The sequence below is a fragment of the Rhinopithecus roxellana genome, chromosome 2 (genome assembly GCF_007565055.1).
Source record: "Rhinopithecus roxellana isolate Shanxi Qingling chromosome 2, ASM756505v1, whole genome shotgun sequence".
NCBI lineage: Eukaryota > Metazoa > Chordata > Mammalia > Primates > Cercopithecidae > Rhinopithecus > Rhinopithecus roxellana.
In genome coordinates this window covers 185,107,907-185,179,995 of record NC_044550.1, presented here as the reverse complement: position 1 = coordinate 185,179,995, position 72,089 = coordinate 185,107,907, and the positions used below count along the sequence as shown (strand labels likewise).

At 34.0% G+C, this 72,089-nt stretch overlaps 2 protein-coding genes and 1 long non-coding RNA gene across 3 annotated transcripts; all 3 read left to right on the top strand.

Annotated features, from left to right (window-relative positions):
• The first annotated feature begins 12,329 nt into the window (after nucleotides 1-12,329).
• LOC115892353 lies at nucleotides 12,330-17,703 on the top strand. The gene is made up of 5 exons (XR_004052245.1): nucleotides 12,330-12,356; nucleotides 14,050-14,112; nucleotides 15,675-15,701; nucleotides 16,857-16,883; nucleotides 17,692-17,703. It is a non-coding gene; the product is annotated as an uncharacterized LOC115892353 (long non-coding RNA).
• Nucleotides 17,704-21,306: 3,603 nt separating this feature from the next.
• On the top strand, nucleotides 21,307-29,779 carry LOC115892351 (alpha-S2-casein-like). Its single transcript, XM_030913521.1, has 7 exons — nucleotides 21,307-21,422; nucleotides 22,648-22,671; nucleotides 26,445-26,471; nucleotides 27,933-27,956; nucleotides 28,046-28,093; nucleotides 29,002-29,121; nucleotides 29,735-29,779. The coding sequence occupies exons 1-7, from the start codon at nucleotides 21,369-21,371 to the stop codon at nucleotides 29,744-29,746; spliced, it is 309 nt and encodes a 102-aa protein (XP_030769381.1). The 5' UTR covers nucleotides 21,307-21,368; the 3' UTR covers nucleotides 29,747-29,779.
• Nucleotides 29,780-43,213: 13,434 nt separating this feature from the next.
• PRR27 (proline rich 27) lies at nucleotides 43,214-54,213 on the top strand. Its single transcript, XM_010383829.2, has 6 exons — nucleotides 43,214-43,401; nucleotides 45,004-45,027; nucleotides 47,182-47,619; nucleotides 47,650-47,784; nucleotides 50,455-50,499; nucleotides 51,890-54,213. The coding sequence occupies exons 1-5, from the start codon at nucleotides 43,351-43,353 to the stop codon at nucleotides 50,464-50,466; spliced, it is 660 nt and encodes a 219-aa protein (XP_010382131.2). The 5' UTR covers nucleotides 43,214-43,350; the 3' UTR covers nucleotides 50,467-50,499; nucleotides 51,890-54,213.
• The last annotated feature ends 17,876 nt before the right edge of the window (nucleotides 54,214-72,089 follow it).

Sequence of the window (72,089 nt, the reverse complement as noted above, 5' to 3'; positions counted from 1 at the left end):
TTTAAAAAGATTAATTTGTTATTCTAAAAAGAAATTTTATAATATTCCCAGGTCTTCAATTTTCATGCTTTCATATAAGATCAAGAAGAGTTTTTAATCCTAGAATTAGAATGCATTAGGGAATTTAATAAAATATAGTTGCCAGAATCCCACCAATTGAATAAAAATCTCTGACAGAGCCAAGACATCAGCATTTTTCAATAGTTCCCCAAATGAGTGAAAGTTGCATTTACTTTGCATGACTTCCATGACAAGTGTTGCTGATTTTACTTGTTGCATGTTAGGGTACTTAGTAGATATTAAAAAGCCAAGAACGTGTACAAGATGGATTTGCGGCCGGGCGCGGTGGCTCAAGCCTGTAATCCCAGCACTTTGGGAGGCCGAGGCGGGTGGATCACGAGGTCAGGAGATCGAGACCATCCTGGTTAACACGGTGAAACCCCGTCTCTACTAAAAATACAAAAAACTAGCCGGGCGCGGTGGCGGGCGCCTGTAGTCCCAGCTACTCGGAGGCTGAGGCGGGAGAATGGCGGGAACCCGGGAGGCGGAGCTTGCAGTGAGCCGAGATCGCGCCACTGCACTCCAGCCTGGGCGACACAGCGAGACTCCGTCTCAAAAAAAAAAAAAAAAAAAAAAAAAAAAAAAAAAAAAAAAAAAAAAAAAAAAAAAAGATGGATTTGCAGATTGTAGCTTACTTATTGTATTATTAATTCCAATTATCTCTAATTGTTTAGTATTTATGCATACAACTAATTTTTTTTGTAAAGTCTATGTTGCCAGCAGTGCAACTGTATTACACCGTATTAGGTATCAAGAAGTACATAAAAGCATTTCTTTTCTGTACTTCTTAAAGTCTTTTTGATTGATTTTTTGTGATTTAAACAACATCCAAGTGAGAGTTTAGCATCAGAAAAGGTTAAATCATAATAATAACTAATACAGATAAGTGCTTTAGTATTCTCACTAAAGGCTTTAGGTATGGCCTTTAATATTCTCACCAAAGCCTTTAGGTAGTTAAGCATTATTGTACACTGTTTATATTACAACTATTATTGTACACTGTTCATATTACAACTTAAATATCTAACAGGCATCACAAAGTTAACTTTTTTTATATAACTAAGCTCCTAATGTTCTCCCCCAAACTAGCTCTTCTCTCCATCTTTGTCAACTCAGTAAGTAATAATTACATTATTCTAGGTAAGCAAGCCAAAAACCTGGGATAATTATTAACCACTTTTTTCTCTCACACTTCACTTCCAACCTATTAAGCTACATTTACCATAATTTTCAAAGTATGTCTAGAATGTGACAATTTCTCACTATCCCCACTGCTACCACACTAATATGTGTGAATTATTGAAATAGCCTCGAAATTTCTCATGTTTCTTCCTTTAGCTCCTTCAGTTTACTTTTAGCAGATACTCTAGAGTTCTCAACTTTACATCAATTTCCAATCGCATAAATGTTTTCTTGAAGTTTCCATAATACTCAAACGCCCTATATTATGGTCCCATTTGTCTCTCTGACCATTTTAACCACATTCACTATTATCCAACTACACTGGCTTATATGATATTTCTCAAAGTTGCCAGGAACGGTCATATATCAAGTTCTTTGCAAGTGATTTCCTCCTGGACTTTCTGCAAGGTTTTGTTTCTTATTTCCTTGAAGATTTTACTCTCCTGCTCAGGAAGGCATTTCCTGGCCATCCTATCTAACAGAGAACACCCCTTCCCCACCAATACTTTTTATCGTCTTTCTCCAACTCAGTTGTCTCCTTAGTATGATTCACTATCCAACCAATCATATCTTACTTTTAACGTGTTCATTTTTCTCAGCCAGTCAAAATATAAGCTCCTCAAAAAGCAGAGTTTCTTACTGTCCATTGGTGTTTGCGATTTTATTCCAGATGCTTAGAAAAATTCCTGGCACATACTAGATACTCAATAATTATTCACACAAAGTAAAGAATCTTAACTGTATTGTCAACTTCAGCATCTGTCAAAACATTTTCTCCATTGCATATGCAAAAATCTCAAGTGTACTCCAAAAAGAATTACTGTGTTTATCAAATATTTTAGAGATCATTTCACAGATGGATTCAAATTTTAACTGAATCTTCATCAACATATGAAAATTGGCATGAGAGAGAATATAGAAAATGTAAAGGAAGGGCATTTTCAGGTAGATGAAATATGGAGTGTTGCATGTACTCTGGAAAGACTGTAAATGGCACATGAGACATGTCAAAAAATGGAGTCAGAAATATCTTCTAGAATGATTTTGATTGATCGTGAATTCTATGTTAAATATCTTGAACATTACCTAGATTTTATAACAAGACCATAGAAATTTTTGATTCATTAAAAGTACCTGTTATATCTGGTTTAGAGAGAAAATGTTTGTGAAGATGCTCTTGAAAATGCATGTTACAAATAACAGATAAGATATAAGAAAGCCTGTTAGAAAGCTGAGTATGAGTATATAAGCAACATCAGATAAACTATGAAGAAGCAATAGATTGAAAAGATAAGGTGGAAGAAGTCGAAGTATAAATGTTTCCAAGAATTTTGTTGGCTAATGAAAGGGGAAACTGTGTGATTCAGTTAGTGGGCAGGACAGAATGATGAAATCTATAAAATGAAGGAGAATTAAGGATATTTTAGGCTAAGCAAATAAGCAGGTGCAAATGAAACAAGTAAAGTTGTACAAGGAAAAAGTAACAAATATATAAGTAAGATTGTAGAGAATGAGGAAAGAGCAGATAAGCCCATATCTCACAGAGAATTAACTCAGAACAATTAATGAAGAGTCACGAAAGTGAGCAAACATGGTTGTCTGATTTCCAAACTCAGAAATTAGCAAGGGCCAAAACAGTTGCTGCTAAAGACAAGTAATACTGATTGTTAAGGGAAATTAAAAAGTTTACTAAACATCAACAAGTGCTAGGCCAACGTGAGGGACAGAGAGGGAAATATGAAAAACCAGATTTCTTCTCTTCAGGAAGACAAAGTTATTCATATAGTTCCATGTCAAACAAGATAATCCCTAGGTAGCAATGAAGGTTACATAAAAATCAGAAACAATAAACTAATGGCAGTTCCATAAATCATAGTCCCATGAAAGAAAAAGATTTAAATCTATGAGTAGCTATAAATACTAAAGACAATAATCAGTCCTATGTAATATTAAAAATATATTCACATATGTGGTAAATTTGACAAATATTTCTCCGTAAAATTATTAGAAATTTTAACATTCTAGTGCTTAAATATCAATGTTTCAGATAATTAGGAGACTTCCTTATCCAAAACTCTCCATCTTCCAATGATTATAGACACCCAGAAATTAGCATTTTGGCACTTGGGCAAAATCCCACTGTCCTTGGGTTCTGTAGGCAGACACTTTTTTGTTTGTTTGCTTGTTTTTATGTAATGATTATTTTATTATTATATACAGGCTTTCTACAGTTCATCTATGTTTTACTGAAATTTTTTGTACAGTTTTTTGTTTTGCCTGAAATTAACACTTTTCTTGTCTTTGGGGGTTACTTAGTTTTGCATGTACATTTCATTAATTCTTCCCTAAACACTTTGGATAGCATCTTCTTATTGAATTTAGAATGCTTTCGATTGCAGGTAGCATAATGTCCAACCTAAACAAGGTTTTAAAGAAGATCTCCTCACTCATAAAGAAGTCCGTGGCTAGGGCTTTTTGTGGTTGGTTAAGTCAATGACATTTCAATGTCATTATGAACGCAGGTGCTTTTCACATTTCTGTTTTTCCAGCCACAGCATGTTGATTTTTTGTTTTCAGGCTTGACCTCTCATGATCATAAGGTGATTATTATAACTCCAAGTATCACTTCCATACACTAAAGGCAGGAAGAGGAACACTTCTTCATCCCTCTTCCTTTTCTCTCCTTTTATTTCTTTTTTCTTTCCTTTTTTTTTTATTTTTTATTTTTTTTTATTTTTATTTTTTTTTTTTGCTGTTTATAGCCCTCTGTTTTATTTTTTATTATACTTAAATTTCTAGGGTACATGTGCACAACATGCAGGTTTGTTACATATGTATACATGAGCCATGTCAGTGTGCTGCACCCATTAACTCGTCATTTACATTAGGTATATCTCCTAATGCTATCCCTCCCCACTCCCCCCACACCCCATGACAGGCCCCAGTGTGTGATGTTCCCTTCCCTGTGTCCAAGTGTTCTCATTGTTCAATTCCCACCTATGAGTGCTTGGTTTTCTGTCCTTGCGATAGTTTGTTAAGAATGATGGTTTCCATCTTCATCCATGTCCCTACAAAGGACATGAACTCATCCTTTTTTATGGCTGCATAGTATTCCACGATGTCTATGTGTCACATTTTCTTATTCCAGTCTATCATTGATGGACATTTAGGTTGGTTCCAAGTCTTTGCTATTGTGAATAGTGCCGCAATAAACATACGTGTGCATGTGTCTTTGTAGTAGAATAATTTATAATCACTTGGGTATATACCCAGTAGTGGGATGGCTGGGTCATATGGTACATCTAGTTCTAGATCCTTGAGGAATTGCCATACTGTTTTCCATAATGGTTGAACTAGTTTACAATCCCACCAACAGTGTAAAAGTGTTCCTATTTCTCCACAACCTCTTCAGCATCTGTTGTTTCCTGACTTTTTAATGATCACCATTCTAACTGGTGTGAGGTGGTATCTCATTGTGGTTTTGATTTGCATTTCTCTGATGGTCAGTGATGATGAGCATTTTTTCATGTGTCTGTTGGCTGCATAAATGTCTTCTTTTGAGAAGTGTCTGTTCATATTCTTTGCCCACTTTTTGATGGGGTTGTTTGATTTGTTTTTGAGAAAGGCTCTTTCTTTGTAGGTCAGGCTAGGGTGCAGTGGTGTAATCATGGCTCACTACAGCTTCCAACTCCTGGGCTCAAGCGATCCTCCCACCTTAGCCTCCCGAGTAGCTGGGACTACAGGCATGTGCCACCACTTCAGACTAATTTTTTTATTTATAGTAGAGACAAGGCCTCACTGTGTTGCCCAACCATTCTCAGTCTCGAACTTCAGTGGTCAAGCGATCCTCCTACCTTGGCCTTTCAACATTCTGGGATTACAGGCATGAGCCACCCTGTCCAGTCTTAGACACACTTATTTGTTGTTTTTTGAGACAGAGTCTCGCTCTGTCACCCAGGCTGGAGTGCAGTGGCACGATCTTGGCTCACTGCAACCTTCGCCTCCCAGGTTCAAGCGATTCTCCTGCCTCAGCCTCCAGAGTAGCTGGGACTATAGGTGCATGCCACCACATCTGGCTAATTTTTTGTATTTTTAGTAGAGAGAGGAAATATGGACCCATTTTAGGTTCAGATATGACCTACTTTAGGCAGGTCCAGGTTAAACTAAAATGATTTTAGTGTGAGCCAGGATGGTCTTGATCTCCTGACCTTGTAATCCACCCCCTTCAGACTCCCCAAGTGCTGGGATTACAGGCATGAGCCACTGCATCAGGCCAGACACAAAACTTTTCAACAGTTTTAAATTTGGATAATATGTAAAAATATTTTAAATAAATATTGAAAAATAGCAGCAGTGGCAACAATGACGCATATATTTTATATTTCGAGATTGACTGAAACTATTAACTTTTTCTGTTCAGATCAAGCTAGCACTTTTAGGAAGACCTCTGTTCCCATAATACCTTACTAATTTTAGTTTACCCATGTTTATCCATGGGTAATTTTACATTCCTCATGTTGCCTCTTTTCTTTTCTATTTTTTTTTTTTTTTTTTTTTTTTAAGACGGAGTCTGGCTCTGTCGCCCAGGCTGGAGGGCAGTGGATGGATCTCAGCTCACTGCAAGCTCCACCTCCTGGGTTTACGCCATTCTCCTGCCTCAGCCTCCCGAGTAGCTGGGACTGCAGGCGCCCGCCACCTCGCCTGGCTAGTTTTTTTTTTTTTTTTTTTTTTTTTTTTGTATTTTTTAGTAGAGATGGGGTTTCACGGTGTTAGCCAGGATGGTCTGGATCTCCTAACCTCGTAATCTGCCCGTCTCGGCCTCCCAAAGTGCTAGGATTACAGGCTTGAGCCACCGCGTCCGGCCGAATTGCCTCTTTTCTAACCCCAGGAAGCAGAGCAGAGATGTTTGATCTCCTTGATCACATTTTACCTTGTGACTTCTGAAAAAGTAGTCACCATGTAGATGCCAATTTACTTGATATAAATTATTGCTAGCCACTACAACTTTATATGTTAAATATTACTATTATTATTTTAATATGTAGAAATCTCTGAAAGAAATTAAGAAAACAAGCTTTTATGAATGTTACTGCTATTAAGTTAGAGAACTGAGTTTCCCATTATATCACATAAACATGTACATAGCTTATTTTTAGTGTTAACAAATTATAGGCAATGGATATGGTGAACACATTTTTTTTCACATGCTTACACAATTTGATGTATCAAAAATATAATTTGATATATTTATTTAGGATATTTTAGACTAGAGAACACATTGAAGTACCTCTAAGAAAAATCAGCATTTGGAGAGGGCAGAGAAATGTGTAGGACTCTCCAGCAATTGTCCCCTGACAGAAACATCAATTTCAACAACATCCATGCATAAAAAATACCTTCACAAGGACTCAGAAAGCTAGATCATAGTATCTAGTTGTAGCATAATAAGAAAAAGAGATACATTAAAGAGCATAGGAAGGATAATTTTACATTACTCATATCACTTCTTTTCCACCCCCAGGCAGCAGAGCATGGAGAGGTATCATACACTTGGGAAAGACAGACGGGAGTAAACATAGGATTTTTTTCTTCAACCCCAACACCATTCCTGCCATAGTAAAATCTAGTGCCAGGCAGACCTCTATAGTTCCTGACACCAAGCCAGTATCCAAGGACCGAGCCCCCAGACTTGCTCTGGCACCAGTCAAGAACCTGTAACTCCTACCACGTGGATCTGATCTGCAATCTATATAACTGCTAGCCAACTGCAGTGGACAAGGGCTCCGGACAAACTTTGCTAGGAAGCAGGCCTCAGTGTCTATGAGCTGTGAGTGTGCCCAAGCACTGAATTGGCATTAGTAACCAAAGAATTCCAGCCTGGCACTGTACCAGCCACTATGGCCCTGGGCTTAGGATGCCCTCTAGTGATGCAATGGCTGTAGCAGTCATGAAGTTAGGGACAATGCCAGACAGTTTTTCCAGAATCTCTGGACAGGTTTACTGTGAAGGAGCTTTCCCAGACAAAGCCAGGCTGTAAAGACCGGAATCAAGTACCTATTTCTGCAATGCATAGACATCAATGAACAACCACAAGAATTAAGAAAAAAAAAAAAAAAAAAAAAAAAAAAACATATCACCAAACAAACAAAATAAGGTGTCAATGACCAACCCTAAGCAAATGGAGATGTATGAATGATGTAACAAGAATTTAAAATAGCTGTTTTAAGAAAGCTCAACAAACTTCAAGAAATACAGAGAAAAAATTCAACAAATGAGGAAAACAATAAGTAGTCATATAAAAAATTAACATAGAGATTGAAATCATCAAAAAAAGTAGAAATGTTGTAGCTAAAAATTACAAAGAATTAAATGAAAAAATACAATAACAATAGAATTGATCAAGCCAAAGAAAAATATGTGTACCTGAAGGCAGGCTATTTTTAATTATATAGGCAGAAAAAAGAAAATAAAATAAATAAAGCTTATGGGATTTATGGAACAGCCAGAAAGGGCAAATTTTTAGTCATTGTTATTCAAGAGAGAGTGGAGAAAGATAAAGGGATTAAAAGAGCATTTTCTAAAATAATAGCAAAAAACTTTCCTGGTGAAAGATCTAAATATTCAGATACATGGAGGTCAAAAATCTCCAATCAAATTAAATCCATATAGGATAACCCAAGATATAATATTATTAAATGGTCAACAATCAAAGACAAACAGAGGATCCTGAAAGCAGCAAGGAAAAAGGGGCAAGAAGCATAAGAGAGCCATAGTATACCTAGAAGCAGACGTCTCAATAGAAATCTTACAGGACAGGAGAGAGAAATGATACATTCAATTTGCTGAAAGAAAAAAATCCGCCAACCAATAATATTGTACCAAGCAAAGGTATCCTTTAGAAACGAAGGAGAAATAAATATTTTCTCAGACAAACGAAAGCTGATCACCACCAGATCTGCTTAAAAAAATACTAAAGAAGTATTTAAACTGAAAGAGAAGGGTGCTAATGAGTAACATGAAAACATCTAAAAGTATAATTCTCTCAAAGTATAATTGCAGTCTGACTTTTTTTGGGAGTGCTCCTTAGCAGCAGTTCTCACTAGTGTAAAGTAAGTACACTACCAAATTTGGAATACTTTAATATTGTAATGATGGTGTGTAAATTACTTATATTAATATACCAAGGTGTCTTGCTTTTGTTTTTTGTTTTTGTTTTTGTTTTTGGAATCAAAGTTAGATTGTTATTGCTTAAAATAACCTATTATAAGAGGTTTTTGAAAACTTCATGATAGCCACAAAACCAAAACTGACAATAGGAACACAAAAAATAAGAAGTGAGAAATCAAAATGCACTAGCAGAGAAAAGTATTTAACCACAAAGGAAAACTCTATGAGAGGAAGAAAGAAACTACAAAATCACCAGAAATAACAAAGTGGCAGTAGTATTTACCCATTACTAATTACCTTGAATGTAAATGGATTAAATAATTCAATCAAAAGACAGGGGTGGTTGAATGAATAGAAACAAAACTCGGCTATACACTACCAAGAAGAGACTCCCTTCACCCATAAGGACACACATAGACTACAAATGAAGGAATGAAAAAATACTTCATGCAAACGGATAGAAAAAGAGAACACCAATAGTTACACTTATATCAGATAAAGTAGACTTTAAGTCAAAAACTATAAAAAGAGACAAAAAAGTTATTATGAAGTCATGTAGTGATGAGTTCAGCAAGAAAATGTAACAGCTGTAAATATATTTGCATCTAATATTAAAGTATCTAAATATATAACACAAATATGAATAAATCTGTAGGGAGAGATAAACTGCAATAAAATAATGTTTTAAATAATAATAATAAAGTAGAAGACTTTAATACCCCACATTCACCAATGGACAGATCATTTAGACAAAAAATGAAGAAGAAAACACTGGACTTAAGTACATTAGACCAAACGGACCATGCATCTAAAAACTGCAGGATATACATTCTTCTCAACTGCACATGGAACATTCTCCAGAAGAGATGATACAGTAGGCCACAAAAAAAGTGTTAACAACTTTAAGAATATTTAAATCACATTAAGTATGTTTTTTGATCATTATGATATAAACCTAGAAAAAATAACAGGGGGAACTTTGGATAATTCACAAATACATGAAAATTGAACCACATATGCCTGAACAGCCAATGGGTCAGTGAAGAAATTAGAAGAGAAATTTTAAAAATTCCTAATAAAAATGAAAATGGGAACACAGCATACAAAAACCTGTGGGATATAGCAAAAGCAGTTCTAAGATGAAGTTTTTGGAAATAAATGCCTACATCTAAAAAGAAGAAAGATATCAAATAAACAATGGCACATCACACCTCAAGGAACTCAAAAAAACAAGACAAAACTAAGCACCCCAAAGAAGAAGGAATATAATAAATATCAGAACAGATACAAATGGAATAGAGACTAGGAAAACAATTCAGAATCAACAAAATGATGACTTGTTTTTTATAGAAGATAAACAAATTTTAGCTAGATTACCTAAGAAAAACAGAAGGCTCAGATAAATAAAATCAGAGATGAAAAAGGACAGCTGATAATACAGAAATACAAAGGACCATAGGAGACTATTACGAGCAATTACACACCAACAAATTGGATAACATAGAAGAAATAGATAAATTATTGGGCACATACTATAAGAAATTATGAAGAAATAAAAAATCTGAACAGATCAATAATGAGTAAGGAAATTGAACAAGTAATATAAAGTCTTCCATCAAAGACAAGCCAAGGATCTGATGGCCTCACTGCTGAATTTTACCAAACATTTAATGAGAACTAATAACTAATTCTTCTCATAATGTTTCAGAAAATTGTAGAGGAGAAAATTCTTTCTAATTCATTCTATAAGGCCAGTATTTTCCTGACACCAAAATCAGACAAAGTAACAACAAAAATTAAACCTATAGGTTGATATCGCTAATGATCATAGATGCAAAAATCCTCAACAACATATTAGCAAACTAGAATTTTTATACGACCCAAAGCAATCTACAGATTCAATACAATCCCTAGCAAAATAACAATGACAGTCTTTACAAAAAAAATTCTTAATATTTTATTGGAATCACAAAAGATCCTGAGTAACCAAAGGATTCTTGAGGAAAAAAGAACAAAGCTGGAAGCATAGCACTACTTGACATTAATATATACTACAAAGCTATAGTAACCAGAGCAGCATGGTACTGGCTTCAAAACAGACATGTAGACCAAAGGAACAGAATAGAGAGCCCCCCTCCCCTCAAAAAAATCATGTATTTACAGCCAACTGATTCTTAACAAGGCATCAAGAAAATACAATGGGGAAAGAAGACTTTCTAATAAATGATGTTGGGGTATTCACATCCAGAAAAATAGAATTATACTCTTATCTCTCATCATATTCAATGATCACTCAAAGTGGATTAAAGACTTAAATGTAAGACTTGAAATCATGAAACTATTGGAAGAAAATATAGGGAAAATATTCATGACATTTTTATGCAATGATTTTTTTTGTATATGATCTCAAAAGCATAGGCAACAAAAGCAAAAACAGACACATTGGATCATATCAAACTAAAAAGCCCAATAGTAAAGATACAAATAACCTGATTAAAAATGGGCAAAAGACCAGAATAGATATTTCTAAAAAGAAGACTACAAAGGGCCAACAGATATATTTAAAAAGATCAAAATCACTAATTATAAGGCAAACGCAAATTGAAACCACAATGAGATATCATTCCACACCTGTCAGAATGACAATTATCCAAAAAATAAAAGATAAAGATATTGGCAAAGATGTGGGGAAAAAAAAAAAAAAAAAAAAAAAAAAAAAACGCTTGTACACTGTTAGTGGCAAGGTAAACTGGTACAGACATTATGAAACACAATATGGAGGTTCCTCAAAGAACTAAAAATAGAACAATCACATGATCCAACAATCCCACTACTGGATGCATAGCCCAAGGAAATTAAGAGCTTCATGCCCTACCTACTGAGTTAGCCCTTGGGCTTCTAGCCCAAGGAAATAAAATCAAGATGTTGAAGAGATATCTGCATTTCCATGTTTACCCCAGCAATATTCCCAGTGGCCAAGATATGAAATCAGCCTAAGTATTCATCAACAGATAAACAAAGAAAATGTAATATATACACTCATTGGAATACTATTTAGATATAAAAAGAAGAAAATTCTATAATTTGTGACAATATCAATGAACCTGGAGGACATTATGCTAAGTGAGGTAAGGTAGGCACTGAAAAATAAATACTTTATGATCTCATAATGGAATCTCAAAAAGGTGATCTCATAAAAGTAGAGAGTAGAATGGCGGTTGTCAGAGACTGATGTTAATCAAAGGATACATAATTAGACTTACGTAAAAGAAATAAGTTCAAGAGATCTGTTGTATAGTATGGTGACTACAGTTAATACATAATGCATTCTTGAGCGTAGACATTAAGTGATCTTATGACAAAAAATAACTATGTGAGGTAATGCATTTGTTAATTAGCAACATTTAACCATTCACTGTATATATACATATATATATACTTCCAAACATTAAGTTACACATGATAAATACATACAATTTTATTTGTCAATTTAAAACATAAATTTGAAAAAAAGATACTGCTGCTTTAGATATTTTAAAACAATTTTCCAGCAGAAAGTAGGCAGAAGTCTGTTAATAAAAAGATTATATTATTACAACAAAAAATAAAGAAAAATAAAAAAATTACCTTGAGCCACGCAGTTAATACCTGGTAGAGGTAAGATACATAAACTGGAATATAGATAATCATTGTACATAATAACACCCTCATTTCTGGCTATCATATCCTAGATCAACCTGAGTGAAAACACTTCTTGGAATACGTGTTACAAAAATAAATGGAAAAACAATTTCTAATCATTATGACTTCTTAGAATTCAAATACCTTGTAGATGTTTTAAACCGCTGAATGACCACGTCACACAAGAGTAGATTTAAATAGTGCTACGATAACCCGCCTAAAGTCTCCCTCTGCTTAGGCTTCTTATCTACCATTTAGGAAATAAGGTAATATTTTCATGTATCCCTTTGTTATTCTACATGCCTAATGATATTGTAAAACCTAATGATCTGCAAAATTTATTTAAAGAAATTTATGCCACTATACCTTAGGATTTTTTGAGAGGTTGTTTAATAATTAACATGAGCTACTGATTTATCTCCAGGATAGAATTAAGATTGAGAAATAGACACTGAAAATGGTTAATCATACTGTTCCATCTTATGATGTCAAAGCCTTATTTTAAGGGCAGGGTCAACATAATGAAATTTTTGGAAATCCAGGGCACTGTGTGTTTGATTCCTGACCTCCTGGATTACTTTTTGTCTGGTATCCACATAGCAAAACATTTATCTAACACAGTTGTTCTGAAGACTAGAGATAGTATTTAAAACATACGCAGCACAGTGTCTGGGATGGAGCAGATACTTAGTAACTGCACCTATTTCTAAATTTCTCAATTACCAAAAAGTTAAAGTATTTCTTTAACTCTCAAGTAACATCTGTCCATGTTCTAGTTTCCTTTCACATGAAAAATATAATGATGAAATTTATAAACTGCAATAAATGATAAATGTATTTCAAATATTAAGGGTCAATAATGTAATTATGAATTTATCATTTTAAAACATTTTTATAAAATGTTTCTAAAATTAATATTATATATGCATAAAGATAATTTTATCCTATAAAAGTAAACAAATATCAGGTATTTTATTAGAGTTATTTTAATAGAGTAAGAAATTAATAACAAGCAGATAATGCAAATATCTGTATATGACATAAAATAATACCTTTGAGTGCACATTCTTTAGATTTGCATATTTATGGCTCACTGGCATATTTAAAACTGTGTGAAAAAATTGTTCTTTAAAAATAATTAATTTAATATTTGTAAAATACAATGAGCAAGATACTGAGTAACGTAACTTTATTTTTCAGTTCTTTGTTTAATCACAGGAAAAGTTGAGTTGATATGTGATCAGAAAATCCATGGGTTTATATGTATCATACTATTAGAAATTGATTTATGTCAAAGCAATCATGTAAAGTCTTTCATTACTTAAGATGTAAAGGAGGGGCAGAGAGGTTCAGTGACTTGCTAAGCTTCAGTATCCAGTCCCAGGTCAAGCTAGGACTAACAGGAAGCCAAATGCACCCACACAGTATTATTTCCACCTGCTACTTCTTGCCATACTGCATTTTCGGCTCACCTGGAAACTAATCTGCAAATGAGTCTCTCTTCTATTTTGCATTTCTAGTGATTGTTCTCCACAAGGTTGAAGAATTGTAAATAATATGGCCTGGTAGATTACACCTGTTTTGTGTATCAATATATCTTCATGTCTAGAATAGTGCCTGGCATGTGGTAGCAATCATTTATTGAATGAGCAAATTAATAAATAAATTAACCAATTCTACATAGGACCAATATTCCTACTAATTTACTATTCCTGAAAATACCTTTTATATTTTAAAAACCAATATTTTATATTGTTATATTAATAAATTTTATCTTCAAAATGTATTAAAGTAAAAAACTTGTCATATTCATACCCATGTTTCTCAAATGAATCTGCTTTTATTGATCATTTCTATTTCCCAGTTATCTGTGATGATAAATTAAAACAGAGTTAATGAGGAAATGTTTGATTTTAGGGAGTTAAATTATTATTGATTTGCTACATACCTGTTTTATAGGACTCAGTAAACATGAAGTTCTTCATCTTTACTTGCCTTTTGGCCATTGCTCTTGCAAAGCATGTAAGTATAATGAAACATGTATAAGTATCTATTCTAATTTAAATATAAGGATAAATATTTTATGCAAATGAAGGCGGGGTGGGAGGCAAGGAAAAGAAATTAAGTGTGTGAACTTTTACACCTATAATCAAAGACAGCATTGGCCTTGCCTTACATAAGATATGAAAGTGGACACACTTTGTATGATGTATTCTTGTAGTTCTGTGGAGATTTTTTACTTACAGGTTAAACGGCCTATACTTCCATCTCCGTCTGTTTGCATTCACCAGGGAACTGTTTTCATTCCCGTGGCATATCTCTTTGAAAGCGCAGAAAAGCCACAGAAAAAATGTAGACTCCAAAACCATCTCTCAAATAAGTGATAGAGTTTCACCATTCTTGATTACATTAGTTCAGAATCTAGGAAGATTAGACAGGAAACAAGAGTGACTTTGTAAATTATTTGCAAAATAACCTAATGCAAAACAATTCCTCAACTTCTCAAAGCATTATATTTTTCTTGAGAGAATATAGTACTAATATTTATATCAAAAAAATGATTAGGATGGTAATATTACTTTGAGTGAAGTACTTTGAAAACACACACACACGCACGCACGCACGCACGCACGCACATATTTACTCTATTCACTTCCTGAGAAGTAATTCAGTTTTTTTTCCTTACCCTGCAGCCGGCACCATCCATACCTTTCCCATACCCAGTATCTTACTCCTCATAAGCACACCATTTATTTAGGGTGATCAGAGTTCTTTGCTTCATCTATGTCTTCATATCTCCCATATAAATCTTGACAAGTTTTTGTTATTTCTTAAATTTAGAGCCAATTCATGGGCAAAGCTAGATAAAAACTCTAGTTAGGTAAATAAAAAAATAATAGTAATACTTTGGCAATCTCACACCCACCAAGCTTGATTGTCCTTATAATCCACTCTGACTTTGTTCCTGTTCTCTCTAGTCAATAACTGCCTTCGATCTTCTATTTAAATAAAACAATTTTGTTCAACTAATATGGTGGCTTCACTAGCAAGTGACAGACCACAGATATTAAAAGCTAACTTTGTCACAATCTATTGAGAACATAAGTGCAAAATTGAGTTTGTATGACGGGCTTTCATATTTTAAAAATTAATCTTCAACTATTTATGCCACTTGATAGAAGCACTCGCCCAATATTTTTAATTCTAACAGTACAAGTGAAGTAAAATAAAATATTACACCAGAGTTTTAACACTTTAAGATTTGGTGGTACATTTATGAATATAATTATATTTTAAACTGTGTAACAGTTAATACTCAAAAACTAAGAACCTACCTACTTCCTAAAAGAAATATATTAAACCATGACAAGAATTCACTTGAGGTATACAATGATTTGTTCATTAACATTATAGGAAACCAAGAGAATTTTGCAAAGAAACTTTATGCAGCTAAAGGTTCCTACAATCAGATGACTAAAATTCCCTTGCCACCAAGAAACAAAAGAAACAAAATGGAAAGACAGATTTACATTTCAAATAAGTGATAACAGTGAAACTTGTATTACTTTTTGTTTTTTATATAGCATATGGATCATCACTCCTCCAGAGAGGTAAAACATTTTAATTCTTCCACTTAGTAAACACATGATATGCCCTAAACTAAGTCTTTATATGTGTTAAGACCAAAAATCTACACATTCAAATTATCCAGATTAAATTTGTGCATTTTTTCCTTTAAATAGTTCCCAATGATAAAGATATTAGCTCAGAAACTATGGTGAAAATTCCGCATCTTGGGAGAAGAGTGACAGGAAATCATTCTACATTTCTGAAATAAGGAATCATATTCATCTGGGTCCATATTAAATGTTAATTCTCAAATGATTTTTCTGGGCAGGGGTGCATAAGAGACATTTTTAGTGTTGCCTGAGGGTTTTCTTTCTTTTTCCTGCAATGTGCTTAACCCCTTTAAAAAACAGAAGAAAATTTAAAATTATGTAGAAGAAATATAAAAACTCCTTTTCTTTTCTGTGGTTCATATTTTGGAACATTTTGTTACGGTTATTAATAACCCAAAACACAATATCAAAATAAGTTAGTTATTTAAAATATGATAAATTAGTTATGTGGGGAGTAAAACTTTTGTCACCTTCATCCTATAGTTCAGAAAAATATAAATATGTTATTTACCACTGGATGTTGAGTGCAGATTGATACCTTATAGCTGGTACAAATATAATTTAGGTGAGTAATTATTGTTTCTTCCTTTTCTAAGTAATCTGTCATCATCTCCCAGGAAGTAAGTCCTAACTCCTTAAATTAAATATATTTTAACTTTTTTATTAGATGAAAGTTATAAAAGAAATTTATTTAGTTTGTAGAAATTTAAGCAGATCAAGAATATGGCCATTTTCCCCAATGAGGTAAAATGTAATTCTTTTAATGTATTAATCTTTGATAACATCTCTTTTTCCATCAAACACAGGTCATTTTCTCACCAAAAATGAGGTTTTTAGCTATGATTGTTAAAATGGTGATGTTTTCATTGATTTGCCAAAAGGCAGTGGAGCAATATGAAAAAGGTCTTAGTAAAAGATTTAGTAGTTATATTATTAAAACAGATATCTTTGAAATAATTTCTTCTTAATGTCTCTGCATTCTTTTGCTCACAATGTTGTGTTTCCTTTGCTATACATTTATGTGAAATTATGTTATACTCATTTCAGCGAATTACATATTCCCTCTTCGTTTTCTTTTCTTTTCAGGAGGACATTTGTTCTTCTTCCTGTAAGGTATGTATTGATAGCACATCTATAGCAAAATAGGAAAGAAAAGTATTGTGATACTTTAACACAAATTGAAATTAAACTGGATTTCCAAAGGAATCAAATTTGAAAACGAAAGCTATTTATAAAGAATGAGACCAAAGTTATCTTCTCTTTTTAAAATTCTGTGAATAATTCAGCTGAAAAAACATATTTTTTTGCATAAATCAACTAATATACTTAATTCTAAGATCTCATGAGGAGTGGAGAACTTGTCACTAGTGGTCTTCATTCCAAAAAATTCCTCAATTTTCATTATTGTTCTTAAAAAATTAATCTCCTATTTAGATTGATATGCAATTTTTTCTTAAAATTGACTCATTTAAATTTAAATCAATATTTTCATAATAGAAACATTATATATGCATTACCAAAAACACATTAGTTGGCCTGGAGATATATTTTTTCTGATAAATCATGATGAGTAAAATGAAGTTTATCAATGCAATGCCTAAATTATTATAATAGTGTGTTTATTCATTTATTAGACAAACATGTATTGGAGAAGACTATCTTAGACTCGAGGCATACTCTGAATACAGCAGGCAAAATCCTCATCTCATTGTTCTCACATTCCAGTTTACCACTGCTTGTATATTTATTACTAAACGGGAAATTCTAATACAATTTATACAAAACTTATATAATAAAAGTGACTCTATTGTTATGATTCTCCTTATGGGAAAGAAAATTTTCCCTTTCTGTTCTGGAGAAAATACTTTATAAACAAAACTGTGGAGAAAATAAGTCTAATTATTTTTCTTCTGTATTTAAGGAAACCACAAGAAACATGAATGAAATGGTGAGAAATGTTTATTTTCTTGAACAATTTTTGTTCACATTTTTAACACGTAATATACTATCAATGGCATGTGGAAATATCTGTAAATTTCCTCTCTCAGTAAACTAAAAAGAGATATATATGAATTTATTTAAAATAACAATTTCTCCCTTCCCACCTTAATAGTACTCACCTAAATTGCGCTATATTCTCTTGAGACATTTCCGTTCAATAATAAGATGATTTGTATCTCTTTTGTTTTCCAAAGATAATCAGTGATGAACAGTTGAGAAACCTAATGTGTTGTTTTTATTTCAATACTTTCAATCTACCATACTAATGATTATGTAGGTAATTTGAGGTCTATCTAAAACAACCGGTATAATTAAAGAAATAGTGCTGGAGATTTCTTCTGGTCACTAAACTTTGATTATTAATATTATTTCTCAAGTAACCTTCTAGCAGCTCTTCCAGTGAGGTAAGAGATATTTTCTTTTAACATCAAAAAGCAGGTTCACCAAGACGTGGCAGACTTTTAGCAATTAGATTGTTCATCAAATTGTAACCCAAACTCAATGGTATTTGAGGGAGATTGAAACTGATTATCTGAACATTGGTTTCCTGTTTTGTGCTCTTTGACAGTGTGTATCAGACATCTGATTTCAGAGGAAATTGAATTTTAAAGGAAGCCAGGGTTAAATCAAGAGGCTGCCATTTGCCTTCAACATAGTTTTATCCTGAAAAACCTCTCAATATCTCTTAGAGCAGAGGTTCTGAAAGTGTTGCCCCTCAGCTAGCAGCATCAACATTATATTCTGGTGCACTTTAAAATTTGAGATTCTTTTGTTTAAAAATAAGAGGCCGAATAAAGGATTAGATTAGAAGTTGTGTACATCAATGGTACAAGATACATCTGCCATGGTAGAAATACCCAAACAATAAACGTGATGGGAAAAAGTAACTGGGAAAGGAAGAAGCATGGTGGCACCACAAACCTTGTGGCCTTAGGTGCAGCCTGCACTCTTCCTAGTCAGGGACTAGGAAACATACTTTACTCTTCTTCCAAGCTATAAGTATCACTTTCAAATGGACAGTTGACAGTCACTTAAAGATAACATTTGTGTCCTCCAGAAAGGGTATATGAGACTTGGTTTGCCACAACCTCACCAGGCCTGTGTCATAATATTTTGTGTCCCTTGTCACCTTCTGTAGGCATTTGATATTGTATCAATAATAAAAAATTCATAAACATTTAAAATAAAACATTTTTATTCATGTGCTATTTTGATAGTGATGACTCTGATGATAAATGTTTTAATTTTTAATTAATGTATTAAATTCCTAATGACATAATTTTTAAGTAGTAGTGGCTTGGGCCCTGAGTATTTAATTAATTACCCCTAATATTCTAGCATGACTCCAAAGCTTAATCATGAAAGCAATGTTAATTCTTCTTTTCTTCCCCTAAAAGGAATCTGCAGAAGTTTTCACAGGGGTAATTTTCATTCAAATAAAATAAAATTAACACCATTTAGTAGGATTTTGTTTTTGTGTATTTTTAGAGATTTTTTTTTTTTTTTTCTTACCAGGAAATTAAGCGCACTGTGGACCAAAAGCACTATGTAAAACAACTGGTAAATTTCTCATATACATGATAATTTCAAGTAAAACATCTTATTTTGGCTGTTTCTTCTCTCAAATATTCACACAATTCATTCTATCCCATTAAGAAATGTATCGGCCGGCTCGGTGGCTCACGCCTGTAATCCCAGCACTTTGGGAGGCCGAGGCGGGCAGATCACGAGGTCAAGAGATTGAGACCATCCTGGTCAACATGGTGAAAAACCGTCTCTACTAAAAATACAAAAATTAGCTGGGCGTGGTGTGGGGGCACCTGTAATCCCAGCTATTCAGGGGGCTGAGGCAGGAGAATCGCTTGAACTCGGGCGGCGGAGTTTGCAGTGAGCCGAGATCACGCCACTGCACTCTATCCTTGTGAACGAGCGAGATTCCGTCGAGAGAGAGAGAGAGAAATTTATCCCCAATATCTGAAGTGTAAACATTCTCAAGCTACAGGAGGTCATATAATCAAGGAGTCCCCAAACCACAGCGGGTACTGGTACTGGTCCTTGGCCTGTTAGGAACCATCCGCAGCACAGCAGGAAGCGAGCTGCAGGCAAGCTAACATTAGCCTGTCAGATCAGCTCTGGCGTCAGATCAACCCTGGCATTAGATTCTCAGGAGAGTGAACCCTGTTGTGAACTGCGCATGCAAGGGATCTAGGTCGTGTGCTCTTTATGAGAAGCTTTCTAATGCCTGATGATCTGCGGTAGAAGAGTTTTATCCCCAAACCATACCACCGCCCCATCCGTGGAAAAAATTTTCTTCCACAAAACCGGTCCTTGATGTCAAAAAGCTTGGGGACTCCTGATGTATTCCATCCTCTGCGGACTAGAGAAGTTTGTTGCGTGTGTAGGGAATGCGCATAGATTTTGGTATCAGGCAACTTGAATTCCAATTCCAGCTCCACGAGTTTTTACTTAACCTCTCCAAGCTCCAGTTTCCTTAACTGAAAATACGGAGAACTGCATTAACCCCGCAAGATTGTATTAGATGACATATATTTAATTTATACAAAAATTGCTTGAAACACAGTAAATTCATCTAAAAAATTGACAATTATTATCCTATCTCAACACAGAACAGGCATGCTTTCTAAAACCTTTATAATAGAAACATCTGTTTTTGAACACTTAAAAATAGAATGCTCCAAATAAAACCTGTCTTTTTAGGAATTTAGATCGTTACTAACTTCTTTGTTGCTATAAGTATCTTTCCTACATTTTGTCAAAATACTTCCAGTAGCATTCTCATTTTGTACCTCTCTTAACATAACCATCCAACAATTCTAAAGACCCGTTGACTTTCTCCACACATTTAATCTTCACTCTCTATTAAAAGAAAATTCTCCTGAGGAAAAAATGCTATTGTGGTTTTATATTTAATTCCTAAAAACAATCTTTGTAAAGTCAGTTCAAAGGCTCTGGAACTTACTAGAATACTTAGTTACTAGGCAAACTTCTCGTTATATTTTAACAGATATAATCCTACATGGTAAGTAATGCTCAGACAGTTTAAGCAATTTGATCGGGGTCGTGGATTCCAGTGCCCTGGGTAAAGAAAATTAAAGTTCAGTTCTGACTCCAAAGACCAGACTAATTTCCAACGCACATGGAAAAGGAATAAGTTGAGACACACACCTTGTGATTGTGTGGGTTTTTCTGTTTTTTGTTTTCTTTTTTTTTTTTTTTTTTTCATTTCCTTTCTTAAACATACTTTTTTTTCCCTACATAGATAATTTTCTCCCGTGGTCTTACTTAATTTGATAATTTTTCAATTCTGCAATTTACTATAAATGTAGACACAGTTAAGGTAAATTTTATGTATCTAAACTATTACTTTTTCTAAGTAAATTTGCCACAACTTATAAATTTTCTAATTAAAATTCTAATTCATTCAGTTTTGCTAACATTTGCTTTGACTCATTGAGGATATAAAATAGTGGAATAAATATTCATAATTTCCTTTCTCTCTAGAACAAAATCAGCCCATTTTATCAGAAGTGGAACTTCCTCCCATTTCTTCAGGTTCCTTATCAACATCATACTGTTATGAGCCCAGGGGATCAGCGTAAGACAAGTGTCTATCCCTTTGTTCCCACTCTAGTAAGTTTTGCATTTTTAAGGGGGGAGGGGTACAGGATAAAAATATATATATCGTGGCCAGGTGCGGTGGCTCACGCCTGTAATCCTAACACTTTGGGAGGCTGAGGCAGGAGGATCACCTGAGGTCGGGAGTTCGAGATCATCTGGGCCAACGTGATGAAACCCTGTCTCTACTAAAACTATAAAGATTAACTGGAAGTGGTGGTGCGTGCCTGTAATCCCAGCTACTTGGAAGGCTAAGGCAGGAGAATCACCTGAACCAGGGAGTAGGAGGTTGCAGTGAGCCAAGATCCGCCACTGCACTCCAGCCTGGCAACAGAGCAAGACTCCTTCTCAAAAAAAAGTACAGTAACTAGAGGCAAAATGCACCCAAAAGTTCTAACTTTAAAAGTAGGACAGTCTTGGCTGGGTGCAGTGGCTCACGCCTGTAATTCCAGTACTTTTGGAGGCTGAGGCAGGCAAATCTCCTGAGGTCAGGAGTTCGAAATCAGCCTGGGCAATTTGGTGAAACCCCGTCTCTACTAAAAATACAAATTTAGCCTAGCGTGGTGACACATGCCTGTAATCCCAGCTACTTGGGAAGCTGAGGCAGGAGAATCGCTTGAACCTGGGAGGCGGAGGATGTGGTGAGCCAAGATCGAGCCCTTGCACTCCAGCCTGGGCAACAAGAGTAAATCTCCGTCTCACCAAAAAAAAAAAAAAAAAAAAAAAAAAAAAAAAAAAAGTAAGACAGTCCAAATATAATAACAAATAACAATAGTAGCAATAGTGACAAATAAGTACTAATTTAATTTAAATCTAACATATATGCCCTAAGTATTTGCCCATATATCATTTCACTTGGTCCTTCAAACAATTCTTTAATGTAGGGGGGAGGATAGAAACCAGTATCTTCATTTAACAAAGGAAATGTAATATGCGGAAATGTACGGAAGTACTTGCTCAAACTCTAAGTAACCATTTCCATTTTGTTTCATAAAGTGGATTTGTCTTAAGGAGCTTTTTCTAATATGAGCAATAAATAATCCAAGTTCTCCTCAGCCTTTTGATCAGACCATAAAATTAAAGCTTTTTTCTCTTGTTACAGGACCAATAAATATAGCCACCCAATAAAAAGCCTAGTTTGATTTCCCTTATTTCATCTCCAGGAATAATTAAAAGTCCAAAGAAAGGGAAAAATAACAATTTTATAAGTAATTAAACATACTATTTAATTTTTTTAAAGGAATCTCCCAGCATCTCTCAGAAAGTAAGTATAAACCGCTTATATTAAATATACTTAAAGAATTACTTTTTATTTATCTATTATGACTTGCTTTTTATTTATAACAATCTGTTATTTATTTTGTTGAAATATAAGGAGGAAAATGAAGTAGTTATACACACCAGTCAGGTAAAATGTGTTCATGTATTTACTGGTTCATCGATGAGATATATCTTAGATGCATGTACATTATGTTTTACCAATCTTATTCCTTATAAGTATCTTTTTAAATACCTAAGTATGAAAGAGGTAATGAATGGAAGTCAAGAGGGTCCCAAGAAAATATACTTGTGTGACATTCGTGAACCACATTGTCAAAGTTAGATATTCCTGAAAAGATTTCTTGTTAGTTTTCCATCACCAATTGGTTGCAAGTTTGTCATCAAATGCTAGACTGGCACTATATTCCTCTTGAATCAGTAGATACATTTTTTTTTTATTTCTTTCCAAGAATATAAAGCCCCTCATTCTAAAACCTAAAAGATGAAACAATTTAATGGCAGTGTATTTGAGAAAAACCAATAGTCAAGCATATTTGGAAACAGTATATAATATCAACTCATATAATAAATAACAAGATTTTCTGTATTCTTTAAATTTATTTACTATATTAACCTAAATTTGTCTTTGCTAATATAGATTATTATTTCACTGTTGGAATATAAATTAAAAATATTCTGTATATAAAAAACATGATAGTTTTAGTTTGGCATGAAGATTCTGCTATTTATATAGGGAAGCCCTGAAGAATTAATCGGTTAAAAGACCTGGGACAGTCTTCCCATACCAATGAACAGACACCAAACTTGCCATCATCTTGCTCTACCTCCCTTCCTTTTTACTCCATTGATATGGGAAAGCTAGTTTCCATTTTCATATTAGCCTGTAACTTCTAAGAGAAAGTAGTAGATCTTAATTTGAGACGGATGGAGAGTTTTATAAATAGGAAATAGGAAAATTTCACTGTTTTGAAAACATCTGCATTTTTCTTAAAGGAAGAATTATTGAATTTATCTAAGTTTTATAGGGATGTTTGAACACATAAAAATGTAAAAACACTTACTGAGACATATCCTCACTATCAGAATTAAGATATTTTACACTTTTGCCAGTAATATGGAGACATAGCAGATGATGTGTATGTGAGAGTATATGCATCTATATGCATAAGTTTATTTATATATCATTTTTCAAATACATATTTAAGCTGATTTTTCCCTTATGTTATAATATTGATGATCACCAAAAAACTGAAAACATAGGAAACCGGTGATAATGAAAACAAACAACTACTTTTGTCATAATTTTATGAATAATCAAGTAAAGGAGGTTTAAACTTGCATGAATCAACTAACCAAACTAAATTTGCCAGTTCCCACGAGAAATGAAAGCCTAATCAGTTAGTGGTTTTCATTCTTTCTTAAAATTTTTTCAGTTACTTCCACTGTGTACATCTTCATTGATACATCTTCATTAGTTTCCTAATGATAAATGTTGTTTCTATTTTTAATTGGAAAAATAACAATATTCTTATAATAATTTATTTTATACATATACAAATACATTAATACGATACAGTCCTAAAAGTGAAATTTTGGGGTTAGAGGATATGTACATGAAATCTGTATAATATTTTTGTCACAAACTTTAATACCACAAATTAATAAGTAACACATGTCACTATAAATTATGAGTATTATAATTAATACATATAGTTCTATATTTTATAAGTTTTATTTCATACATATATGATCCTAAACATGATTTTGTTTTGCTTGTGTTTATTTCTCTTTAGAACATTCATTTTAGACAATAACATTACTTTTAATAAAGTTAATATATTAAGTAATAAATTGCTTTTACCACACAGTAAGTTCTCATAGCTAATGTTAGACTCTGAATATGACAAGATGATATCAGAAAGATCCTAAGGGTCTTATTTCCTGTTGAAAATCTCCTTCAAGTAATTCATATTAGCGTTTAGATTGGGCTTCATTTCTTTTGAAAAGCATACATACCCTGAATTTCAAAGTAGTTTCTCTCTGTGTATAGTTTGGTTTGTTTGTGAGATTTACAAAGAATATCATACTTGATGTAGCCTCCTTGGTGTTGCATTTTCCCCTCAATAGATTTCTAGCACATTCATCCTTATTGTCACTTGCAGGTATAATCTACCTAGGTACACTGCTGATGATATTCCACAATTCAGTCCTCTAGTGCCCTGTAATTAGAAGGCATCTGAGTTGTTTAGGTTTAGTATATTTATTTTTAGTTTTGGTAGGTATTTTCAAACTATTTTTCTTTGAGGTGAACTAAAATTTTTTCCAGCCACTAATAAATAGGAATTTACAGTAGCTTTTTGACCGAGTGGTTGGCATTTCTAATACAACACTCTTCTAGATCTTGAAGCAGTTTTAGAAACTCATTCATGGGCATTATGCAAGAGAGACCAGAAAGAGACTTCTGCTCCAGGCAGGCCTCAATGGGAGCAGTGACAACCCAAGACCGCCCCATCAGACAATGCCAACCTGGGAGGTTTATAGATAGCTGATAGATTTAGTTTATAACCTGGCAAGATCTCCATAGCATGATTTTTCATCTTGGATAGTTTTCTGAGTTTGTTACAGAGGCAATTGAAGAGATTTTTCTGCTTCTGAAGGTATTCATTGTGACACAGAGTAAAAAATAAAGTCAGACTTGAGACTGAGGTAAGAAGCAAGGAGGAGATCAGGTCCTGAAAAGAAATCTTGTCTGTGGTCAGCAAAGCAGCAGCAGGGTATCTGAGACAGCCCTCGCCCTAGCCTTGGACAAAGAGGGAATTTCACGAAGGAGGGGAGGAAAAGAGAGATCAGCGTCCATATTTGTTGTTAATGATCCTCCAAAGGGCATTGCTTCTCCGAATCCAGATCCTCTCTGGGAAGGGAATCTTCTAAATTAGTTTTTTGCTTTCCTGTAAGTTTTCATTCTTGTAAACTTTTAAACTTGCCAGTTTGTTTTTTCCCCTTACCTGTTCTCTATCCAAGCTATTATTTATATAATATTTTTTCCTGAAATTCTGCTTTTTCAAAACTTGTTATTGCTATTAAGAAGAAATGTTAGGCCGGGCACGGTGGCTCACACACTTTGGGAGGCCAAGGCGGGTGGATCACCTGAGGTCAGGAGTTTGAGACTAGCCTGGCCAATATGGTGAAACCTCATCCCTACTAAAAAAATACAAAAATGAGCCAGGTATGGTGGCGGGTGCCTGTAATCCAAACTACTAAGGAGGCTGAAGCAGGAGAATCACTTGAACCCAGGAGGCGGAGGTAGAAGTGAGCCAAGAGAGTATGATTGCACTCCAGCCTGGGCGACAAGAGAGAGACTGTCTCAAAAATTTTAAAAATACAAATAAAAATAAAAGAAATGTTATATATACTTAACTTACAAGTTTGATTATATATATGTTTTAAATAAACATGTAATTATCAAAATTATTTAAATGAGTTGCCTAAAAGTATGTGCTTCCTAAATTACTCTTACGAAAAATTCATTCATTCAATTAGTATTTATTTAAGAAATACTGTATTAGCAAATACCATGTCACTTACATGTTTCCAGATCTTAGAGATAAAAAAAGATTAAAAGAAGCATTACAAATAAATTTGTTTTTATTATTCTGCTTTACAAAAGAGTAGTTTTTCTCCGTACATCCAAGTGGAAATTATGTATAATCAATACACTGAGAACAATGTGTCTAATTCTTGTTTTATTCCTTTAAGGAAACACCAAAAAAGACTGTTAATATGGTAAAGTATTGTTTCTATATGAAGCTGTATTTGATTCATATTTCTAAAAACTAAACATTAAAATATTGATACTTCTGAAATTCTCCTCTTTTAATAAAATTGAGTGATATTTTAGTTTACGTAAAAATCCTCTTTACTCCTTAACTGTGATTTTCTCAATTGACCTAAATTTTTTTCAGTCAAGACCTTCCATGTTAGCAAGACCTCTCCACACAGCCTAAGTATTCTATGTTTTTGCTGCTGCTTTATTTTTTAAAAAAACAGATTTCTACCATTTTTTGAACTGAAAATTTTATTGCAATTAGTCTTTTTCACCTGTCATAATAATACCTTTGCTGTAGTATAAAAAAGATCTTTTGTCTACAAATATTAAGAATATACTGCAAAGTATTTAATTGCCCTGATTCTAAGATTTTGATTATTATACTTTTTATTTCTCAAATAATGTTCTAGTAGGTTATCTCTAGGGAGGAAAATGATAATTTAAAAATCAAACAATTAACCAGTTCATTGAGAAATACTCTGTTTCTTGCTGTTGACTAATTATTTTAAGTAAATTAGGTGTTATGCTATTGACATACCGAATGGAAACAAAGGAAAACCCTTGTAAAACATACACAGATTCAAAGTCATGTTAGAGGTCTGGAATGAACCATCTACATGGTCAAGAGTAGCTGTTCTATCACACACTTTTAGATAATATATGTCTGACCTCTGTTACATTAGAAAAAATGAATGTTTAAAATAAGACAGTCAAATCAGGATTCTGTCAGTTGCCTTCACTGTAGTTTAATATTGTTTAGGAGTTGAATACTGGACTGGGTTACAAGTTATGTAAATCACAGGTTCAGGGAACACACGCTGTGAGAGAAAGTGCCAAGTGGGAGAGCACAGTTGGAAAGGGTCTTGAGAAGATGAAGTATGAATTGTGGTACAGGATCTTGTGGCCTGGGGCCCAAAGCAAGCAAGATCTTCCTTCTTAGTGCCTTGGGAAACATGCTTTACCCTTTCTCTCCACCTCAAACCGTGGGCCTGTGGACACTAATCTAAAAAACATTGGTCCTCCAAGAAAGAACATGCAGATTTTGCCACACACCTCAGTAGACTTAATTATTTTTCCTCTCTCTCTCTCTCTGTCTCTCTCTCTCTCTCTTTTGCATCTGCCCATATTACATGGAAATTTGACATTATATGAACAATGTAGGTAAATGGAAAATATGAAATAAAATGTATTTTCAGTCAGGTACCATTATGTTGACACAGGATATGTCCTTTTAATGTGTACTTACATTCATTTAATTCAGAACAGATTTCTATAAAGTAGGACTGTGTTTCTTGGTAGTAACAGCTTGACCCTGAATTATTAAAATAATTAGCCCTAATTCTATATTATTATGATATGGACAAAAATTACTATTGTGTTACCCCAGTGAAGTTATTTATTCATTTTCTTTCCCTAAGGAATCAACTGAAGTATTCACCGAGGTAAGTAAGTTTTGTTCAAACAAAATTAATAAAATATAATCTCAAAACATTTTCTTTTGTATTTTATGACCAGTTATTTTTGTTATTAGCAGAAAACTGAGCTGACTGAAGAAGCAAAGAATTACCAAAAATATCTGGTAAATTTTCCATACAATCATAGCATGATTAGATTTTACTTGGAAACTGCCAAGTCGCAATCCTCTTGACCAAAAAAAAAAAAAAAAAAAAAAAAAAAAAAAAAAAAAAAAAAAAAAAAAAGCTATGTTTACCAAGTTCTAATTTTTATAAAAGTCTTCTTATAGTTTTAAAAATGGTTACGGAAGCACTTGCCAACTGTACCACTTACATTATTGCTAAGTATCCACCCAACAATTATTCCATGGCAATTCTAAAATTCCATTGATTTTCCACTTCGTAAAAATGAGAACTTAGCCTAAAAGAAGATGCCACTGTATTTAATTCCAACTTAAATCCCTACAACAATCTGTGGCTAAATCCATATAGATAAATAGAACATAGAAGAGGGAAATATGTACTCATAATAAAATATATGGGAGGCATTGTGCAAACAAAGTACTGTTTCCGTATTAATTCTTTTACTTCTACAAGACAAGTAATACTCAGAGAGATTAACTGGCTCAGTGTCATAGATTCCACTAAGTTAAATCACACATTCTATATGACTCTGAGGACCAGGATTTTCCTACCAGAAATAGAAAATAAACTACAACTGGGGACACTTATCTTGGTCAAGAAATTATCTTCTTGCCTTTTTACATGTATTTTTAATTTTATTTTTCTTTGTTTTTGATTTCTTTCACTCAAGCACTGTGGCTTTAGGGTCTGAATTAAGCAAAGAATTTTCTTCTACAGTTAATTCTATAAATGTAAGCATAGAGTTAATTTTGTATGAATCAATTTTCCTTTAATTAGATTCATTTGGTAAAATGTAGAATTTATCCAAATAAAATTTTGATTCATTTGGTTATGTTCAGGTCTCTCTGATTCATGGGATATCGAGATAATTATTTATATATTTTTCTAGAAAAAAATCAACCAATATTATCAGTTCACCTTGCCCCAATATGTAAAATATCAATATCGCAAAATTATGGAACCATGGAAAAACATGAAGACAAATGCTTACCAAGTTATCCCCGCTCTGGTGAGTGCTCTCTTTTTATTTGCAACTTAAAAATAGTTATCTTTTGTGCTAAAAGTAAACTGGGGGGATGACATTGACATAATCCCAATAAACTCAAGTAGAAGCTGAAACAAATAAAAATGTCTAAGCTAGAAATTAAATAATAAGTCATAATGCAAATAAAGCCTAATAAATAAAAATAATGTTACAAAAGTATCTGAAATTGTAAAAGGTAGCTGGACCAAGTGCTAGTTACCGTTTATCCTTTATCTTATTTTTTTTTCATAAAGAAGAAGACATTTGACCTAGGAAACATTTCTTCTAACATGAAGAATGAATGAGAGAACAGGACATTGAACCCAGAGAACTAAAATGTATTATAAACAACATGGGTTTTGGAATCAGGAGACCTAATATAAATAGGCTTTTGAACTTAGGCAAGTCACATCATTTCTCTGGATATTTTTAAATACGATTTAGTTTTATAGATACGCATGTAGCATTTAAACGTGTCTTCCACATAATTTGAAAAAAATCAGAATTTAGTACCTATGATTTGCATATGAGATGGAGATTTGTTCCTGTACATTTTTTTAAATAAAATTCTTCAATTTTTTGTCTTTTCTCTTCAAAGAGGGATTTTTAAGATTCTCGAATTCACTGCTTCTACTTTACTTTGGTAAGTGCTTTTAGGTGTAGAATTTAAGCAATAACTTTTATGTGAAGAAAGTGATATTAAATAACAATATTAAGTAATATACTTTCAACTTTAATTAAATCATATTTTGGTTTATAAAGTGTTTTAAATTTTGCTTTCATCTTTTTGACTCACAAATGTAAGTTGTCTGGGTAATTTGCATGCATATTTCATAAATATTTTAAATATAAATTATAGTACATTTCCTCCATAGCTAATGATACATTCAGCCAGAAGCAATGGCTGAGAGTGAAAATTGTCACAGGCATAGTATTCACACAGATGATTTCCTGTCATCTTTGAGTTGTGCCAAGAAATTCAGACCTGGCACTTTGGTTTGAGAAAAGATATGCAATATCAAGAGAGTTTCATACACAATTCAAGCCATTTAAGACAAATTTCCTGCATCATTTTCTCTGGAAAAATTAATGTTTCATACAAAAATTTTTGCTTATTTTTTAAATTTCTCTCTTTGACAATTTATTCAACGGATTTAGAGCCATGATGGCAACTCAAAAAAATCATAATGCCCTTTGTGTAGTCATGTTTTATTTTTCTTATTTTGCTCTTGCAGCATTCAGGTTTATCTCCTATCCTAGAATTCTGTCTCATTTAATTTAAATGCTTTGTTCTTTTTATGTGTCCTGAACACAGATTTCTAACATGACAAAGTAGGTTTCAAAACAATAAATAGTAATAGTAATAATAATTTATGAGGTCATATAGTGCACCAGTTACAATTCTAAGCCCTTGCCTATATTGACTAATTTAATGTTCACAAAAAACCTATCAAGTAGTTAATACTATCAGCTGATTTTTTTCCCATAAGTTATTGGGCTACAGGTGGTATTTGGTTACATGAGTAAGTTCTTTAGTGGTGATTTGTGAGATCCTGGTGCACGCATCAGCCGAGCAGTATACACTGCACTGTATTTGTTGTCTTTTATCCCCCCCACCTCACTCTTCCCCTCAAGTCCCCAAAGTCCGTTGTATCATTCTTAGGGGTTTGCGTCCTCATAGATTAGCTCCCACATATCAGTGAGAACATACGATGTTTGGTTTTCCATTCCCGAGTTACTTCACAGAGAATAATAGTCTCCAATCTCATCCACGTCCTTGAAAATGCAGTTAATTCATTCCTTTTTTGTGGTTGAGTAGTATTCCATTGTATATACATACCACAATTTCTTTATCCACTCATTGATTGATGGGCGTTTGGGTTGGTTCCATGGTTTTGCAATTGTGAATTGTGCTGCTATAAACATGTATATGCAAGTATCTTTTTCTAATAATGACTTCTTTTCCTCTGGATAGATACCCAGTAGTGGGATTGCTGGATCAAATGGTAGCTCTACTTTTAGTTCTTGAAGGAATCTCCACACTGTTTTCCATAGTGGCTGTACAGGTTCACATTCCCACCAGCGGTGTATAAGTGTTTCCTGATCACCACATCTATGCCAATATCTACTGTTTTTGATTCTTTGATTAGCAAATAAAAACATAACGTGGGGAAAGGACACGCTTTTCAACAAATGGTGCTGGTATAATTGGCTGGCCATATGTAAGAGAATGAAATTTGATCCTCATCTCTCACCTTACACAAAAATCAGCTCAAGATGGATTAAGGACTTAAACCAAAGACCTGAAACTACAAAAATTCTGGAAAATTGGAAAAAACTCCTTCTAGACATTGGCTTAGGCAAGGATTTCATGACCAAAAACCCAAAAGCAAATGCAATAAAAACAAAGATAAGTAGCTGGGACCTAATTAAACTAAGGAGCTTTTGCACGGCAAAAGGAACAGTCAGCAGAGTAAACAGACAACCCACAGAGTGGGAGAAAATCTTCAAATCTATACATCCAACAAAAGACTAATATCCAGAACCAACAACGAAATCAAACAAACCAGTAAGAACAAAACAGACAATCCCATCAAAAAGTGGGCTAAGGACATGACTAGACAGTTCTCGAAAGAAGATAAACAAATGGCCACCAAACATATGAAAACATGTTCAACATCACTAATGATCAAGGAAATGCAAATCCAAATCACAATGCAATGCCACCTTATTCCTGAAAGAATGGCCGTAATCAAAGTATCAATTGATTTGAGATGAAGAACCTGAGGCAGAATGGAGGTTAAATAAATTGTTCATGATAATCCTGAGAAAATAAAAAAGTCCAAAAAAATCGATTACAGATTTCCAGCCCTAGGACTCAAATGCTCTACTACCAATGCTGAACTGCACCCAAAAGGCCACGTTAAGGTTTTTTTGAGAGGATATTTTCTGACTTCGAGTACATTGCTATAAACTTGATTTTCTTTATTATGTTATTTTGGCCTTCCTAATAATGAAAAAGTATCAGGCAACTTCACAAAGTAATCTCATGTGTACAAAAATAATACCATAATTGTTCTGGATAAGAGCTAAAAATACAGTTGTGTTTTATAAATACTAATATTTCTTACTGCCATTATTCACATATTTATTCCACTTTTTTTTTTTTTTTCGAGACGGAGTTTCACTCTTGTCACCCAGGCTGGAGTGCAATGGCATGATCTCAGCTCACTACAACTCTGCCTCCCAGGTTCAAGCAATTCTCCTGTATCAGCCTCCAAAATAGCTCAGATTACAGGCACCCGCCACCACACCCTGCTAGCTTTTTTTTTTTTTTTTCAATATAGACAGGGTTTCAACCTGTTGGCTAGGCTGGTTTTGAACTCCTGACCTCAGGTGTTCCACCCATCTTGGCCTCCAAAGTGTTGGGATTACAGGAATAAGCCACAGCGCCCATCCTTATTCTACATTTTTTAAAAAGCTTATCATATGTCCCATGATGTGAGAGACCTGAGAGATACAGAATTATAATACCAAATTTACCTTCATTAAAGCCCATTTTGACAAAGACACAGAAATGACAATACAATGTGCTAACTGCTAATTAGAGATAGAAGGATATAATAATACAACAAGTTCAAGTGATGAATCAGAGATGAAATAGAGGCAGAAGGTATTGAATTGACAGAAAAATTATAAAAGAAAGAGAGAAGCCAAAAAATGAACAGTGTAATTTGAAGAATTTAATTTTAAAATGATTTATTGAAATATGACCCCAAAGTCATTGTACATAAAACATTATTTTACCAAAATCTACATTCCAATTAGATCAAAAGGCTTAAATTATAGGAAGCAGTAATATCTTATATGCCTAATAAGCAACTTAGAAAATAAGATTAAAATGTTCCTTTAAAATTGGCTGAAAATATACATATGTACCATTAATAAATAACAATGCTATTTTTGTATGCTAGATCGAATAAGCTTCCTATTAACTCTCATTCATTAAACTGTGTTTAACTTTATGTCACCAGGAAAGAATTTCTCCTTCTACCTCATAGACTGTATTGACTCTATCAAGCAGAAACACAGATAGTTATTAAAAATAATATTATATGCCATGAATTATCTTAGGCATGAGAAAATGTTAACTCGTAATAGTTATAAATAACATTCTGCCAGACTAAGATGGACAAGTGTGTGTGTATACATAAACAAAAACTATCTTCTGTAATATATAAGTCCAGTACTGCTTTTTTTTTTTTTTTTTTTTTACTTTTTTTTTTTTAGGTTTGCCTGGAAAATCTACCTTTCACAGTTCTCTACCATATTACTTCATACTACCAGCATGTTTGGACAGGCTTATTGTGAAAACAGGAATACTGAGTCAAAGAAGACTTCAGAGTATTTCCTGAATTGCGTATACCCTTCCCATGAGTTCATGTTCAATATGTTGGGTTTGCATTGTGGTTTCATTAGGTTGATGACTACTTAAGATGTTTTTACCAATGCTTCTGAGTTACAAAAACACATTTCTTTTCCCCTCAAAATAAAATTTCAAGTGATTCATTGGTGTATAATCAGCATTTTTATTGTTCATATTGACCACCGAGGCTATCGATGCTAATATAAGCAGTTAATTAACTTAGCTTTAAACTAGCTTGTGTACCACCAAAATGCTTTATATGCACTTTCTGGAGACTTCAATTTTATTTATCATAACCAATAACCTAGAACACTACAAGTTTTATGTTCTCCCACCACGGCTTGGCTCACAGAACTATTTAGCCATCATTCTCCCATCTTTCTGATTTATTCATGTGTATTATTTGCCACAATTTTAACCTCAAACCTTCACCAGAGCCCTCATTCCTCGTCTCTCAGTCCACTTTGTCAGACTAAAGTATGGAGTCAGCTGCTAAGACTATAAACCTCTCAAGACTCCTCATTAATGATGTCACCAAATGAAGAAAGAGCAAAAGCAAACACATGGGTGCAAACATGGGCTCTGAGGCATACTTGGGCTCCAAGAGAGTCAACACATCCTGAGAAGATGGAGGGATAGGGAAAGCTATAAGGAAAGCAGATCAGGAAGGAGGGGATAGGGATGAAAGTTATTTGTTAAGCATTTGGTTGTAATGGGAATACATTACAGGAGTTTCCAATGGGGAGTAACATTATATGATATATGTCATCAATGAGTGAAAAACTTTAAATTTTGAAGACTTTATCTTTGACCCCATAGAATACATCAATCCTTTATAATTCCCATTGTATTCCATTCTATACAATTCCTCTTAGCATTACTTCCTTTCTTATTTAACTGAACATTTAAGGGATTTTCAGAAGTTGACATATGACATATATTTTGAAAAGGTGATGTAAGTAGAAGCCAAGAGAATTTTTCTTTGTCTTCATAGAACCCATTCACTCCATTCCCATCCACTAAGATCCTGATTACATTTCATTGTTTCTACTCTCTATTGATCTCACTTCCTTTCTTACACAGCCCAGACTTCATGCTTGATTATTTTAAATATTATCTTGATAGCTCATGTAATTTTTCTGCCCCCCTCTACTCTTAGCCAACCCTACCTGGAAAACACGCAACCACACAAAACTCTGAATTTGGTTTCTACTGCCATTCCACAAAACAGACGAATTTTAAAGTAAGTTTATGCTTTTTATTTTTTTTTTTTTTAATTATACTTTAAGTTCTAGGGTACATGTGCATAACGTGCAGGTTTGTTACATATGTATACTTATGCCGTGTTGGTGTGCTGCACCCATCAACTCGTCAGCACCCATCAATTCATCATTTATGTCATGTATAACTCCCCAATGCAATCCCTCCCTCCTCCCCCCTCCCCCCTCCCCATGATAGGCCCCAGTGCGTGATGTTCCCCTTCCCGAGTCCAAGTGATCTCATTGTTCAGTTCCCACCTATGAATGAGAACATGCGGTGTTTGGTTTTCTGTTCTTGTGATAGTTTGCTAAGAATGATGGTTTCCAGCTGCATCCATGTCCCTACAAAGGACGCAAACTCGTCCTTTTTTATGGCTGCATAGTATTCCATGGTGTATATGTACCACATTTTCTTAATCCAGTCTGTCACAGATGGACATGTGGGTTGATTGCAAGTCTTTGCTATTGTGAATAGTGCCGCAATAAACATACGTGTACATGTGTCTCTGTAGTAGAATAATTTATAATCCTTTGGGTATATACCCAGTAGTGGGATGGCTGGGTCATATGGTACATCTAGTTCTAGATCCTTGAGGAATTGCCATACTGTTTTCCATAATGGTTGAACTAGTTTACAATCCCACCAACAGTGTAAAAGTGTTCCTATTTCTCCACATCCTCTCCAACACCTGTTGTTTCCTGACTTCTTAATGATTGCCATTCTAACTGGTGTGAGATGGTATCTCATTGTGGTTTTGATTTGCATTTCTCTGATGGCGAGTGACAATGAGCATTTTTTCATGTGTCTGTTGGCTGTATGAATATCATCTTTTGAGAAATGTCTGTTCATATCCTTTCCCCACTTTTTGATGGGGTTGTTTGTTTTTTTCTCGTATATTTGTTTGAGTTCTTTGTAGATTCTGGATATTAGCCCTTTGTCAGATGAGTAGGTTGCAAAAATTTTCTCCCATTCTGTAGGTTGCCTGTTCACTCTGATGGTAGTTTCTTTTGCTGTGCAAAAGCTCTTTAGTTTAATTAGATCCCATTTGTCAATTTTTGCTTTTGCTGCCGTTGCTTTTGGTGTTTTAGACATGAAGTCCTTGCCCATGCCTATGTCCTGAATGGTACTACCTAGTGATTGTCTCAATAGATGCAGAAAAGGCTTTTGACAAAATTCAACAGCCCTTCATGCTAAAAACGCTTAATAAATTCGGTATTGATGGAACGTACCTCAAAATAATAAGAGCTATTTATGACAAACCCACAGCTAATATCATACTGAATGGGCAAAAACTGGAAAAATTCCCTTTGAAAACTGGCACAAGACAGGGATGCCCTCTCTCACCACTCCTATTCAACATAGTGTTGGAAGTTCTGGCTAGGGCAATCAGGCAAGAGAAAGAAATCAAGGGTATCCAGTTAGGAAAAGAAGAAGTCAAATTGTCCCTGTTTGCAGATGACATGATTGTATATTTAGAAAACCCCATCGTCTCAGCCCAAAATCTCCTTAAGCTGATAAGCAACTTCAGCAAAGTCTCAGGATACAAAATTAATGTGCAAAAATCACAAGCATTCTTATACACCAGTAACAGACAAGCAGAGAGCCAAATCAGGAATGAACTTCCATTCACAATTGCTTCAAAGAGAATAAAATACCTAGGAATCCAGCTTACAAGGGATGTAAAGGACCTCTTCAAGGAGAACTACAAACCACTGCTCAGTGAAATCAAAGAGGACACAAACAAATGGAAGAACATACCATGCTCATGGATAGGAAGAATCAATATCGTGAAAATGGCCATACTGCCCAAGGTTATTTATAGATTCAATGCCATCCCCATCAAGCTATCAATGAGTTTCTTCACAGAATTGGAAAAAACTGCTTTAAAGTTCATATGGAACCAAAAAAGAGCCCGCATTGCCAAGACAATCCTAAGTCAAAAGGACAAAGCTGGAGGCGTCACGCTACCTGACTTCAAACTATACTACAAGGCTACAGGAACCAAAACAGCATGGTACTGGTACCAAAACAGAGATATAGACCAATGGAACAGAACAGAGTCCTCAGAAATAATACCGCACATCTACAGCCATCTGATCTTTGACAAACCTGAGAGAAACAAGAAATGGGGAAAGGATTCCCTATTTAATAAATGGTGCTGGGAAAATTGGCTAGCCATAAGTAGAAAGCTGAAACTGGATCCTTTCCTTACCCCTTATACGAAGATTAATTCAAGATGGATTAGAGACTTAAATGTTAGACCTAATACCATAAAAACCCTAGAAGAAAGTTTATGCTTTTTAAACTGTGTTGGTAACCAAAGACATCTTATCAAACTCTTTTTCTTGTTGACATTAGTGTTAACTGCCTTCAACTCTCCCTAAACTTCAAACTTAACTCACCAGAAAACAATTTTCCTTTCTGCTTCATAGACAACACTGAGTCCATTGAGCATAAACACTATCCACTTCTTAGTAGGACACATCAATAATTTTATCTAAATCTGAATATAACTTTAATTCACTCAAGTTTTAAAGAATATGTGATCTTCTTTTAGTTCAAAGCTAATAGCTCTTTTGATGTTTTTTAGAAGTTCCTCTGTGATCCATCCCTTTTGATAATGTTCATTGTAGCAAAAGTAATAATGATGATTTTAATGCCTACAATTGAATAAGCAGCTACGTGGAGTGTAATTTACATATTTGTCTCAATTAACGTTACTATTAAATTTCCTATTATATTATCAATGTAACTATTATTAGTATATTATTAAATATAATATTATTTTATTATCACATTATTATTTTTAATAAATGTGAGCATTGTTTTCACTTTGAATATCCAGTACTCAAAACATTATCTGATATTCAGATGAATTCTCAAGTTATTCCATATATTTCAGGCCTAATAGTTTATTTTCATAAATTAAACTAGAACATAGCATTTATTACAGCTCCTTTTTGCCATTAGAACACAAACATTCACACTTTGCCAAAGACTCTTCAGATTCAAGTTTATCACATTGGTATAGAAAGATGACTAAAGATTTTCCCTGTAATTGAAGGAGATTAGGAAAATATTAAAACACAAACACGTTATAAAAATCTGCCAATGAGTTGCATACTTATGGCAACATATTTAGTAACATATCTTTGCAGAATGTTTCTCTTGTAAATTAAATCCCTTGACATTTTCAAGAGCATAGCAGTCCGTCACGGGTGAAAAGGCACCCTATTTCCCTGACTACAAATAGCAGGACGTGTTCTGGTCCATCGGTCTTCTAAAATCACTTACCGTTTGTGGATTGAGAGATGGTGTCTAACAAAAGAAGTTACTCATATGCTTATCATCCGTTCTTTTTTCAACTGTCAGACATAATCTACTGATTTCCTATCTTGTTAATCACAAAATAATGAGTTTAACAATACCTATTTTTTAGTATTTCATTCTCAAATAAGGGGTCAATTAAGTTTAAACACAGATTTTCAACTTCTTCATTTCCAAAACCATAATGCCTTTGAAGCTTTACACTACAAATGCTTTTTATTAATGATGTCACTATATGATTACTTGTAATGGCAAAAACTGCAATTACTTTTGCACCAACCTAATACTTTTTATCTGCTGGGTTGCCTTTCTCATATATTTTCTTGCCTATAACAGTACTCACTAGCATTGTTTAAATGACTAAAAGAAGAAAACAAGAAAAAAAATAAGGAAGGGAGGGAGGGAAAAAAAGAAAAAACAAAGAAAGGAATGAATATAAGGGGAAAATAGAAAAAAAGGCAAAACTATGGGAATGAAAACCTACTAAGTGGTTTCTAGAGTTGATGGAAAGGAAAGATATTGTTAGTTTTTTGTTTGTTTGTTTGTTTGTTTGTTTGTTTTTTACTACAGAGGGTCAACACATGGAAAATGTTAGCATGATGGAACCCTTACATATGATAAAGTAGTGATGAATATATGACTACATACATTTGCCAAAACACGTAGAAGGCTTAAGCTTTAAGAGTGAATATTGCTAATTGCAAATTAAAAATAGAAGTAAACCAAGATGTTGCAGAAACCTAAGATGGAATACAGCCTGTGACAAATGAATCCAACAGTATATATAAATATATGGCATAGCCTCACCAATGAGGGTAGGAGTAAAGGAGTGAGCTAGGAAACTTCAGGAAACATCATCTTGACTGGATGTTGTAACAGCAAAAATAATAATATTTTCTACTTTCCTTGAGACATCCTCTTTGACTTATAGGTCATCTAAAAGTATGATGCTTAATTTCCTCATATTTAATAATTTTTAAGATATATTTCTGTTATTGATGTCTAGCTTAATTACATTGGACTGACAAAACACTTATTATTTCTATGTTTAAAAATGTGTTTGGGTGTGTTTTATGGCCCTAAATATGGTCTATCTTGGCATGTGTTCCGTGTGACTTTGAGAAGAATGTGTATTCTATTGTAGTTCAGTAGAGTGATCTATGAAAGTCAGTTCGATCAAATTGGTTGATAGTGTTGTTCAAATCATTTTTTTTTCTTACTGGTTTACTCCCTCCATTTTTGTCTGAGAAAATATTTCTCCTTCACTTTTGAGGAATATATTTCCTGGACCTAGAATTTTGTGTTGACAGTATTATTTCATTACGTTTAAGATTTTATTATTTTCCTCTTTCTTGCATGATTTCTGACAAAAACTTTACTATAATTCTTGTCCTTATTTTTCTGTAGATAATCAGTCTTTTTTTTTTCTGTTGCTGTCTTCAAGACTTTTTCTTTGTCTTTAGTTCCCAGCAGTTTCAATACAATATGCTGTGTGTGCGTGTTTGTATATGTGTGTGTATAATTCATTCCTAGTGTTCTCAGAGTATCTTCTATCTATGCTTTTGGTTTCTCTCTATATTTTTGGAAAGTTTTTAACCACTATTTCTTTAAAAATGGGCTACATTTTCTACCCCAGAAAATCCTACGATAACTCTTATGAAACCTCAGAGTCCAAGGAGGATTTAGTAGTAAACTAAGACTAGAGTGCTTAGTTGAACTAGGCCGTGAAGCACGCACACACCGCCCATCGCTCTCCTCAAATATGTTTAAGGATTAGCTTAACTAAACACCCCAACATTTATATAGAGGAGATAAGTCGTAACATGGTAAGTGTACTGGAAGGTGCACTTGGATAAATCAAGGCATAGCTCAACACAAAGCATCCAGCTTACACCCGGAAGACATCAACACCACTTGATTGCCTTGCTTTGCTCTTTTTTCTCCTAGGATTACAAATGTTAGATCTACGACATAGCCTCAGGGTCTCGAATCCTTTCCTAGGTTGTGTCAAGTCTATCGATTAGCCAGTCAAATGAATTCTTTTTCTCTGTTAGTAAATTTTTTATAGCATTTCTAGTTATTCTTTGTTACAGTTTCCTTCTCTGTGCTGAATTTATCTATGTGATCTTGAATCTTGTCTATCTTTATCATCAGAATATTTAGTATAATAAAGTTATTTTAAATCCCCTGCTCAAGAGTTTCAACATCTGTGTTAACAACTGACTCTTGTTCTGATTATTGCTTTTTTTTAAAATCTTCAGACCTTGTTTATACTTTTCTGTGTGTCTTGTAATTTTTTATTGAATGCCTGGTTTATGGTATAGTCATTAGATAAACATGAGCCCACTTTCTTTCTACGAGGGCCTTAGTATGGGGGTTGTGTTAATCTAGTCCACAAGAGAGGAATTAAACACTTAGACAAAAGGATTTTGTCACTCCTGACAAACAACACTGAACCTAGTATATGACCTAAGAATCTTAGAATTACTTCACATTACTCTGATGTAAGACGTGTGCACTGACAGTCATTAGTATGCCTCATTTATTCTTTGATATAACATGATACTAGTGCTGTTAGGTTATCAGTAATAAATTCACAGGATAGAAGGGCTCTTTTAGCTTCTAATATTTATTTACATTAGTTAATTCATGTTTATAATGCTATTACAGGAAGAGAAACCACAGCATTGTTTTAAAAAATTTATGCTATTATTCTATTACATTCTTAACATAAAATGAAGTAAAGCATAAACTTTCTTCATCATAATATCTAATTGATGCCAAAATAAAGTCAAGTAATGAATATTTGCAAAGTGAATTTAGGAATTAAGCTTAATATAGTTCCTAAATTTGTCTTTTACTGTCATTTTATGGGGAAAACTTCCCAATTTTTATGGTTCTCTGAAATGAAGGAAGTAATTCACAGTCAAATTCGTAGGTTTTTAAATTATTTTTGTCAGAGTCAATGCTAATTTGTTTCAAAATGAAAGAGTAAACATAGAATTAGGAACTTATAAATATCCCTAGAAACAAAGGGAGTGAGGCACATTGTCCAGGTCAAAACCAGGAGCTACACCCACTAGTTTGGACCCTGGAAACAAGGTATCCTTTTTTTTTTTTATGTTAAGATGTTCCCATTTTAAAAATTTCTCTACCCAATTTCAGTCTGATGGACTTTAATAGTATACTTGTAAATACATGGCATATTTATATTCTTTCATAGTTTGCAGAGATGGATGACAAAATCTAGTCTGTATAAATCTAGTCCACCTCACACCTGAGTTCTCACTTTAACACTGTATGATGCGAGACTTAGAAAGAAATTTGTTTTCCCTACATTCAGACTGGACTCAAGAGTTCACATAAACCCTAGAAAAAAACAGATCAGTTCCATTCATAAAGCCTCATGTGCTTCTGAAGAACTGAAAAATAGGGTCAAGTAAGTCTCTCTTACTTAACATGCTATTTCAAGAAAAAATAAACAAGGAAAAGGATAACGAAACACTTTTTATTAAATTGTGTGTCAGTGAAAACCTGATGTACAATACCAAAGATCACTACAGCAAAGGCCACTCAATATGTGGTCAAAACTATGTTGAACAGGTAAGCAGCTTAGCCAAGATTAAAATTATGTTTTGAGAAATATGATGATTTTTTTCCAGCCTAGATTTTGATAAGGATTAGGTAGGAAAGCATCCACAATCTTATCAAAGAAAACTTGGAAGTTCATTATATTATTAGAAAATGCATAGCATATAAGCAATACATTCTCACTTCACAAAATTAGATTACAGAAAATAAAAGAAAAATATAAAAATAATTATAAAAATTATTTAATTCATTAATTATAATATTCATTTAATTCATTTAATTCATAATAATTCATTAAATATTTTACCAATACTTATGTTCTTATCTACTCCATAATTTTTTATTTTAAATTAGTTTTCTGTCATATATAAGGTTGGTGCTCTTCCTACAGTGCTACAAGTCTCTAGAGTAGGAATATTATTCTTTAATCTATTTGCTGTTTTAGTTGTTTATTTGTATTTATTTATTTGTTTTATAATTTTAACTTCTATTTTGGATTCAGGGGCTACATGTGCAGGTTTGTTACACGGGTATATTGCATGATGCTGAGGTTTGGGGTAAGGATGGATCCCTTCACCCAGGTATTGAGCATAGTACCCAATAGGTAGTTTTTCAGCCCACTTCCTCTCCTCCCTCCCACCACTAGTATTCCCCAGTCTCTCATGTTGCCATCTTTACATCCACATGTACTTGATGTTTAGCTCCCAATTATAAGGGAGAACATGAATATTTGGTTTTCTGTTCCTCCATTATTAATTTACTTATGACAATGGCCTCCAACTGTATTCATGTTACTGAAAAGGACATGATTTTTTTCACTTTATGGCTTATCTTTGCAATATTTAACATTTAAATATTCACTTAGCAATATATCATGAACCTAATATTATTATTCTTAATGAAACTTCTTGTTGGGATTTTATATTTTTCATATTATGAGATTCTAAATAATGCTATAAATGTCCTTGTATATGCAATTTTTTGGTACAAGTGGAGCTATTTTGTTTTTGAAGAAGTAAGAAACCATAAACTTTAATAATCAATCCATTGGAGAATGGTTTTAAGTTCTTTGAACAAAATTGAACCTAATCAGGACACATACCTGAGAATATGGCTTCTCCACTATTCTTCAGAAATAGAGAAAAAAAAATTATGATCAAGTTTAAGATTACAAATTTTTCTAAGTAGGTGATATCAATCTCACACTGAATTCACAAAAACAAAATATTAAGAAGCACCCATAGAATGGTGACATTTAAGCAATTTTATTTCCTGGTGAGACCTCCAAGATAAATTAATTGCAAAATGTGTCCCTGGGGAGCTAAATGAGTTGACATTTACTTTCAGACATTTTAGTTAGAAGTCAATTAACTGTTGAATGGTATCTGCTAATACATATATATTTTGGCTTTAGTGATATTCATGTTAAATCATACAGACAGTAGTTAAATAGCAGGGCCAACTATTCTGTTAAGGGTCTACCTAGACAGACTAACAAAGTGATGTATTCTTTTGTTTCTCTCTAAAAGAAGAAAAATATAATTTAAAAAATAGTGCATATTTTCTAAAACAATAAATTTATAGCATTAATATTCATAAGGTCAATCAAAATGAAGCTTCTCCTTTGGGCCTGCATTGTATGTGTTGCTTTTGCAAGGAAGGTAAGTAAAAGGACTTCCAAAATTGTAGCAATTGTATAACCATTCAATAATTGTTGATAGGGATTTGTGCTTATGATAAAGTTACTATAGTGTTTATAATAAAGCAGCAAAGAGACATAGATGGACATGAGGTTTGTAGTGTCAGACTTTTCAAAGGAAAATTTAGAAATTAAAATAATAAAGTTGTAATATCTGAAAATAGATAAACAGCAAAGAAAGGAGGTGAGTTCAGAAATGTAGGAGGCTGGAGGCAGAAAAGTTATAGAAAAGCAGGATCCCATGTAGATTATCTTAACAGAGTTTATCTCTTCAAATTATAGAATGCTGGATTGGGCTTCCTATGGCTGTGAAGTGCCATTGCTGGAGGTATATATGTACAGACATTAGGGATACTTGATGGAATAGAAGTAAATGCACATCATACCTTTAGTGGAATGTAAAGTAATATAGTGTAATGTAATGGCCTTCAGTGTAATGTAAGTAGATGAAATTCTGGTGTAAGACAAATCTGATTCAAATTCTTAATCCTAGCCAGTGACTATGCTAAATATTATCTCTTTTTAAATGGAGAAAATAATAACACCTATACCATAAAATTGTTTTAAAGATTTTATAAGATAATTATATAAAGTGCTTAGCAGAGTACCTCAGGTATGGTAGAAACTCAACTGCCACATGATACTATTTACTATTGATGTTATTACCATGCTGTCTAAATGTTAAACTATTGTTTTTGTTCCCTAAAATTAGATAAATTAAGCTCCAATTATTAAAATAACAAATCATGATTTTCCTGTACTACTTTTTATTTTTATTCTGTAGTTCATAATCTGTGGTCAATTCACAAACCATATTGAAGCTTCATTGGAAAACAAATGGATATGTGGTCCTTCTGGTACTGTGATGAGGTGGCAAAGACCACTCTTTTTTTTTTTTTTTTTTTTTTTTGAGATGGAGTTCCGCTCTGTCGCCCAGGCTGGAGTGCAGTGGTGTGACCTCGGCTCACTGCAAACTCAGCCTTCGAGTTCACGCCATTCTCCTGCCTCAGCCTCCCAAGTAGCCCGGCTAATTTTTTTGTATTTTTGGTAGAGACGGGGTTTCACCTTGTTAGTCAGGATGGTCTCGATCTCCTAACATTGTGATCTGCCCGCCTTGGACTCCCAAAGTGCTGGGTTCACAGGCGTGAGCCACCGCGCCCAGCACAAAGACTACTCTTTACCACACGGATGCACACACACACACACACACACACACACACACACACTACAGACAAAACCTGGGAGGTAAAAAGTGAATAGCAAAATTAGATATATGAATGAGAGCTGAATGATCTTTCAGATAATAAAGATTTATGTACATGTTGAATATTACAAACCAAAATCCATCCAGCCAAAGTAAAACTCCCTGACGAAATTGTTTAAGTCAAAACCATATAATGATAATGATGACGATGATTAAAAACGTTCATACCAGTGACTCAAATTTCAAGAAAATTAACTATAAGTACTATTAAACTTTGCAAATTTTTCAGCAATATGGAAATGTGGGTACAGATGTTTTCAAATACGTAACCACATTAAAATATATTTTCCTTTCTTTTAGAGACGGTTCCCCTTCAATGATGAGGTAAAACATTTTTTTTCTTTACATGCAAGTATATTTGTTTTTATCTTAAAATAAATTTTACATTTTAAAACTCTGATTCCTTTACAATGAAATTTAATGACTGCTATTGCTCTTAAAATAATAGTGCTATTAAACTCTTCTGATTTGATAGAAAATTTTATGAATATGTTTGTGTTCAACATATTTAGCAAAAGGTCTTTAGTCTTTTCAAAGAGCAGAAGCATTAAGTGCACTCCCTTTGCAGCGTAAGAGATTTTTTGCTGTTACAAGGTGTTCCCCTCATGCCTCTAAAATACATTATCAATATGTCCTAAGTTTACTTGAACAAACTTAGTGATGAATCTGGAGATGCTCTGTCTGCATGAAGTGTTAGAGCAAAAGAAAGCATGAAGTAGTGGGCCAGCCATATATTCAGGTGTGTATCTTCAAGCTAGGAACCACTAGCAGGACGAGTGTATCCCAATGAGTTAGATGATTTCTCTGCAGGAAATACCCATAAATTATCCCTATGAGACCAAAGCACATACTGATTAATTGATGTTAGATTTTTTTTCAGTTTTTTGTTACTTGTGCCTCAATTTCCGGTAATGGAAGAGTACTAAGAAAATTACACTTATACCCATCCACAAGTATGCCATAAATCAACATGACACTCTAGCAAAGAAAGCCCAAGAGACATAATCTGTGATGTGCACACTTTTGACCAACAATGATCAGACATATAACAAAGGAGTGGAAATCTTTTGAAAATAGTGTTTTAAAATAGAAACTGTATTAGATCTTATTTTGAATTTCTTATGAGTTAATATTTAAGTCCTCAGATTCTAGGGTTCTATTATCCACAATACAAATAATTGATATTTGCCTCTATGAACACCTGGGGACATACATACATTAATTATGTATGTATATCATACCTCAAGGGTCTCTGGCAATATGACTCATGAGAAAAATTTAACTCAGTAATTCAGGAAACCTACCTAAAATTGGAAAAAAATTAAATGTTAATTAAGACACTTGACTGGCTGGGGAATGTAGCATCCCAGACATAAGAAAGAAACCTTGACTGTTTTTCCAGTATGTAGTATCCAAATACCTAGCACAGAGATGGCACAGAGAAGGTACTTATTTTATACTTCAAAAAATAAATCATAGAACTTCCATCAAGAAAAACCTTAAAATATCTCAAAGACCCTGAGGAACAACCTACATTTAATAGGAAACTTCTCAGTATTGTATATTACTATATATAATAATAATATTATATACAATAACATTAACAACATCTACTTCCAGTCTGCTCACCGTCTTATTTATTTATTTATTCATTTATTTATTTATTTATTTATTTATTTATTTATTTTTAAAGACAGAGTCTCGCTCTGTTGCCACTGGAGTGCAGTGGCCTGATCTCAGTTCACTGCAACCTCTGGCTCCCAGGTTCAAGCAATTCTCCTGTTTCTACCTCCCGAGTAGCTGGGACTACAGGTGCCTGCCACCACACCCAGTCACTTTTTTTGTATTTTTAGTAGAGACGGAGTTTCACCATGTTGGCCAGGATGGTCTCGATCTCTTGACCTCGTGATCCTTCTGCCTAGGCCTCCCAATCTACTCACCCTCTTAATGAAAATTTAAGATGCACAGTGTTAAATGAAGGGAAGCATTGATAAAGAGAGGTAGGAAGTTGAGAAAGATAAGTCTGGAATATGGGACACCTGGAAGAGGAGTAATGAATCAGAGGCTTCAGTGGACACTTTAGAGGCACAGAGAGTGCTGAGGGCAGTGGGAAAGACAACGGAGGGTGCAGAGAAGAAGGCCTGGAGCTACTAATCTCACAATCCTCTATCAATCCTAAAAGTGTGAGTGCTTTCCTTCTATCTTCGTCCTGACCTAGGTTAGCATATTCTGTGGACAATAACGCTCTTATTTGCTTAAACACAAAATATTTCCTCTTCAGTTGGAGTTAATTCAATTTTCTTAAGAGATTATTACTTCTTACTTCAAAAATATGGAAGTACACTAGCCTTAAGAAAGAGAAGAGATTGGAATTCTTTCAAAATATCATTACTTATCATATATCATCACAGTTGTACCATAAGTAATATATAGACAGGACAAATACAACCAACTTTGACTTCTTTGTTTCTCCTTTAGGATTACAATGACTATCATCACCCACTTCATCCATCTCTGAATATTCCTTATGGGATACGGAATTTGCCACCTCCTCTTTACTATCCCCCAGTGAATACAGTCCCCAATTACCCTGGAAATACTTACACTGACACCCGGTTACCTCCATATCCCTGGATTCTACCTGCTCCTGGATTCCGCTATGTCTATCACATCCCTGGTTTTCCCTTAGCTACTCGGTTGAATGTTCCTCTGCTCCCTCCTAGGGATTTCCCCTTTGTCCCTCCTTCAAGGATTTTTTCAGCAGCTGCAGCACCCGCTGCCCCACCTATTGCAGCTGAGCCTGCTGCAGCTGCACCTCCTACAGCCACACCTGTAGCAGCTGAGCCTGCTGCAGAAGCCCCTGTTGCAGCTGAGCCTGCTGCAGAGGCACTTGTTGGAGCTGAGCCTGCTGCAGAGGCACCTGTTGCACCTGAGACTGCTGCAGAGGCACCTGTTGCAGCCGAGACTGCTGCAGAGGCACCTGTTGGAGCTGAGCCCGCTGCAGATTCACCTTCAGCAGCTGAACCTGCTACAGCCAAGCCTGCTGCCCCAGAACCTCACCCTTCTCCCTCTCTTCACCAGGTAGGTTGCTTATATCTTACCACTATAATGTATGAGAAATGAGATTTGTAGAAGGGGAAAAAAACAACCACTCCCCAAGCAAACCTATATCAACTTAGATATTTTGAACAGCTTTATTGAGATACAATTGACATACCACAAACTACACATATTTAAAGTGTATACTTAGATATGTTTTGACATAAGTATACACTCATGAAAAGAATTACCAGGATGGGGAATATATCTACCACAGTCAACAGTTTCCTCCTGTTCCTCTGTAATCCCACATTCCCCATCCTTCCATTCCTGGGCTATTTTTTGTCACTAAATTGGTTTGCATTTTCTAGAATTTTATGTAAGTGGAATAATATTGTATGTACTCTTGTGTCAGACATCATTCACTTTTAGAGATTTATCCATGAAGTTGTGTTTACTAACAGTTTGGTTCTTTGCAGATTATTATTTTATTATACAGATACACCGTAATTTATGTACCCATTCATCTGTTAAATAGATTTTAGCTTCCAAACTGGATACATTTATTTACTTATAGCATTCTATAATGGCTTAAACATCTAGTACAATGTCAAATAAAAGTGATTAGATGGACATCCCTGCTCTGTTCCTAATATTAGGGGAAAGCATTAAGTTTTTTAACATATCTTTACACATACACATGCACATGTATATGTACCTACATACCCTCCTCCTCCTGGGGCCATGTATACATTGTACACACATATTATTATATCTATAATATACACCATGTGTATATAATGTGTATATGTAGTATACACATATATGTGTGTATGGACATACATATTCATGAGTTTTATTCTGGAATGCTATTAGGTTAGTATGCTTTTACACTTTATCAAACAGGAACAGATAAATGTTTTTATCCAAGGCTAATTTTTCCTTTATTGAGATCAAACCATTCCGAGTGCTCAAACTTATGTCCTGTGAATTTTGTGGTTTTTCACTCTGGCTGGTGGGATGAAGAACTTTCTCCTGCCCTATGTGAGTACCAATTGTTGTTCTATTCTGTCCTTTCAGGTAGTTCTCTACCTGACCTCAGGTAGTATCTTCACATAATTAATCAATACTCAGTTGAAATGTGAGGGTATCCTGTTTTAAAAAATATCAACTTTTATTTTAGATACAGGGGTTACATGGGGTACATATGCAGATTTGTTACATGGGGATATGGTGTGATGCAGAGGTTTAGAGAATGAATCCCTTCTCTATGGTAGTGAGCACACTACCCAAGAGGTAGTTTCATAACCCAGCCCTAACCACCACCTTCTAGTAGACCACAGTGTTCATTGTTCCTATATTTATGTACATGTGTGCTCAATGCTTAGCTCCCATTTATAAGTGAGAACACACGATGTCCAGATCTTTATATCTACATCTTTGTGCCCTGTTTTCCCATCAGGCACTCTGCCTGTAAATGTCAGCTATCTTGACCTTCCTGGAGTCCCAGCTCCATCTACTTAACTCAGAGAATCTGCTGGGAGACTCTCTCTCTCTGTCTCTCTCTCTCTCTCTCTCTCTCTTTCCCTCTCTCTCTCTCTCTGTCTCTGTCTCTCTCTGTCTGTCTCTCTGTCTCTGTGTGTGTGTGTGTGTGTGTGTGTGTGTGTGTGTGTGTGTGTGTGTGTTTTCTCTTGCACCAAGCTGTGGAAACTCACTCCAGGCAGTATGATAGGACAATCATAGAGAACAACTACCTTGCTTCCTGTCTCTTAGTGATCACTGTTTTACACAACCTGATAGTTAGATCTTGAAAAATTGTTCCTTTTCATTTTTCTTTTCATGTTTGCACATTATTTTTGTTTTGAGCAAGAGAGTAAATGCAGTTTCTATTATTCATCTTGAACTTTAGCTTTAGTGAAGTTTACTAAACTTTCAGAAAAACAATTGTTTTCAGATAAAACAAAATTTAAGAAGCACCTAGTCCCTAAATTTTAGCAGATATGACCCAAGGAATTAGACTATTTTACCAAAGGGAAACCATGATTCTGAAATATATAGAAGATACTCTGAACCCTGGCAAGAGGCTAAAAACAAATGGAAGTTTAAATCCACCAATGAATTATTTATGCAGCACATTGCCACCACTTGGAAAGCTCTAGTAGTTGTTTCCTAGGAGATAAGAACTCTTTTTCTTTTAAGATATTCAGCAGTGGGTTACGTTCAATGGTGTTTGCAGCTTCTCTAGAGAGGTATGATGAGCGAGGCTTGTTCTCCAATGCTTCACACATTAAACACGTTCATTCAGCAGATTTGACACAAGCACTTTCCATCTGCCGGGGTATGATGGATACTGTATATATATACGTGTAGCTCAGGGTTCACATGAGAGTAGAAGGAAATGATAGAAAGTGAAGATAAAAAGAAATAGAACCTGATAAGAAGGGACCTTGAAAACACTACTCAATACTTTGGACTTTATCCTGTAGCCAAAGCAATTTATTAGAGACCTTCACTGAGAGGAGTGATTCAACCAGTTCTCTGTTTCAGAAAGCTAAATCTGGTAGCAGTATAGAATATTTTAAACATGTTAAGAAGAGATCAGCAGAACACAACTTCTTAGAGAAGAAAGATTATTTAGAAAAGATAGGCCCAATACTATGAAATAAAGTACATTTGATTGTTTATGAAAAGATATTTTTATTTGTTTTCTAGGCAAATCAGTGAAATTCTCTAGAAGAGTACCATGGGTTCATTTCTGTAAGTCATATGTGATAATATAATTTAGAAATTACAGATAAAGAGGTTAAATCTCATAATCAGAAGCTACCTTGGAATGCATTATGTTTTTTACTACATAAAAATGAGAAAGTGGAGCTTAGAGAAGCACTGGTAGTTTGTGCCTCAGAAACTTTCAAACTATTAACTCATGTCTTGTGTAAGGAACTCAGGCTACTTTTGAACAACTAGCGAGTTCCTCCTTAAATTGATCCAAATTGATTATGACTTGAAGATTCTAAATTAACAGTAGTTAATATAGGTAAAAACCTTTAACATGGGAAAGAGGGTAGGACTATACATGGAAAGAGGCATTGTTTACGTTCTCACAGATTATTATGTGTGCTATCGCTTCAGCCACCATCCTACCTCATATTAAGAACTACTGTTTTAGAAAACAAACAATTTAGACCTGAAGTCTCCCTGTCCCCACATTGCACCACCCAAAGGCACAAACAAACAGCTCAACTGGACTCACTGTGTCTTAGTCATCTGATCAGGGGATAAGCAAGAAATTTGGCCATCTTAATTTCAGGTTCTCATCCTTCATCCTTTCTCAAAGATGTTCCAATTTTAATGTTTACCAGAAAGGTAAATGACAAGGCTTTGACTGTCAGCCAAATGAAAGTTATTTCTGAGGTGACATCATTAGCTAAAGTAGAATCGAAAAGCAAATGTGATGGTAGTTATTGTTGTTGGTGATACCTCTTTACAGCAGCCATTGCCAAAGAAACTAAAAGATATCCATTTTTAGTTAAACCTTGACTATTGCTATATTCTTTGGTTTTCATTTATTTTACTTTTATGTAAAATGAACAATTGGCTAGTGAGTTAGTTCAAGATATTAGATACACATAATAGTTTCATACATTCTGTAGTCATTTGTATTTAGTATTTTGCCATATAAATTACCCAATTCACAACAGGTAAAGGAAAACAAATACTACCTCTTGGGAAAAGTCTATTAAGGCAGAGAAAGAACTTCACATCATTTGATATCAGGAGATAGTGTTGATCTGAAACCAGCACCCACACAGAAAACATCATGTGTAATATATACAGGCAGTCAAATAAATTATGACATTGAATTCATATTACATTTTAAATGAATTGTTATGAGAATGCATTATTAATTGTTACAGGTACACATAATTGTTGCAAGAATGCATAATATCTACAAGAAGACAAAAGAAAACAAGTTGAGTCTCTTAAAAGTATATTTTATTTGTAGCATGAATTTGTAGAAAATCATTCAATACAGTCTTTTTAAAATAATATTAAAATCATAAATCAAGAAAAATAATTGTGCTTTAAGTGGGAGTCATTTGGTCATTTTATTATACTAAACTAATATGTTATTTTCTTCTTTCAGATACTGATGCAGAAATCAGTGAAATCTACAAAAATTTTCTTTCTTTTCCAAAGACTATTTCATTCTGTTGTATTCAGAGTATTCATCTCACTACATTGATTTGTTTGTGATGGTTTTTCCTTGGACTTAATTTGTGTTGAAATAACATTGATAATTCAATAAATAAAATAGATAATTTAGACTAATGGTGATAAGGTCTGAATGAAAACTACTCTAGGGAGGACTGAAATGGCAATCATTCAGCCTAGTCTGCAGTCCAATTATACAACTACTATAGGATGATGTTAGTATTAGTTTTGAATGTAATAGGTTTTTTTCCTGAACAAGCATATTTTGTAGTCAAGGATCTTTTAGTCACAAAACAGTAAAGCATCTGTGTTTAACCTATGGTAAACAACATGTTAATGAACTATGCTATCCATGACTTAATGGGCAGTTCAAATGCGACATTTACAGTTTTTCATCTCTTTTATGCCAGCACACAATCAATTCATCACCAATTGTCGTTTGATCTACTTCACAAAATATACCCCCAAATCCTAATACTTCTAACCTTCTCCACTGCATCTAGCCATCTCTAGCTATTGTTATCCGCAACAGAAATGGAGAAAGAGTCTTTTTTTTTTTTTTTTTTTTTTTTTTTTTGCGAAGTCTCACACTGTCTTCGCGCGACTGGAGTGCAGCGGCGCCAACTCTGCTCACTGCAACCTCCACCTCCCGGGTTCAAGTGATTTTCCTAGTTCAGCCTCCTGAGTAGCCGAGACTATAGGCCGTGCCACCACGCCCGGCTAATTTTTTGTATTTTAGTAGAGACAGGGGTTCACTATGTTGGCCAGGATGGTCTTGATCTCCTGACCTCGTGATCTGTCTGCCTCGGCCTCCCAAAGTGCTGGGATTACAGGCGTGAGCCACCGCGCCCTGCCGGAATTGCCTATTAACCGGTCTACCTGCTTCCACCTTTCCTCCACCCTGATCACATGCGTTATCCACTGAGCAGTCACAATCAGACGTCCAATCAAACATTATTCAGATAAGATCTCTGAAAAGCCTCTGACACTTTCTCTTTTAACATGGAATATATTCTAAACACCTCTCCAAGGACGCAAGACTTACCTGGGCGAACTAATTCTAACTTTATTCCCTATCATTCTCCATCTTGCCCCATAATCCTGGTACAGCAGCTTTTTTTCTTTTTTTCCTTTTTCAAATATGTTGGTTTTGATCTTATCCAAGAACCTTTCCCCTGACGTATGAATAAGTGCTTTTCTACTTTGGGGGTCTCGTGTAGAAATCCTGCTTCAGAATGGTCTTCCCTGAACACTCTATCTACATAAATGCCTCTTCTGCAACCCAGTGCTTTTCGTTCTATGACTGACTTCTTTTCCTTGTAGAAGTTACTATTACTGCTTTTTACCTTTTTGATTTATTCGTGTATTGTCTTTGTTGTTACCCTCATCTTATCTCCACAAAAATATATGCTCCATAAAAACAGGCATTTCTGTGTCTTATTCAGTGCTTTATCAGGGCCTATAGCAATGCCTGGGACATATTAGGTGACCAGTGAATATTTTTGGAAGGAAAAAAAAACAGGAAAGAATGAAGTAACAAACAAAGAGTGAAGGAAGAAAACATTTTTACAAACATTCAACGTATTTTTATTTTGAAATAATTTTGTATTTTTCCCTATATCCTACATTGGATCAGAATATTACTGTTATGTATAGCCATGAGGACATGGTCTCAAAAACTGAGAAACTTTCTTAGATAGTAAAATTGTTACCTTGAGATGTTTGCTTCCATCTTCTAGAGTCCAGTAGGAGCTAACTTTAATTTGACTTAGCCAATAATCTGAAACTATTATTCTAGTATCTGTCTCTCACAGATATATGCAATATTCACCTCTAAATATTTAATGATAAATTTGTAATCATACATGATATTCAATTTTAATGATTATGTTGTCAAAATTCAGGCTTTTTGTATGAATTGAGGATTTAAAGAAGAATTTGTAAATATGACTGGATAAGAAACAACAGGAAGATGAAGATGAACCAAAATATAAACATCAAGAGGCTACAAAGTCTTAGCAAATTATAATTGCTAATGGGACATTATGTGGTATTTAGTATCACATTTAGAACTTGGTCATTTGTTATGTTTTTCATGGGGCAAGAGAAAGAATTTATTCCAAGAAAATTTTGGGATTTTTAAAATAAACATGACATCATGAGCAACATTTACAGTTTTTGCTTTTACTACAAAGTGCTGTAAAATGTTCTGCTCTGATAGTTGTGAGAGTATGAAATTTAAGTCTATCACTACAATAATATTTTGTTTTTAGTGTTCATTTTATTCCTCCTGACTGCATTGAGATGAGTTAGATTGAGTGAAAGGTAAACACTAACATTTGAATTGATGTAATTTCCACTGTGGAACAAACTGTTGTTAGTATAGAGACATCAGCTTTGAGACACAGAAAAGTCATCCAAACTGGAAGATTGGGAACTTCCTAAATTACTTTGGCTTCCATTTATTACATTCAATTAGTCAAAAATGTTGTTAATTATACACTTTAAAGGCTATTTTTGGTAAGGTCTATAACACATTCAAAATACTACATACAAGTGTATATTATCATAAATAATTCAAAATAAAGCATAGATATAACTACCACCATCTGGAAATTTCACACTAAATTATAAAACATTTCCATCACTGCATATGTTGTTTAATGCCCCTTTATCAATCCACCTTCTTCCTTATATGTAGAGTTAAAAACTACTTAGTGGATTAGGGTAATTCATTCTACTTTTAAAAATGATTTTTCCACCTCTAATGTATTCTATAAAACAATATTGTTCACTTCTGCCTACTTTTGAGCTTTTTATTGAAAAATGCTACTGTAAGATTATTTGGAGTATTGTATCTTTTCATCAATATTAAGATACATTTGCAGTTTTGTATGTGTGTTTATATCCATCTTACATACTTCTTTACTGTATAGTGTTCTATTTAGCCACTGGAAAATGACATAATGTCATTGCTTATAGAAGGTGTCTGATTCTTATTCAGTGCTGCTTTCTACAGACAGGTAACTATTCTCATTTATGATTAAGGAATGTTCACTCCTTGGTATATATGTGCCACGTTTTCTTAATCCAGTCTGTCATTGATGAACATTTGGGTTGGTTCCAAGTCTTTGCTATTGTGAAGAGTGCCGCAATAAACATACGTGTGCACAACCTGCACGTTGTGCACATGTACCCTAGAACATAAAGTATAATAATAAAAAAAAGGATTAAAAAAAAAAGAAATGTTCACTCCTTCGCACTGGTATCAACTGCAACGACCACTATACTTCTCCAGCGATTGCCAGATACCCACTACACATTCTTTCTTCTATTTCTTTCTTTTGTGGCCAGAAACACAGGACCTCAAAGAGGTATAAGTTTGTGTGTGTGATTCCCTAGCTTTTTTCTAAAATTTTAGTATGCATTTATATGGCACTTACAATATATAAAAGAGTTTTATGAGTTTTAAAAAGGTATATAAACAAGGCATATAATAAATGATATATCATTCTGCAACTTACTATTTTTACTCAACATTTATATTTCTAAGACTTTTCACATTTTTGAATGTTTTAATAGTTTCACTTTAATTGATGTTTGCCATGAAAGATCAAATATATCACATGTTATCTGAGTAAAAAGTAAACTATATTTCCTATATGATGCTGTAGAACTTATAGACTAATTTAGTTATAGGCCTTATTTGAGGCCTTTGCAAGTAGCCTGAATAAAACGTTTCATTATTTATATTATCATATGTATATATGTATGCATGTATATATGTGTGCATGTGCACACCTAGTAAAAATCTTAAATCAAAGCTGAAATAAAAAATTATAAGAGAAAATACAATTTTCTACCAATATCACAATGGATAATCTTTTTTAAATGACTACATATTTAGACAAGTTATGAAATACTTATATGAATATGACACCAATAAGAACTTATTCTCTAACCATTATGAATACAAATAATCATGGATTCTAATAGCAAATATTAAAATATTATTGAAATAACTAACTGAAGTAAGTCACTTTTTTTCTTGTTTTCAGTGGGGAGATGTTTAATGCAACTGTGATTCATTCAGTGAAGAGGTAGAACCGTAACATTCTTACATTTAAATATGTTTTAATGCTTTGTGTTTTTTAATTCCACATGTGTGTAACCCAATTCTTAACTCTCAAAAATTCTTTTATGAAAATTGGTGTAATAACTATGGTCACTATCAAAAAATTTAAGGTAATATTAACAGTATCTTCATTAACTTTAGTTTTTAACAGTATCTTCATTAACTTTAAATTTTTAATATACAGTAAGAAAATAGCATCCTTCATTTCTTATTAAGCTATATCTAGAGAAAATACAATATGTAAATTGCTGTAATTTAAGGGATGGAATTTAAATCAGAGTGTGTACAAGGACGACATGAATGCTAAATCTTACCTTCATGTTTTGATGCTTTTCCTTGACTGAAATGTTAATTTACTTATTTTTATTATATAACCAGATAATAGACCAATGGTACATGCAGTGTGGAAATACACAAGTGATATTTTAAAGTACCAAACTTCTCCACTTTTGCTGTGGCAATCCCGTGAGAAGATGTCCTCTGTCATGTAATCTTTGTACAGGTCTGCACAAGGAAATATATTCCTCTCCCTGAATTATTTAGCCTGAAATGAATCTATGAAGTTATTATAAAATACAATAAGAAGTGTAAAACAATACAGACATCCTTTCCAAAGCAAGTGCATGGATATCCTAAATTTTAGTTACAGGGATAATTAGTGAATTTCCTCATTTAAAAAATAAATTTTTATTCCAAGGATGTTTCTGCAATTATACCATTATTATATAATATACTACCTAGTGCCATGAAACATTCTGAGAGGTATCAGAGGAGTTGAGAGATTCTTCAGTAGGGATAGGAGATACTGTTTCATAAGAATTTCTTCATCCACAGTCTTCATCACCTGCCAATTTCTGGAAAAGTCAGCGTGGGAGTCTTTATCCTGCTTACCCACTGCCCATAGAACACATAAAGGGATCTAAGTAAAGCAAGGAAGGTTATATGAAAAACTTAGCACGTCTTCCTATGAGAAAGAACTGGTAGCAACACTCCTGGTGAGCATTGAAAGAATACATTCAAGACATTCTTCCAGAACTGAAATCAGCAAGGGGGGAGTCAGAATGCCGTTCTCATCAACAACACAGGTGTTTTGTTTCTCATTTGCCTATTTTATCCTTAGAACTTAACTGACCTTGATTTAAGTGATGATTATTTTGAACCCCCACCTTCAGAAGAAAATTCGCCGAATCCCTTCGCATATGGGAGATCGTCATTTTTTAAACCTTTTTACTAAATTACAAGGTTACTTAAAATTTACCTGTGAATGTAATGGTTCATTCTGGAATAATTTTCTGATAAATACAGTTATTAAACGCAGACAAAATAATTGTGATAGGCAATAGAATTTTGTGGATACAAAATACCAGATGCTGGAGTCAGACCAAGTGGGCCCATACCCCAGGATGAACACTTAGTAGCAAAGATAGTCCAAGGAAATTACTGACTTTCTGTATGCCTTCATTTTCTCATCTGTAAAGTGGAGCTAACACTAGTATAGACCAATAGAAGTTTAAGTATAATATGAAATTAATTAAAACACTAAGCGTGTGATAAATACAATTATTATTGTTCCAAGATTTTTTTTAAAAATCAGTGAACGGTTTCTCCTTTAATAAAACTCTGTATCACATAAATAAAACCATAAAAAAGATAATTAAGAATGAAAGGATAGTCATTTTTATTCTAACTCTTTAATCTAATACATAAATAAAAATGAAATTCCAGATTCAGCGTGCTTTCAGATACATATTAACATCAACTTGCTCTTCCACCTGTCAGCAGAAATGAACTCTCAAAAGCAAATATTAATTTTCTCCTGTTTTCTAAGCATTCTTATCTGAACTACCACTTAAGACATAGTTTTTTCAAGAGTCATTAGTATTGTCTGTCTCATTTTATTTATGAGATGCAAAGGACTAATTTGCCTGAAATCACATTGTTAGCAGGTAACAGAAACTTGCTTGCAGTATCTCATGTCGTTGAGGTGCCCAAATTTTCTCTTTGTGTTAGTAGATTATGGAGTAATAATTGAGATAATATATTTGCAACAAATAAATAAGTAAATGTCTAGTTCATGAATGTGCCCTGGTATTATAAAATATCTATCAGCATTATGCTTTCCAGGGATAACATGATTATTGTTCTTAATATCCCATTTTAAGAAATCTGTGGCCGGGTGCAGTGGCCCATGCCTGTAATCCCAGCACTTTGGGAGGCTGACGCAGGTGGATCACGAGGTCAGGAGATCGAGATCATCCTGGCTAACATGGTGAAACCCTATCTCTACTAAATAATATATGTATATAGCGGGGCTTGGTGGCAGGTGCCTGAAGTCCCAGCTACTCAGGAGGCTGAGGCAGGAGAATGGCATGAAACCGGGAGGCGGAGCTTGCAGTGAGCCAAGATCGGGTCACTGCACTCCAGCCTGGGTGATAGAGTGACAGATAAAAAATTAAAAATAAATAAATAAATAAAAAGAATTATGTGCATATGTGTTTGTCAAATGTACCGTTATTCAAACATAAATCAATAATCACTGTATTATTCATATAGATTCTTCATGCTATGGTAATAGATAATCCTCAAAATATTAGTGTCATATACAATTTAAGATTATTTCTTCTTCACATCACTTGATATTCTAATGCAGGTATGATATATGAATTTCATGTGCTACCTCTTGAACACATCACCTCCAAAGTTCCATATCAGAGTAAGAGAGAGATAGGGAAAAATACAAATTCTTATTGAATTGCCATAGACAAAAAATGGCACACACAACTTATCACCGCCCATTGGTCAGCACTAGACATATGCCTACACACTCCCTGCAAGGAAGTCTGGGAAATGTAAAGGAGAAAGTGTAGCACTTACTCTCTCTACAATAGTATTGTGTCTATTAGTAATACTGTGAGTATGTGCGGAGTGAAGATAATTTGAAGAATAATCAAATCAAATTAATGAAACTTTTGCTTTAAATTTTGAGTCATTATATATCATATATATTCAAATTTTCGGATATGGATCCCTGAAACATCTCCCTTCAAAATACTGACTTGTATACTTCTAACAAATCAAAATCTTACTCAATACTCCTTATTCGGAAGTTTGGTTCTACTACGATAGCTTCTGTGGATTATATCATGTACACTAAGGGAAGTGAATAACAAATGACTTTGGGATGTGAATTGCTTTGCTTTTACTAATAAATCTCTCTTGCAAGCATATAATTTATTGCTACATTTTATTTCATTTTTCTAAGACTCACTTATAACAGTCAAGGTTATTATTTTTCCTTTGGCTTGCCTGTTATGTCTCTGTTTTTACCAAATGTATGTTACCAATGGTATCGCACCCCTTACCACTCATCAAAAAAACAGTTAATTTATTCTGCAAAATAAAAGACCCAAAATCACAAGTCATAGACTTAAGTAATATATATATAAAGGCATCAGACCTTACCTTACTATTCCTTGAGCTCTACTCCAAAGATATTCTTTCAACAAATAACTTTTTCATTTCCTCTGTGCCAGGAGCTTTTCTACATACTGGGAACTTAGGCATAGACAATAGCAAGGAGTCTACTCTCACTGAAATTATATTACGGTGACATTAAGCAGAAAATAAGTGAATTTTTAAAAATATTTAAAAATCAGAAGTAAGATAAAACAGGTGCAAAAAAAAAAAAAAAAAAAAAAAAAAAAACTCCTAAAAAGAGTTTGGGAGAACCAGGTGCAGTGGTTCATGCCTAAAATCCCAGCACTTTGGAAGGCCAAGGTGGGAGGATCTCTTGAGGCCAGGAGTTCGAGATTAGCCTGGGCAAAATAGGGAGACTCTCTATCGGGAGAACCCGCTCGTGATGTTTAACGTGGGTTCTTTTCTACTTCCTAAGTGTCTCGGCTGGGTTGAGAAATTTAAGGGAAAGAGCACAAGAGAGAGAAATTTAAAGCTGGGTGTCCGGGGGAGACATCACATATTGTCAGGATCCGTGATATTTCCCGAGCCCTAAAACCAGCAAGTTTTTATTAGCGATTTTCAAAAGGGGAGGGAGTGCACGAATAGGGTGTGGGTCACAGAGATCACATACTTCACCAGGTAATAAAACATCACAAAGCAAATGGAGGCAGGGTGAGATCACAGGACCACAGGACGGGGCGAAATTAAAATTGCTAATGAAGTTTGGGGCACGCATTGTCGATAACATCTTATCAGGAAACAGGGTTTGAGAGCAGACAACCTGTCTGACCAAAATTTATTAGGTGGGAATTTTCCTCCTCCTAGTAAGCCTGGGAGCGCTACAGGAGACCGGGACTTATTTCATCCCTTCAGCTTCGACCGTGAAAGACGGTACACGCTTCCAAAGGGGCCCTTTATAGACCTACCCTCAGGGCGCATTCTGTTTCTCAGGGATGTTCCTTGCTGAGAAAAAGAATTCAGCGATATTTCTCTTATTTGCTTAAGAAAGAGGAGAAATATAGCTCTGTTCCTTCCGGCTCACCGGCAGCCAGCTCAAAGTTACCTCTCTTGTTCCCTGAACATGGCTGTTATCCTGTTCTTTTTTTTTTTAAGATACCCAGATTTTATACTGTTCAAACACACATGCTCTACAAACAATTTGTGTAGTTGACACAATCACAGGGTCCTGAGGTAACGTTCATCCTCCTCAGTTTAGGAAGAAGATGACTGGATTAAGAGATTAAAGTAAAGACAGGCATAGGAAATCACAAGGGTATTGATTGGGGAAGTGATAAGTGTCCATGAAATCTCCACAATTTATGTTCAGAGATTACAGTAAAGACAGGTGTAAGAAAGTAAAAAAGTATTAATTTGGGGAACTAATAAATGTCCATGAAATCTTCACAATTTATCGTCTTCTGCCGCGGCTTCAGCTGGTCCCTCCGTTCGGGATCCCTGACTTCCCGCAACAACTCTCTCTATAAAAAATTTAAAAAAAAAAAAAAAAAACAGTAACAGGGCATGGTAGCACATGCCTGTAGTCATAGCTACTAGGGAGGCAGAAGCAGGAGGATGGCTTGAGCCCAGGAGTTTGAGGTTGTAGTGAGCTATGATCTGCACTGCACTCAGCCTTGACAACAGAGCAAGGCCTAGTCTCTAAAATAAATACATAAATAAAATTTAAAAGAAAATAGTTCAAGGGAATTTCAACATACTTTAACACAAAACTTAAGTGTCAGCTAATAATATATAGCAAGTCCTCACTTAACGTCTTGGTTACATTCTTGGAAACTATGACTTTGAGCAAGAAGATGTATAACAAAACCAATTTTACCATAGGCTAATTGATAGAAGAAAAAAAGTATAAATTTCCCATGGCATATTTCTGGTCACAAAAACATTGAAATAAATGTGAGCTATGCATATATTTAAGAAAGATTAATAAAAACAAATAAGAAAATTATTTACCCAATTTTTGGTGAGTCAGTGAGCAATGGCAGTCATGATGGTGATAAGTTAGATCAAAATGTAAATGTCTGCAAAACAAAAATTGCAAGGAGCACCTCCTACCACTATGCAGTTCAAAACAAACAATAATTAATGTGATGGTCTTGCTGAGCTCTTTTGTACCACATTGTTTATTGTTGTGTATTTAAATGACCTTTTACCATTTTTATTTTATATCCTTTACAATTTTTATTTTTCAATAATTTGTCTTCATTCATTCATTCATTCATTTTCCAACTCACTTATTTCAGCTTCAGTGGTGAGAGCCTATCCCAACAGCTCAGGGCATGAGGCGGGAACAGCCCTGTTCAGGACCTCATCTCAACTCAGGGCACACTCACACTCACACCCACATTCAGACTGGGACAGCTTAGAGAAGACAATTCACCGATCCTGCTCATCTTTGAGATGTGGGAGGAAACCAGTGTATCTGGAGAAAACACACAGATTTGGAAAATGGAAAGAATAAGCAATCCCCACACAGACCATAAAGTTACAGACAGTCCAATAAAAAAGATATAATATGTGAACTGTCATTTCCCACAGAACATAACTAAATGGCCAACAAAAGAGAAGCTGATTAACATATTTGCTTACCATAAGAATGGATATTAAAACCACGATTAGTTACTTCTACACGTTTGTCACAATGGCAAAAAATCTAATGGCACCATATGTTGATAAAGTTGTGGACTAACCGGAACTAAAACCAGTAGATGCATAGATGACATAATCACTTTAGAAAACTGATGGTGATCTTAGGGAAATAAATTGGTTTATATCTTGGACCTAAGCAAATACATGGATATATAAAAATGTAATATTTTAATGAGTTGTACACTGATATTATATATGTTTTACTGTATGTAAATTTTACCTAAATTTTTAAATGTTCCCAAATAACATTTTTAATGTTCCTTTTCATCAAAAATTATCAAGAATCTAGGGGTGGGGAAGCCAACAAAAGAAGTGCATGACTTCTGTGGGAAAGTTTATAAAACTTCGGTAAAGTAGACATCAAAAAAATGCAGATCCTATGTTCACGGATTGGGAATTTTGATAATGTAGATACAATAATATGTTTCCAAAATTCAAACCAGTAATTGAAAATTGACAATATGATTTCTACATTGTCAGACAAAATCAAATCACCTGGAAAAATCAATAAACATAAACAAATGCATGTTTGAGGGGCCTATTCTAGAAGATAGCAAGAATTATTATAAACCTATAACTAATTAAAACTCTGGCATTGAAAAGACAAACAAAAAAACAATGGCACAGAAAAACAAACATAAAAACAGTCTCATGCATAGGGACACAATTTATGAAAGGGTTAGTGCTGCAGTTTTTTTCACGGTAATGCCATTAACCAATTAGTTATAAATATGGAAAAAAATTAAATTGGATTTCTACTCAATATCAGGTCAAAATTCAACTCTATGGTTGTTATGGACCCAAATGTGAAAGAGAAAACTAAAGTCTTTTAGAATATGATGTTGCAGAATATCTTCATGACATTTAAGTAGAGGAAAAGTTTTAACCTGAAGTAAACTAGTGATGATTCTGACTGTGTTAAAATTAAGAATATCTGTTCCTCAGCATACCCTGTAAAGATAGCAAAAATGCAAGCCACAAATAAGCAATAAAATACTCACAATTTGAATATATATACACCCAAACATATATATGCATGTGTATGTTTCTGTATGTATGTAGTTTATATGAATAAACTGTACATATTGTGTGGATGAATTTTAATATTTTAATATTGATCAAAAGAAGCAAATTATAAAGAAGAATACATGCCATTATAATTTCCTTTATATAATGTTCAAAAATAAGCAAAGCTAAAGTATGTTCATCAGGGATGCAACAGAAGTGTTAAACTATAAAGAAAACAAATAGTAATTACAGTTGTCTCTAGAGAGTAGGGAGGGTACAAGAAAACATAGACACACACGAAGATGTTGGCAATGTTCTATGTTTAATGAACTGATGGCCTATGGTTGATTGGTGTTTGCTCAATAGTTACATTTAAGGTACTTTCTCGTATTGGCATTATATTTTATAATGAAAAACTGTAACAAAGACTTGCAATTAGGAAAATTTTGTAGCAATTAAATATAGTATATTATGAAAAGAATGCCATGAGGAAATTCCAGTTCTCTACATTAGATGACTCTACTCAAACCCTCAAACTTAGTTCCTTATTTACAGAAAAATGGTTTTGAAGAAGAAAGCATTCAACCACCAAATCACAGAATGTAGCACTTTGTATATCCACACACACTCCTCTCCTTTATTTCTTATGTAAGATTAATCCCTCTTTTTGAGGATCATCTCTGTTTACTATCCTCTATCTTCAACCTCTAGATCTCTATTCCACCTGTCATCACTTGAACATGCTAAATTTTCTAACAAAATATAAACTATAAAGAAATACCAAAGGCCTTGATATTCTTAGTCTTGAATTGTAATTTTTTCACCATCATAGTCAAATTTTATCAGGAAGCCTGCACCAGCAGTAATTATTTTTTCATTTAAAATCCACTCCTCAGCCCCTACAGTCTAGTTTTTACCTTTTTCTTACTCTGAAACTGTCTTATTAAGGTCACCAGTGACCCCTTTTTGATAAATCCATGGATATGTTAAAGGCTTTATCTTATTTTACATCTCATCATCATGGAATAATCCTCAATCCTCTTCTTTTCTTTCTAAAGACAGACTTTCTACAAAATTTCAATTCCATGGCTACCCACATACATTTAACACTGATGTAAAGGCCATAACCACAATAGCTATGTAAAAGACTACTATTATATGTCCTATAATTGAATTTATTTTCTTTCCTGAGTTCCTGGAGTAGAAAACTTAGTCTAGTCAGTTCCAAGTAAATTCAGCCAATCTGGGGGATGCCTCATTTACATGTAGCTAAAATTCAGACTCATTAAGGATTTTCCTTCTTTCCTCCCTGAGTATCATCTCTTTTTACTAGATACTGAGGTAACATCCTGCCTGTGATAAGGTGTATATATTTTGGCCAAAGTCTACATTCTGACTTTTACAGATGTGTAATTGTTCTCAACTGACGCACAGGCCTAGTCATTTTACTCCATTGTGGAAGGCCTAAGAGGACCACATCCTTGTCTGATTCCTGTGGAGTGTCCACTCCTTTTTTGTTTTTTTTTTTTTTTTCTTTCTTTCTTTTCTTTTTTTTTAATTTTTTTTTATTTTTTGAAGGAGTCTCACTCTGTCTCCCAGGTTAGAGTGCAGTGGCACAATCATAGCTCACTGCAGCCTCAACCTTCTGGACTCAAGCAGTGCTTCTGCCTCAGCCTCCAAGTAGCTGGGACTACAGGCACACACCATCATGCCCAGCTAATTGTTGTTGTTGTTTTTTAAGGAGAGATGGAGTCTCACTATGTTGCCTATGCTGATCACAAACTCCTGGGCTCAAGAAATCCTACCACCTGGGCCTCGCAATGTGTGAGGCACTGTGCCTAGCTACCGGCACTCTTTATATCAGGTAATTTTTGTACCCTACTTCAAGCTGAAAATGATACGTGCAGAAGAAAATTTGAATGCTCTCCCATACCCCACTTTGTCTGTGGAAGTATGAAACCATCGCTCTTTCATTCCACATATCCAGTTTGAACATAGATGACACACAAAGATGCACAGGAAAGTTCTCTGCAGGAGCTCTCATCTCCCCAGTCTAGACCCAGAAAGAAATGCACTGGGATATCCCAACCTCACTTGAGAAGGAAGAGTGTCATCTCCCATTAAGCTGGAGCTTGGCTCTGTTTGTGCGTAAGCGAGAGGGGCAGGATGTAGTATCAAAAACAATAGCTGTTTAAATATACATATACTCTTTAAATTCTGTGATACATGTGCAGAATGTGCGGGTTTGTTACATAGGTATACACATACCATGGTGGTTTGCTGCACTCAAAATCAAGTATCTCAGGTTCTCACTCATAAATGGTTTTTAACTCTCTAGTAGCATTTCCATCTCTCTCACTTTTCCCCACCTTAGGTCTGTTAATAGGCCTGATGATTTCATATACTTGCAACGTTTTTTTATTACATCTGAAAGCCTGACTATTTAGTTTAAAAGCTAAGATTTTGTTCCATTATTCTTAAAAAAAAACAGATTTAATGAGGTATAATTGATATATAATACACAGATTTAAGTGTTCCTATTTTGACAGTTACGTGCAACCTCTAAGGGCAATGAGACCCTCATAACTCATAGCTCAAATTGAGAGGCTCCTGAAGGAAAAATGGGGAGAGAAAAGAAAAACCTTACTAATATTTCACATAAATATGCCTTCACATATCATTGATTCTCAAGTCCAGATTTCTTATTGCTAGTGGGTTACTATTTAGATATGTGGCGACACCAATGTCTGATAGGCATGCACAGAAGTAAGAACCCACTAAAGAGAGCAGGAAGAAATAGTCAAAGAAGTAGAACACTCTCAAAGTATGACCTCACCTTAGCAAACTACATCTATAGGGTTAAGAGGGAGTCACTACTGTGTACTTGAAAAGACTTCCTTTCGCCTTCAACTTTTCATCCACAAGAGTTAAGCGAGAGAGACAAAATGCTATCTGCTCCTGGCAGACATGACTTTCTTCTAGCTTCTCTCCAGAGTTCACAACCTAATCACCCTCTTCCTGCCAACCATCAGGACTAAGCTTCTCATGTCTCTTACTTCTATTTTTTTGTTATTTTAGCCTTCACAAACACCACAGATTTCCCAATGTTTCCTCTTCCTCTGGACCCTAATCTTCATACATATCCATGTATTTTATTACTCTGAACCGTCTGACAGCACTTCCCATCTCCTGAGTCCCTTAAGTTATATCCTATGACACTCATAAGTCACCGGCAAACATGTTATATTCTAAACTTCTCTAAACCTTCACTTTATCTCTTGATCTAAATAAACCCGGCACATTCCTAAGGACATTGTTGGAATAACTTATAAAAGATCTAAATAAATGAAAAGGTATTTCATGTTCAGAGACGAGATGACTTAATATTTTAGGATGGCAATACTCCACAAATTGAACTATAGATTTAATGTAATTCCTATCAAAATGTCAGCTTCTCTTTTTGCAAATTTGACAAGCTGTTTCTGAAATTCCTGTATAAATGCAAGGAGATGGAATAGTCAAAACAGTCATATAGAAGAAAAACAAAGTTGGAGTACTTATACTTCTGAATTTCAAAATTTACTATACATCACTGTAGTACTGGCATAAAGATAAACATACAGAACACTGGATTACAATGGAGAGTCTAGAAATGAGCCTTTACACTTAAAGTCAACTGAATTTCAATAAGAATGCAAATCAATTCAATGGGGAAAGAATTTAAAAAAAAATAATACTGGGACAATTGGACATCTACATGCAAAATAATTAAGTTGAACCCCTACCTATTAACCATTAATAAAAATGGATTATAGACCTAAACGTAAGAGTGAAAATTATAAAATTATAAAAATTATTTTAAAATTATAAAAATTATAAAAACTCAGTATAAAGCACAAGGTTAAATCTTCACAACCATGAATTATGCAGTTTTCAGATATTACACCAAAAACACAAATGGCAAAATAAAAAATAGATAAATTGGAACTCCATACGTATTTAAAACTTTAGTGCACCAATAAAGCACCATCAAGAAAACGAAAAGACAGTCCACATATAGTGAAAGAAAATATTTACAAATCATATAGCAAATAAAGGACTTGTATTCAGAATATAAAGAATTCTTACAAATAACACAATTTAAAAACGGGCAAAAGATTTCAAGAGGCATTTCTCACGACAACATATACAAATCGCCAATAAGCGCAAAAAGATGCTCGACATCATTAGTCATCAGGGAAATGCAAATAGAAATCATAGTGAGATATCACTTCACACACCTACAAACATGACTAGAATAAAATAGTCAGAAAACAAGTGTTGACAAGGATCTGAAGAAATCAGAACCCTCATGCATTGCTAGTGAGAATATATAATAGTACAACTGCTTTCTTGCTTTGAAAAACAATTTGTCAACTTGTCAAAACTTTAACATGGAATCATTACTATATTTACACTTTTTTACTTAGCTGTCCAGTAAACAACTTAAATATAACACTTGTCTAATACTCCACTACTGATTACCTCCCCATTGGATCTCTCCCTACTGCTATCTTCCTCCTCTTAGTAACTCAAAACTTCAGTCCTCCAGTTGTGCAAGCACAACACTTAAAAGTCTTTCTTGATTATACTCTATTTCTAAACCCCCATAGCTGACATGACAATGTATTTTGGAAATGCCAACTTCAATATATATCTAGAATCCAAACATTTCTTTGTTTTAATTTCTGTGGATACACAGTAGATACGTATATTATGGGGTATGTGAGATATTTTGATTCATGCATGCAATGTGAAATAAGCACGTCATGGAGAATGGAGTATGCATCCCCTCAAGCATTTACCTTTTGAATTATAAATAATCCAATTACATTCTTCAAGTTATTTTAAAATATACAATTAAGTTATTATTGACTATTGTGCTATCAAGTAGGTCTTATTCATTTTTTGCCATCCCTCCCTATCACTACCATATACAAACCACCATAATCTCTCATTGATTATCACAATCACCTACTAACCTCTCCTTCCTTACATCTTCCACATCCTCCTAATGTATTTTCTACACAGCAATAAAAAGGATCATGTCAGAGTCATCTCTGTCCTCCTGAAATTCTGCAAGTGAACCACTGTGTCTCTCGCGTAAGTTTAATGAGGAGAATAAAGTATTTAAATAAGTGAATCATATATTTAAGATTTATTTTTCCAATAAACATACAAAAGCAATTCTACTATTCTACAAAGGAAAAGTTCACTGTATTATATTGACAAAGCATTGCTTTTTAGCAGTCTGGAATATCTCTTTTTTAAATTAAAGAGATAAAAAAGACACATCTATAAAGAACATTGTAAATCTGTCATGCTGTGATCCCTTTTTATAATAGAGGAGATTATAAACTTCTCAAAATGATGAAGGATATGAAAGCCATTAACTCTTTGAGTAACCATATAAATTACAAATGGTGCTTAGATTAAAAGACTGGTATGATTAAAGATAATGGACCCTGAATTTTTCAAAGGGTTTGTATAGCTGTAAGTCTAGGCATTAGATCCTTTCAGAAGAATTCTTTGCTTATTGTTAATCTTGGAAATAAGGTAATTTTGTTAGTAATAACTTTATTCCCTCTGTTCTCTTTATATATGTGCCGGAGGAGAAGAAGTTATTCAAAGAATGACAATAAAGTTTCTTGTGGAAAGTTATACTGATTATATCTTAAATAAACCATTGATTAATTAAAATTCAATGATTTGTGAAGGGGAAAGTAGGTTAAGGAGTTATAGAAATAATACAGAGCATAAGCACTGTGCATGACAATGCTAATATTAAATATTATCTAAGATTTACTTATCATACTACACAGAAAAAAGTGAAGTTCAAAAGCCCAAAAGAAGTATCAGCATTACATTGTCAAAATATATGTCTCTGTAGGGTTGGGTCATGTATCTCATTGCTTTGAAATGTATTCTTTTTCCAAAACATTTCATTATTTTTTCACCTTCCTGTTCATTGCTTGCCATGTGAAATACAACTTCTCTATACATCTCAATCACAAAACAGTGCAGCTTCTTTTCTTGTGGGTGTTTATCTTTTTCATTGTGTGAAAGTACAGCATTACTTTCATTACTTGGACATTGAATATATCCTCACTAAAATCGAAACTACATCCTGCCACTCTCTCCCTGTGCTTTTCTTTTTACATGTCCCTTTTGTTTCACTGCAAAATATGATGTAATATTTTACAGGACATTTAAATGTCAATTTCATAAAAAGATCACTATTTTAAAAATTTAATCTAAACACAGTAAGAAGACATCTATTATTAGATAGATCCAGAGTTGAGGATATTTAAATATGAAAAACATGCATCTAAGGATCAAAGCAATCCAGCACCTTTGAGCCGATCATAAAAGATAGTAAAACAGTAAAATGAAGATCATACATGGAAGATGTCAGAGGAATTATTAATGAGTTAAAATGATTTAAACTTTTCTTACCAACAGCATGAATAACTAAAGTATGATTTCATAAATTATTTTAAATATATGAAGAACAGTGACATATAATTTATGAGAAATTAACCTCCATCTCCATAGGGAGGGAGAGTAGAATTAGTCTTAATCGAAATAGAAGGACCAAATAAATATGCAATATGGAGGTTATGGGTTGCTCTTCATAAGGGTCTTAATCCCAGATTTCCCACATCCTAATACTCTGCCTAACTCCTTTAAGCTCAGATTTCCTCATCTTCAAAAAAGAAGGTAATGACTTACAATCTTACAAATTCATATATAGAATTGATGAAAGAATATTGTAAAGAATTTATCATAGTTTAATCTCTCAAAAATGTTTCTTCATGTTAACATTATTATTAAGTTATTTAACAGGAAATAAGCCACCACTTCTAAATAAATTGAAACAGAGGGTCGTTTTCAAGCAAGTAGTCTTTATGTATACAATTTAATGCCTCCCACTCAGTTTCAACAGTTTCACATAAATTATTTTATGCATACATGACACATTCAAAACCCTGAAATAATAATAGAAAATTTGGGGGAAAATAATAAAAAATAAAATGGTAATTAATTAGTGAGAAAAAATAATGAATTACATTATTTAAATAATTAAACAGTATAATTGTCATCTCCAAGTATCTAACTCTTTTAACAATGAGAAAGTGTAAGTGTTTCTCTTGGAATAGTTCTATCAACATTTCATTAGCATTCAATTAGCATTCAATGTTGAATTTAATATTTTATAAATGTATTGACTAGTTTTACTTATAATGTTTTACTGTTGTTTCTATTTCAAATTGAAATTGGATTCCCATTTCTTTTAAGTAGCAGAAAATGTTTTATGAAAACTTTTTATTATTAATCAAAAATATATATTAATTGAAACTGTGCTTTTCTATTTTTCCTTAGCATTTAAATGACCATGAATATGGTCAAAACCATATTCATGTTAAACACCTAACTATAGAATAGACTCCCTGGTTTTCTGGTGGTCAATATACCTCTGTTTTGTGGACACCATTAATGGATACAGGTAACTTATTATTTACCCTGAATGTAAAAAATGAGCTCTAAATTGTTTTGTCATAAAATATTTCATAAACTCAGACAAAAATATGCATAACAGATAGTGGAGTATGTTGGTTTAGGGGTTAAATAATATGGGTGCTGGAATCAGATCAAATAGAATTAATGCTAGAATAAGATACAATAGGTTAAAATTTCAGGTTCATTAATTAAAAAGAATGTGGCTCAAGGCAAATTGTTGCTCTGGTGTTTTCTCAAACAGCACTGGGAAAATGCTAGTACAGCAGGTCCTCACATAACATCATTTAGTTAAAGTCATTTTGTTACAACGTTGATGAGGAAAAATGTATATCAAATCCAATAGGAACCACTGTCTATGGAATTTGCACATTCTCCCCCTTGTCTGTATGCATTTCTCCAGGTACTCCAGTTTCCTCTCACATTCCCGTGATGTGCACGTTCTGGCCACCTTCAGCCCCGAACTGGAATCATTGGGTAAATCATTATCTTACTTGTTTTTATTAACCTTCTTAAATGTATGTATGACTCACATTTATTTCAGTGTTTACTATTAGAAGTGTTTTGGTCTTTATTTAGAAGTTTGGTGATGGTTTTGTGAGCAGAAATATACCATAAATATTTAACTCTTATTTATATCCATTAGCCATTGGTTTCCTTAGACATCATTTCACTTAAAGTCAGTTTCTAAGAACCTATTAACAATGTTAAGTGAGGACTTAGCATACTGAACTAATAATTTTTAGTAGCATATGAGATTATGTAATATATCTATAATATAGTAAGCACTCACTAAATTCTGTTATTGCTGTATCCTTCTACATATCGATGGGATTTCTCCTTCAGAAAAAAAATTCCTTTCTGTGTAAATAAAATCAGACAATCAAGTACTGGTAAATACAATCATTTCTGGCCTAGCCTCCTGACTTATCTAAAATATAAAAATAAACATTTCCAGAAACAGTCTAAATCAAATTAACTTTCCACCTTTTCATAGGAGTAAAGTCTTATAAACTCTTTACTAAAATAAAGGAGGCAAATAGGATGTGGAGGAAGTAAATTGTAGAAAACAAGTGATTATGGTCTCTTCATGAATACTCCAGAAAATGTGAAAATAATGCTACTGGAAAGAACCAACTCACTTAGAAAATTAAAGTATATGTTAAAACAGCACAGTTTTAAAACATTCACAAGCCCTCCTTCTTCCTTTCTCCTCACTCCTGGCAGGAAAATCATCCAGCGATTTTGCTGGGCTGCAAATTCTGATTCAGTGGGTCTGCATTGGAGACTGAAATTCTACATTTCCAATAGA

Bases quoted from the DNA above. Each gene is read 5' to 3' on its own strand.
- LOC115892351 (XM_030913521.1), top strand. From the start codon at position 21,369: ATGAGCCCAGGGGATCAGCGTAAGACAAGTGTCTATCCCTTTGTTCCC. The intron at 26,472-27,932 runs GTAAAGTATTGT...TCTTTCCCTAAG, and splicing joins CAAAAAAGACTGTTAATATG to GAATCAACTGAAGTATTCAC. The intron at 27,957-28,045 runs GTAAGTAAGTTT...TTTTGTTATTAG, and splicing joins CAACTGAAGTATTCACCGAG to CAGAAAACTGAGCTGACTGA.
- PRR27 (XM_010383829.2), top strand. From the start codon at position 43,351: ATGAAGCTTCTCCTTTGGGCCTGCATTGTATGTGTTGCTTTTGCAAGG. The intron at 43,402-45,003 runs GTAAGTAAAAGG...CCTTTCTTTTAG, and splicing joins GTGTTGCTTTTGCAAGGAAG to AGACGGTTCCCCTTCAATGA. The intron at 45,028-47,181 runs GTAAAACATTTT...TTTCTCCTTTAG, and splicing joins GGTTCCCCTTCAATGATGAG to GATTACAATGACTATCATCA.